Source organism: Gossypium hirsutum, chromosome A07 (genome assembly GCF_007990345.1).
Source record: "Gossypium hirsutum isolate 1008001.06 chromosome A07, Gossypium_hirsutum_v2.1, whole genome shotgun sequence".
Lineage (NCBI taxonomy): Eukaryota > Viridiplantae > Streptophyta > Magnoliopsida > Malvales > Malvaceae > Gossypium > Gossypium hirsutum.
Window position 1 is genome coordinate 22,171,665 of NC_053430.1, and position 72,089 is coordinate 22,243,753.

The 72,089-nt window shown below is 35.0% G+C and overlaps 1 long non-coding RNA gene, 4 other non-coding genes and 1 pseudogene across 6 annotated transcripts; 2 read left to right on the forward strand and 4 right to left on the reverse strand.

Moving 5' to 3' along the window:
- The window catches only part of LOC107955878 (abscisic-aldehyde oxidase-like), an 11,530-nt pseudogene extending 8,621 nt beyond the window's left edge, over positions 1-2,909 (reverse strand).
- A 15,804-nt stretch (positions 2,910-18,713) lies between these two features.
- On the reverse strand, positions 18,714-39,375 carry LOC121232211 (uncharacterized). 2 transcript variants are annotated; one of them, XR_005930511.1, is made up of 3 exons: positions 39,116-39,375; positions 19,627-19,692; positions 18,714-19,130 (listed from the first exon to the last, which is right to left on the reverse strand). It is a non-coding gene; the product is annotated as an uncharacterized lncRNA (long non-coding RNA). The 2 variants fall into 2 exon arrangements; XR_005930512.1 differs by lacking the exon at positions 39,116-39,375 and adding an exon at positions 24,748-25,088.
- LOC121204245 (small nucleolar RNA R71) lies at positions 24,236-24,342 on the reverse strand. The gene has a single exon (XR_005899174.1). It is a non-coding gene; the product is annotated as a small nucleolar RNA R71 (small nucleolar RNA).
- LOC121204247 (small nucleolar RNA R71) lies at positions 30,629-30,735 on the reverse strand. The gene has a single exon (XR_005899176.1). It is a non-coding gene; the product is annotated as a small nucleolar RNA R71 (small nucleolar RNA).
- An 18,295-nt stretch (positions 39,376-57,670) lies between the features above and the next one.
- Positions 57,671-57,777, forward strand: LOC121204390 (small nucleolar RNA R71). Its single transcript, XR_005899315.1, has one exon. It is a non-coding gene; the product is annotated as a small nucleolar RNA R71 (small nucleolar RNA).
- A 10,231-nt stretch (positions 57,778-68,008) lies between these two features.
- LOC121203903 (small nucleolar RNA R71) lies at positions 68,009-68,115 on the forward strand. The gene has a single exon (XR_005898835.1). It is a non-coding gene; the product is annotated as a small nucleolar RNA R71 (small nucleolar RNA).
- Positions 68,116-72,089: the final 3,974 nt, after the last annotated feature.

Below are 72,089 nucleotides of genomic sequence, written 5' to 3' on the forward strand. Positions count from 1 at the left end.
GGGCTGAGGCAGTTACATATGCGTGCCATCTAATTAACCGTTTGCCATCAGCTGCAATAAATGGAAAAACTCCTATGAAGATGTGGACTGGTAAATCTGCTACTGATTATGATTCTTTGCATGTATTTGGTTCCACTGCATATTATCATGTAAAAGAATCTAAGTTAGACCCAAGAGCAAAGAAAGCATTATTCTTGGGTATAACTGATGGAGTAAAAGGATATCGTCTCTGGTGTCCTGATACAAGGAAGATTGTTTTCAGTAGAGATGTGACTTTTGATGAATCAACCATGTTGAAGTACAAGGATTCACAAAAGGATGACAAAACCGGTAGTACTTTGCAGCAGGTGGAGCTTGAAAAGGTTAACGATGATCCAGCTAATATTGAAAGGACAAATGATGAAGAGGTTCCTACCCAAGAATCTCTACAGCAACAAGATTCAATTGCATATAGAAGGCCAAGAAGAGAGATTCGTAAGCCTGCTCGCTTTGATGATATAGTGGCCTATGCACTTCCAATTACAGATGATGATGTTCCTTCTACTTACACAGAAGTAATAAGTAACCCTGATGGTGTAAAGTGGAAGCAAGCAATGAATGAAGAAATGCAGTTTCTTCATAAAAATAAGACCTGGGAGTTGGTGACACTACCCAAGGGAAAGAAGGCAATTGGATGCAAATGGGTATATGCAAAGAAGGAAGGATTTCCTGATAAAAATGAAATTCGATACAAGGCTAGATTAGTAGCAAAGGGTTACGCTCAGAAAGAAGGAATAGACTACAATGAAGTGTTTTCTCCAGTTGTGAAGCATTCGTCTATTCGGATTTTGCTAGCCTTGGTTGCGCAATATGATCTTGAACTAATTCAGCTTGATGTGAAGACCGCGTTTTTACACGGTGATTTGGAAGAGGAAATCTATATGACTCAGCCAGATGGATTCAAGGTTGCTGGAAAAGAAAATTGGGTTTGCAAACTGACAAAGTCGCTTTATGGATTGAAGCAATCTCCGAGGCAGTGGTACAAGCGATTTGATCAGTTCATGAAAGGGCAAAGGTACACAAGAAGTAAATTTGATCATTGCGTGTATTTTCAGAAGCTACAAGAAGGAACTTTCATATCCTTGCTCTTATATGTTGATGATATGCTAATAGCATCTAAGAGCAAAGTTGAGATTGAAAGATTGAAGACTCAACTCAATCTCGAGTTTGAGATGAAAGATCTAGGAGAAGCTAAAAAGATTCTCGGCATGAAAATATGGAGAGATAGAGCTCATGGTAGAGTTAGCTTGTCTCAGAAGCAGTATTTGAAAAAGGTACTACAGCAGTTTGGCATGAACGAGCAGACAAAACCTGTAAGTACCCCGTTGGCTTCTCATTTCAAGCTTTCTGCACAACTATCTCCTTCGACGAATACGGAACGAGAATACATGTTGCAAGTTCCGTATTCTAATGCAGTGGGTAGCTTGATGTATGCAATGGTGTGTACAAGACCCGACATTTCACAGGCAGTTAGTATAGTGAGCAGGTATATGCATAATCCTGGAAAAGGACATTGGCAAGTTGTGAAATGGATTCTACGGTATATTCAGAAGACCGCGGATGTTGGATTACTGTTCAAGCAGGATAATACACTTGGTAAAGGTGTTATTGGGTACGTTGATTCTGACTATGCCGGTGATTTGGACAAGCGAAGATCAACCACCGGTTATGTGTTTACACTTGCTGGAGGACCAATAAGTTGGAAGTCTACACTACAGTCTACAGTTGCATTGTCAACCACAGAAGCCGAGTACATGGCTGTAACAGAGGCTGTAAAGGAGGCTATTTGGTTACAAGGTATGGCTAAAACCTTGGGGTTGGTTCAGGAGCATATTAACGTGTATTGTGATAGTCAAAGTGCTATTCATTTAGCAAAGAATCAAGTCTATCATGCACGTACAAAACATATCGACGTACGATTCCATTTTGTGCGGGAAATTATTGAAGAGGGGAAAATTTGTCTTCAGAAGATCAAGACTGCAGATAATCCCGCAGATATGATGACCAAGGTGGTAACATCAACCAAGTTCGAACATTGTTTGAACTTGATTAATATCCTGCAAGTTTAACAGTTGAAGAAGGCACTATCAAGTATTGTTGTCAAAGGCAGAAAGAATTGTGTGAAGATAAGATTATCCTAATCAAATCTTCAAGGTGGAGATTATTGGAACCCACCCATTGTTTGAAAAGTCAAAAAGGGTGGGCACCGAAAGTAGAAAGTAAAATTGGTTTGCAAGTTGGGTTAAAAGTTGGCATGGGATAATTGCAATTTTGGTCCCTAATTGTATAGGGACATTGCAAGTTGATCCTTGAACCTCAACTATAAATAGGCCTAACCATTTCTTACTTTCTTCATCCCACACTTGCCATTCTCTACTTAAGGCAATTGTTCTCTCTCCCTATTTGTAAACTTTCACTTGTATTTTTGGAGTGAAATATATTTGGTAGTGCCCGAGGACGTAGGCAAAATTTGCTGAACCTCGTTAAAATTCTAGTGTTCTTTATTTTTTGTTCTGCATATTTTGCAAGTGTCATTGTAGTGATTTATTGTGCTATTAAATTACGATAGAGGGATATTCTGGCTAGGAAAGATCTGGTATGTAAGCGATCCTCGTGATCCACCTCTCTTTCCTGGGAATTGAACTTAGTGTGATTTTTCAGTACAATAATTTTACTCTTTCACACGCTTCCGCGCAACAGAACGCAAGAACTCGAGCAAAGTAGTAGAAGGGTCTACTTGGAAGAGCTCAAACCTCTCTCCATTAACAGCAAAAACTAAACTTTGCTCTGTTAACTTAGTTGTAGTTCGTGTATGACTATGCTCACCCATTTTTCTCTGAGCCCTCCTGAAACTATCACTCAACTGATCATCCATGAAAGATACCTTAATTATAAAACAAATAAACAATAAAAGTGCGAGAAAGGTGCTATAACATCTGGTAAACAAAATAGCCTTTTAAGAAAATTGAAATTTAAGATGCAGTTTGCCGAAACCAAATATAAATAGAAAGAGGTCGAATAAATATATATTTTACATTCAAATTCACACGCAACTTGTTTTTAAGTGAAGTATCAAAATTTAATCCAGTTTGTAGTTGTAATACATGCAACTGAATTGGGAAGAGTTTTGATCCAAGGGTCGTTTAGAGATATATCTGCTTTAAGGGCATTCTAGACTTGATCTTTAAAAATCGAGTTTAGCCATTATCTGTAGGCGGAACAAGATCATAAGGCACTTTTCTTCAAAAACGGGTTTGACCTTTCTTGGGAAAACAGTTTTGATCTCTTTTCTTCAATTGACGAAGATCAACAAGATCAAAAGGTGACTTTCTTTGGAACTAATATGGTGTTTTTCAAGATTTTTTCAAGTTCTTAGATTTCTTCTTCAAGTTCTTTAGATTTTAGAGAGGATTTTGAGTATTAAATCTTTCTTTAAGAGAACTTTTAAATTTTTGAACTTCCATAAAGTGGTTTAGAGGTGATTTCTTTTATAATACTAGTCACTTGGATAAAAGAGAGTTGTTGTGAAATGTAAGCCCTTCATTTGAAGTGATCCATAAATGTTTTAACTCATTTATTTATTATTTATCTAACATTAATATAATTAATTAGAGATAAAATAATTATTTAATATTATCACTTAATTAAATTAAAATTTATTATTGATCTATTAATTAATTTAAATTAATGTCCAAATATTTTTTTCCGGTTTGCAATATTATAATATTATATTCAACAAATATTTTTTAACAATTTTAAACCAGTAATGAATTTATTTAAAAAAAAGTAGTTTTTATTACTGTAAATATATATCTCTGCGCTTTATCTTCTAAATTCAAACATTTCATTTTGTGGTAAAGGCAGAGCTTATGTATTTCAGCAAACCAGCGTTGAAGAACAACAATTCAAGTCGGAGCTGACTATTTAGGTGTTATTGAGTTGCCCACACATGATAATTAGTTCATTTTATTTCTCTAATTGGTCCAAATTCAAAGAGGTTTACAGAATTTTAAAACATCATGATTTTCTTTTATGATGTTGTTACTTTTTATGAAAATATATTTTGATTATTAAATCGTTAAGTTTGTTGGTTTTTGCCTGATAATTATTTGTTCAATTGCAAGTGAATAAAATAACTACTACAGTTGCATAATATTATCTGGTATTATTTATGTTTAACTCACTCATATATATCAATGTAGACTACGCACTTTTTTAAACTTTTCCCCTAAAAGCTTAGACATAAATTGATTAACCTAATTTAATTTACTCACAAAATTTAAATTCAATAATAAATTTTAATTAACATCAAATCTAAACAAGTAATATATAATAAAAGATATTTTAAGATACAATCCATTAAAATAATTATTTGTATGTGTTGCACATGAAATCTTGTCCAATGAGCTGCTACTAATCTTCAATATTCGAAATTAATTTATCAAAAATATGCCAACCAGAAATGGTAAATTATAATATTTTATCAACTTTTTCCTCAAATGCAACTAGAGTTGTAGCTAGTAGTTTTAACTAGCATTAAATTCTGATCCCCTTGACATTTTACAGAACAAAAACTCATCACCACGTCAAGTAATCTCCCTTAGACATTTTGCAACACAAAATGATCACCACGTCAAGTAAACTCCCCTTGACATTTTACTACAAAACCTTATAACCACGTCAAGTAGGAGTAAGCAACTCAATACTTCCACATATTTGATGTCCAAAATTAGAGTAAATTATATTATTAGTGTATTTTTATTTTAGTTATTAAATTACAAAAATTTTTAATCTCATTGTTAATGTTTTAGATCCCTGTTAAATTATCAAAGGAAAAGATGATGTGACCTTTTTTAAATTAGTATAACAACATATTTAGTCATTAACATTTATATATTTATATTAATTTAGTCATAATTCTAAATAATTTAATAAATTTAATCCTTTATATTTGTAAATTCTATCAATTTAGTACTCAAACACATCTTCATCATAATTTTATCCAAACAAGAAATAATTTAAATAAAATTTTATGAACATAAAACTGAAATAGTTGTCTTGTAATTATGAATTGAAAAAGAAAGAAAATATAAAAAGCAAAAGAAAATATGGAACCATGTTTATGTTGTCCTAAAAGAAATAGTTATCAAATTAACAGTCTATGAATATGAATTGGTTCAGCGTTGAGATACTCTTGAATACATTGCTCCAAATCTCAGTTTAGCTTTGGATTATATAAAAATGAAAAGAAAATATAGAACAATGTTTCTACTATAATGATGATAAATGTATTTCCATATAAGCTGAAATTATTTACTGCTTTGAAGTTAATGGTGGAAAACAAATTCGACGATGCTAATTTAAAATGAAGCTTTTAATCAATGAAACCATCCATTGCTATTTTAATGATGTTTAAAATCTGGGTTTAGTCTTTGATTTCTAAATAACAATTACGAAGGGTTAAATTTATTGCATCATTAGAAGTAAGATTAAATTGATAGAATTTATAATAATTAATGATTAAATATGTTATTATATCTGTTGACACCATTTTTTGGATGAAAAAAAAAGGGGATCGACTTGGGTTTTTTTTTAAAAAGAAACGGGAGTCGCCACCAATCTTTTTTGAGGTGTGATTGGGTCACCTTGAAAAAGGATGTTTTTAATAAATAATTTGATTTTTATTAAAACAACGGTTTTGGTCTACGAAATTTAGAAAACGGGTACGGGGGTCGGTTACGCACGAGGAAGGATTAGCACCCTCGATACGCCCAAAATTGGTACCTAGTTGATTAGCTAATGTTTTGATGTCGAAAATTGAGAACTTGAAGGAATTAAAAATACAATCCTTGTATTATAAAAAAATTGAAAAAGAAGCATATTTCACGTTATTCGAGAAAGAGAGTCATATCCAGTAAGTTAGAACACGATGTCTCGAATTCCCGATACGCGAATGAAAAATGTTTATTTAAAAAATTTAGCCCTCTCGGATTTAAACGAGACCACGACCAGTAAGTTAGGACGCGATTTTTTTTTAAACCCCGAGATCATTTAAAATTTGAGTTCAAAAAGATTCGTACATTTAGATTTATCGTGAAAATCGAAACCCAGTAAGTTAGGGTACGGCCTTCTCGAATCTAAACACGAAATATTATTTATTCAAAACCAATTTTGTTAAATCGAGTATAATAAAAAACACGAAAACCGTAACAAAAAATACGAAAGCAAATTACATTTTTTTTATGCATGGTAAAACCATAATGAATATGAAAGTATAAAAAGTATAAAAAAATACGAGCAATAACAACGATATAAAAGGGCCAAATCTACAACATAAAAATAACAAAGCATAAAAACAAATGAAATTAAAACATTCATTCAAAATAAAAATGAAAATGAAAATGAAACAAATAAATAGTAAATACGATTAAATATAAAGATATATATAGGCAAAAAATTAAAATGTATGTATATATAAATATATATATATGTATTTACAAAGGTTAAAATATGTACATATATATATTAAGAAAGGCATAAATATTACAAAACATAAGAAGGTATGTATGTAGATAAAAAATATACAGATGTGGATTATAAAAATAAAATAAGATAATATATAATATACGTATTTCAAAAAATAAATAAAAAAATAGATATGAAATAATAATATATATAATATATATGTTTTAATTATATATATATAGATAGATATGTATATAAAAATGAGTGTTTATATATTAGATAAGTTAAAAAAATACGTATATGCATAAAAACAATTATAATAATAATAATAACAATAATAATAGTAATAATAATAATAAAATTGCTAAAATATGGATTAAATCAGAATAAAAACGGAAGTACTGGGCGAAATCGAAATAAAAAAACAAAAAAGGACCAAATTGCAACGCGTGCTGAAAAGGGAAAGGCCAAAACTGCAAATAAACCACAGGCCCAAAACACAGCGTTGAAATGGGCCAAGTCGGAACAAAATGAAATTGCAGGGGCTAAATTTAAAAAAGAGAAAATAACGAAAAAGGGATCAAATTATAACACGCTGCCAAATCAGGGGGACTGCGCGCGTAAATAGTCCAAAAACTAAAAAAAACGCGGATCCTCCGGGTCGGGTCGGGTCGACACGCGGGTATAGTCGATCGAACGACACCGTTTGGACATTGGTGCTCCAGGTGCAAAACGGCACCGTTTCACTTCATTATTTAAATAAAAAATTTATTTTTTGCTTCATTTTCGTCCGAAATTTCAGAACACCCCCCCTTTTTGTTTATTTGAGCTCTGCTAGGGTTTCAAAAGAAGCCCATCCTTGCCGTCATCGCTCCACCACCGTGACCGGTGGCCATCGTCGCTCAAAAGGGGATTTTTCAGTCGGGCTTCAGACACCTTTTAAAGGCCATACCACCGAGACGTAGATACACCGAAGGGAGGAGGCTTTCGGCTTCCTTCTAGGTCCGATTCCGACGATGGTGAGGGATCCACGACCGTCGGAGGCTCCGATCAAATTCCTTTTACTCTTTTATTATATGAAAATGAAAGAAACAGAATCGAAAGAAAGAAAAATGGGTCAACCTTCTTTTCAGTTTTTTGCTCTTCGATTTCTTGATATTCTCTGATGTTAGTGGTGTTTAAAAAATATTCCCTCTGTTAGGATTGTAGCATTTGTATATCAACTATCTTTCCAAGAATTGAAGAAGTCCTCTCTACAATGGTTTGCAATCGGTTTCTTTATACCGAAACAAAAAAAAAATGAAAAATCCCTCCCTTTACAAACTGATCTCCTTTAGGCTTTATAGCCGATTACAATATTAAGAAAATGTGGCTACTGTTGCTTGCTGCCTTGCTCTGCTCTGTTCTTTTTCTTTTGATTGCAGGTGCCAGAGGAGTTGGTGGTGGCGTGTAGGCAATGGCAGAAAGCAGGTAAACGGCGGAGCAGGTGAGGAGGCCAGGAGCAAGGACGTGCGGCGCTAGGCTAGGGTTAGGGGGATTAGGTTTCCCTTTTTTTTTGGATTTGGGCTCCGAATTTGGGCCTCGGGTTTGGTGTTTGGGCTCTGTTAATTGGGCTGTACAGCTGCCCCTCTTTGCTCGTTGTCGTGTAACGATAACAGAGCAAAGACTAAGAAAGACCAATTTTTGCCCAGTCTTGCCGAGGAAATAAGATTCGCCTTTCTTCTTCAAGTAGCTTCATTTCAATCCACTTTGTCTTGTTGCGTCGATCCTCTCCACTGCAACTTCAAGAAGAGATGTGACTTGTGGCTTCAATCCATTCTGTTGTAACTTCAGGGGGTAAGGTCCATCATTTTGACCCGCTCCACTGCAACTTCAGGGAGATCGGACTCATATCTTCAACTTGCCCCACTACAACTTCAGGGGGATAAGATTCATGACTTCAACCTGCTTTACTGCAACTTCAGAGAGACAAGGTTTGTGACTTCGCTTCCATCTATTCTACTACAACTTTAGGGGAATAAGATTAGACATGATAAGAATCACTATCTTCTGTCCGCTCCGCTACAACTTTAGGGAGACACGCCTTATTGTTTTCAGTCTGTTCCACTGCATCTTCAGGGAAATAAGACTCGATGCGATCTACTCTGCTGTAACCTCAGAGAGATAAGATCCTTTATTTTAATCCGCTCCACAGTAACTTCAGGGAGATAGGATAGTGTCTTCGATCTGCTCCGCTGTAATCTCAGGGAGATAAGATCTCTGGCTTCAATCTGCTCCACTGTAACCTCAGGGAGATAAGATCCGAAATTCTTTGGTCTATTCCACTGTAATCTCAGGGAGATAAGACCTGATGTGATCTCCTCTACTGTAACTTCAGAGAGATAAGATCCTTTATTTTAATCTGCTCCACTGTAACTTCAGGGAGATTGGATTATCGACTTCAATTTGCTCCGCTGTAATCTCAGGGAGATAAGATTTCTGGCTTTAGTTTGCCCCACTGTGACTTCAGGGGGACAAGATCTGTAATTTCCAACCTATTCCACTACAGGTCAGGGATATAGGACTTGTGGTTTGAATCCGCTCCCTTACACTTGAAGATAAGATTTGCTGTCTTTGATCTGCTCCGCTACGGCTTAGGGAAACAAAATTTGTAACCTTTAACCAGCTCCAATGCAACCGATGGAGGCAAGGCTTTGTTTTTGATCTGCTTTGCTGTTAATGCAGGAAGGCAAGATCTGCTTCTTTAACTAGCTCCACTGCAATCGATGGATGCAAGGCTTTGTTTTCGATCTGCTTCGCTGTTAATGTAGGAAGGCAAGATCTGCTTCTTTAACCAGCTCCACTACAACCGAGAGAGGCAAGGTTTGTGTCTTCAACCTGCTTCACTGTCAATGCAGGAAGGCAAGATCTTTTGTCTTCAACCAGCTCTATCACAACCGAAAGAGGCAAGGTTTGTGTCTTCGATCTGCTTCGCTGTCAATGCAGAAAGGCAAGATCTTTTGTCTTCAACCAGCTCCATCACAACCGAAAGAGGCAAGGTTTGTGTCTTCGATCTGCTTCGCTGTCAATGTAGGAAGGCAAGATCTTTTGTCTTCAACCAGCTCTATCACAACCGAAAGAGGCAAGGTTTATGTCTTCGACCTGCTTCACTATCAATGCAGGAAGGCAAGATCTGTAACTTCATTGATCTGTCCCTTGGGGAACATGACCTGTATGTTCTATTTTATGAACCTAATTGTGCCTAGTGATTAGGATGACATAATCAGAATGAATCAAATGCTCCTAACTAGATATGTATGAATGACATTTGAATGAATGCAAAATGTCATGAAGATGATTCCTTAATGCTTAGGTTAACATCACGTAAAAACTTATTAAGGTTTTATCACTGACGTACTACAACGCCTTTTTGCTCGTCTGGTATATCCAAAGAAACACTTAATCTGGTTGCCCCCCACTGTAAACCTTAAAGTTTAATCTATTAGGGCACAAAATTTGTACCATCATTCTCCCACTACAATCCAAGGGTAGAAATATGGTTTTTCCTCAATCCTCTTTTATCACAATTCAAGGATATAGGATCTTAATCTTTCTGGTCCCCCTTACACCATTTCCAGGGTGTCGTTTCAAAGACTCATGCACAAATGAAGGCTCTCTTCTCCGAGGTAACCTCTTCCTATTGCCTAGTGATCATTGCTTGCTTGTTTATTTAAGCTTTTTCATTGACACGACATCTTGTCATTTTGTTCAATCAATGCATTTGTCAACAAAATCCAAAGAGAAAGTCCAAACTTAGACTCTTCCTTCTCAAATTTCCAACCTTCAAATTTGGCATGTTCTAAACAATAGTCCTGTTTCAGGTTCCTGTATTATTTAGAAACTTTTCAGAGTAATATGCAAAACTTCCTTTGTGAAAGTTTTATTAGTCCATTAATCATTATTCCAATGCTTGCAAAAAAGGTCATAACAATGATAAGAATAAAGTTGGTTCTGAGCATAGCTCGAAAGAACAAATTATCGAAAATAGTGAAGAAGGACAACAAAAGAATTAATTGGGAATGTATATCTTGGAAAGAAAGAAAAAGTATTCCAAGAACAACAAATAACATGAGAATTGGGTGCCCCAGATATCACAGCTTGAACTTCTCTATACAAACTTTCTGAAGATCCTTTTGAGTTGGACATGTGTTTAGGAGATCTACAATGCTCTGTCGATGCCCCCAAGATGTCGCCTATCCTTTCCTGTTGATTCAGGCATGGCAAGATCAACACATGCCTCAATATGAACAAAACTTGAGCAGCTTATATCACCTCATGCCCCATTTTGATCAGTATTTGAGCCGCCCTTTTCGGGTTTTCAGCTCAGATCCCCTTTGGCCTAAGGCGCCCTTTGCGGGTTTTCCCCTTAGCCTCTCCATTTTTACTCTTTTCATTTTCCATTTTCATTCTTCATCTTTTTCTTTTTTTTTTAACTTCATTGTCTTACAATACAGTGACAAACTGTGATGTCTGATTTTGAACCGATTACAGCCCTCAACTATCATGTTGTCATTCCAGTTCAATACATTTTCCCATACCATCGTCTCTGGAATTCTATATTGGCATATGATGACATTGACGCATGCTGTAGCCTTTATCCATTTGATGAAGTAATTAATGATCTCAATAGTGAAGCAATGCCCATTAGAAGTCTTCGATAATGGTGATGTCCATGCCCCATTTTGCTCAAAATTTGAGTCACCCTTTTTGGGTTTTCAACTCAAAACCACTTTTGGTCACAAAGCGCCCTTTTTGGTTTTTCGCCTTGGCCTCTTCTTTTCTTTTCTTTGCTTTTCATATTTTTATTTTGACTTTGATTGATTTCTCTTTTTCTTTTATTTTTTATTTTGATTTTGATTTTGTTTTTTTCTTTTCCTTTTCCCTTGTTTTTTGAATCGGATCTAAACTCTTGGGATTAGGCAAGTCCTTGTTATCCCCTTCAAAGGATCTTCTCTGATATCGAATTTCCTTTATAGAGCCTTTTAGGGCAAAACTACAACTGGAAACTTTTGATCTTCTTCTTCCATCGGGATAAAATCCAGCAACATCTTGAAGGAATAGAAACTCGACTTCAAACGGGTAAAGCTATGCTGAATTGACGAGAACGGTATTGCCCCGGCAAAGAATTGTATCATTCATACGAGTTTGGACATCGTGTTGTTGTGCAGATTTCATTATCAGTGCTTAACCCGGCATATCCTGGTATGATCCTACAAAGACATCTTTGAACAAGGTCTTGCTTCATTTTTGAGGACAAGTCAATTCCAAGCTCAGAATTCCTAGTGATTCATTGTGAGGTAGGATCTGTCTATCCTCCTACTCAACCATCCTCAATAAGTTTGGGGGTAAGCTACTATCTATGTCATTTCCAAAGTCATGAGATCCATCTAAGCACATGCCTCACTCAAGTGGAAAATCTGAGTTTGCAGCAGTTTCATTCATGTTATTGATATCTGAGGACTCATAATAAGTACCGAGGAATATACAAAAGAATGTATAAATTTATGAATGATTATTTACAATATGATTATGAATGAATGTTGTGGAAGAAAATCCAACAGAATGGAATAATCAAAAATAATTATTAAAAAGAATGAAAGAATATTGGCTCAAAAAGGAACGCAAAGATGTATTTTATTAGAATAATAACGTTCAGACATTAGCCTATTTCACAAAGGAATTTCTATCGCTTCAGGCTAAAAACAGCAAAAATGTTCTGAACATTACTCTAAATAAGCTCTAAAAACTACAGGGATTTCTTCTACAAGCCCATTGCTTGGAACACTCCAGGTTTATAAGGGCGGACATCTAACAAGATCCCTTTTCAATTATGCCTTCATATATGGTATTGATGTGAAAACTTCCCAACACTTTCTCATATATTGCGTTCACCCCATTGTTAATCATGATTGGGTGGCGAATTTTCAGCATTAGATGAGTCACCAAACTTGACGACACCCATGTTGATGAGCTTTTCAACCAGTTTCTTGAAGGCTATGCAGTTCTCTATGGAATGCCCCGTATTTCCCGCATGATATTCGCAATGTGCATTCGCATCGTGCCATTTGGGGTACGGTGGCTGTGGAGGTTTTGAGTAGAAAGGAGAAACAATGCGTGCATCGAATAACTTTTGATACAGCTCGTTATACGACATCGGGATTGGCGTGAACTGGAGGTTCTCAGTACCTTGTTTCATACTAATTTCTTGTCTAGATGAACCTTGCTGACTAGCAGTCACCTTTCTTGGCTGTGTAATCGATTTGTTGTAAGTGTTGACATTGCTCACATCATTTTCCTTCTTCTTTAAGTCTGACCTTCTATTATTCTCCCCAGCATCAATCTTTCCACTTCTCACGGCACTTTCAATCATTTCACCGCTCATGACTATGTCTAAAAAACTCATCGAAGCACTTCCCAACATGTGAGTGATGAACGGGGCCTTCAATGTGTGGATGAAGAGCATCGTCATTTCTTTCTCTAGGAGTGGCGGCTGAACTTGAATAGCGACCTCCCTTCATCTTTGTGCGTATTACCTGAAACTCTCGCTCGGTTTCTTTTCCATGTTTTGCAATACAATTCGGTCGGGTGCTATATCCATCACATGTCTGTACTGCTTTATAAAGGCCTGCGCCAAATCTTTCCAGGAGTGGATGTTAGCCCGACTCAATTGATTATACCATCTAGCCGCTGATCCGATCAAACTGTCTTGGAAACAGTGAATCAGCAGTTGATCATTGTTGATGTATCCGGTCATCCTTCGGCAAAACATGGTGAGGTGAGCCTCAGGGCAACTAGTTCCATTGTACTTTTCAAATTCAGGCATCTTGAACTTGTGAGGAAGTACTAAGTCTGGTACCAAGCTCAGATCTTTAGCGTCGATTCCATGATAACTATCGACACCTTCCAAGGCTTTGAATTTTTCCTCTAACCATTTACACCGGTCCTCTAATTGCTTTGACAGATCCACTTTTGATTTCTCCACTTCTGCCACGTCATCGAGATCAGGAACCATGAGATTGGTAAGATTCTTTCCAGGATTTTTACTTACTCCGATTTGAAAGTTCATTGGCATTGAATGACCCGTCTGAAACTGCTGGGGTCTAATTGTAACAGAGGATTTTTGTGGGTATAACTCAGCTTGAGTATGCGCGTGCGGAGGGGTAAAACCTGGAGGGTAAAGGGGTTCATCATCATTTCCCTCTTCATCATTAACTACAGGGTTCTTCCCCTTGTCCTTTCCCCCTATCAACAGCTGAGTTAACTTTGCCATCATGTCGTCCTGGGACTCCCGCATTTCGTTCCTCATATCTTGTTGAATCTTCTCTAACCGCTCTTGCATTTGTTCTTGCATCTCCCTTTGGAGTTGTTTGAATCTTTCGAACCTTTGATCCATGGCTTTTGTCTTGCGACGGGTATCGTAGTAATAAACGGTTGGCGAATTTTTGTTAGTTTCCAGGGTAATTCTGTCATAATTTTAAATTAATTAGGCTCCCCTTTTTTAAAACTTTAATGCATATGATGAGTGATGATATGTAGATGCATGAGATGAATGCCTAAGAGACGTTGATTCTAATTCAATTACATTTAGGAAACTTTTTTAGAAAGCAAATTCGTTTACATAAAGCAGATTCATGTACGGCCTCGCCCTTATATTCCAAGAGGCAACATCGATCTTTTTCTTCATCCGCAAATTTGAGATAATATCGCCAATTTCCAGAAGATGCCACTACTAGCTCCTTTTCTTGATATTGGTCGCGATCCATCCTCTATCCATTTTCATAAGGCTTGTCAGCTTCTTTAAGGGAGTTGGAATGTCAAAGGCTCTTGGACAATCGTCTTGAATCCTTAGGCCACGAAGTAAAGGTCACGAACTCTTTCATCATCCTTCTTATGTTCCTCAGAATATATTCGGGAAGTCGTATTATTTCCCACTTTATCAAGGAATTCGTATTCCATGACAAGCTTTCTAATTTAGTAATCGAACTTGAATCCATATCTCTTTCCTAAGATGCAAATGCAATGTAATGCAATCATAATCAAAACACAACAAGAAGGGTTAGTACAAAACATAAGCAAGCACAGAAAACAAAAAGTACCTAATCGGGTAGATACTAGGGGTTTGGAGTGGCTCTACCTAGGTTAAGTTCCTAAGTCTACTATATGAGGGTTGGTTCTAAAGTAAGGGTACCCGAACCAGCAGATTCCTCGATCCTCACCCATTATAGGCTCATACGGACTGAGTTCAGTTCAGGGGAATACATTTCCCTATGGCCATGCGGAGATGAAAATCTCACGAAGACATAGGTACGGATGTATCCCGAAAGCGATTCACTATCCCATGCGGAGGTGAAAACCTCACGAAGGCGTAGCTTCTCACTCCCACTTAAAAAGGGTGTGACCAACGGTCATGCAATGCAATGTGCAAAAATAAATCTGAACTTAAACACAGCAATTATGAATCACAATGACGAAGATCATAATAAAGATAAATAAAAATACAATGAAAGGATCGTATATTTAAACTAAGTTTTTGATTTTTGACAAAAAGACAAAAAGTAATCAACTCATGGCTTGACTCTCGTGTTTCCTCCCCAGTGGAGTCGCCAAGCTGTTGACACCATTTTTTGGATGAAAAAAAAACGGGATCGACTTGGGTTTTTTTTTAAAAAGAAACGGGAGTCGCCACCAATCTTTTTTGAGGTGTGATTGGGTCACCTTGAAAAAGGATGTTTTTAATAAATAATTTGATTTTTATTAAAACAACGGTTTTGGTCTACGAAATTTAGAAAACGGGTACGGGGGTCGGTTACGCACGAGGAAGGATTAGCACCCTCGATACGCCCAAAATTGGTACCTAGTTGATTAGCTAATGTTTTGATGTCGAAAATTGAGAACTTGAAGGAATTAAAAATACAATCCTTGTATTATAAAAAAATTGAAAAAGAAGCATATTTCACGTTATTCGAGAAAGAGAGTCATATCCAGTAAGTTAGAACACGATGTCTCGAATTCCCGATACGCGAATGAAAAATGTTTATTTAAAAAATTTAGCCCTCTCGGATTTAAACGAGATCACGACCAGTAAGTTAGGACGCGATTTTTTTTAAACCCCGAGATCATTTAAAATTTGAGTTCAAAAAGATTCGTACATTTAGATTTATCGTGAAAATCGAAACCCAGTAAGTTAGGGTACGGCCTTCTCGAATCTAAACACGAAATATTATTTATTCAAAACCAATTTTGTTAAATCGAGTATAATAAAAAACACGAAAACCGTAACAAAAAATACGAAAGCAAATTACATTTTTTTATGCATGGTAAAACCATAATGAATATGAAAGTATAAAAAGTATAAAAAAATACGAGCAATAACAACGATATAAAAGGGCCAAATCTACAACATAAAAATAACAAAGCATAAAAACAAATGAAATTAAAACATTCATTCAAAATAAAAATGAAAATGAAAATGAAACAAATAAATAGTAAATACGATTAAATATAAAGATATATATAGGCAAAAAATTAAAATGTATGTATATATAAATATATATATGTATTTACAAAGGTTAAAATATGTACATATATATATTAAGAAAGGCATAAATATTACAAAACATAAGAAGGTATGTATGTAGATAAAAAATATACAGATGTGGATTATAAAAATAAAATAAGATAATATATAATATACGTATTTCAAAAAAATAAATAAAAAAATAGATATGAAATAATAATATATATAATATATATGTTTTAATTATATATATATAGATAGATATGTATATAAAAATGAGTGTTTATATATTAGATAAGTTAAAAAAATACGTATATGCATAAAAACAATTATAATAATAATAATAACAATAATAATAGTAATAATAATAATAAAATTGCTAAAATATGGATTAAATCAGAATAAAAACGGAAGTACTGGGCGAAATCAAAATAAAAAAACAAAAAAGGACCAAATTGCAACGCGTGCTGAAAAGGGAAAGGCCAAAACTGCAAATAAACCACAGGCCCAAAACACAGCGTTGAAATGGGCCAAGTCGGAACAAAATGAAATTGCAGGGGCTAAATTTAAAAAAGAGAAAATAACGAAAAAGGGATCAAATTATAACACGCTGCCAAATCAGGGGACTGCGCGCGCAAATAGTCCAAAAACTAAAAAAAACGCGGATCCTCCGGGTCGGGTCGGGTCGACACGCGGGTATAGTCGATCGAACGACACCGTTTGGACATTGGTGCTCCAGGTGCAAAACGGCACCGTTTCACTTCATTATTTAAATAAAAAATTCATTTTTTGCTTCATTTTCGTCCGAAATTTCAGAACACCCCCCCTTTTTGTTTATTTGAGCTCTGCTAGGGTTTCAAAAGAAGCCCATCCTTGCCGTCATCGCTCCACCACCGTGACCGGTGGCCATCGTCGCTCAAAAGGGATTTTTCAGTCGGGCTTCAGACACCTTTTAAAGGCCATACCACCGAGACGTAGATACACCGAAGGGAGGAGGCTTTCGGCTTCCTTCTAGGTCCGATTCCGACGATGGTGAGGGATCCACGACCGTCGGAGGCTCCGATCGAATTCCTTTTACTCTTTTATTATATGAAAATGAAAGAAACAGAATCGAAAGAAAGAAAAATGGGTCAACCTTCTTTTCAGTTTTTTGCTCTTCGATTTCTTGATATTCTCTGATGTTAGTGGTGTTTAAAAAATATTCCCTCTGTTAGGATTGTAGCATTTGTATATCAACTATCTTTCCAAGAATTGAAGAAGTCCTCTCTACAATGGTTTGCAATCGGTTTCTTTATACCGAAACAAAAAAAAAATGAAAAATCCCTCCCTTTACAAACTGATCTCCTTTAGGCTTTATAGCCGATTACAATATTAAGAAAATGTGGCTACTGTTGCTTGCTGCCTTGCTCTGCTCTGTTCTTTTTCTTTTGATTGCAGGTGCCAGAGGAGTTGGTGGTGGCGTGTAGGCAATGGCAGAAAGCAGGTGAACGGCGGAGCAGGTGAGGAGGCCAGGAGCAAGGACGTGCGGCGCTAGGCTAGGGTTAGGGGGATTAGGTTTCCCTTTTTTTTTTTGGATTTGGGCTCCGAATTTGGGCCTCGGGTTTGGTGTTTGGGCTCTGTTAATTGGGCTGTACAATATCAATTTAAAAAAAGATCATGCCATAATTTTTTATTTAACGAAAAATGACTAAAACAAAATTAATAAAAAATATTAGTGACGAAATTAAAATTTTTAATAATTTAATAACTAAAATAAAAATAAATTAATAATTAAATAACTAATTATATAATTTAGTTGCAAAATTATCAAATAGTCACATTCTTCACGCAGACAACTGGAGTCAAGACAAAGATTGATTTATTGGATACAATTTTGGAAAAAATAAGGGTACAGGTGGATTTCAAGAAAAAAAATTAAAGATATAGATTGAAGTTTTGATTATTTTTAGTAAATGGACAAAAATGCATTTAAGAAAAATACTTTTTTGAAAAATACGTTTAAAAAAAACATAGTTTTCTCAAAACACGTTTTTATCACATCCAAAAAACAATTTTCCTAAATAATTAATTTTTCTTTTTTTTTTTGAAATTGACATACCCCTAATTTTACTTTTATTAATGTCAAGTATCTTTCAAATTGGTCCCGATTATTTAATAGCCAGTCCATTTTGTAGTCGCAACATGACAATTCTTTAATTACACTTATTTTATTTTTACTTTTTATTATGTCGTAAAACAATATTTATTTCAATAACAAGAAAATAAATTATATTTATTTTTAACTTCCCCTAAATCAATAATATCTTGATTTCTTATTATAATAGAATTTTTTTATTATTGCAAATTATATTATATTGTTTATATTTTTTTTCACTCTAAGGTAGTGAATTTAAACTATTTTTAAAAAAATGCTTAATGTGAAAGTGATATTTAGAACCCCAATATTTGTCTTATTGGTAAAGAGTTTACCATATTCTCAAAGTTGTGAGATCGATCGATAAGCTATGTTTATATGATAGTTTAAATAAGTGTTGTATAAATGTGTAAGTTTAAAATTCTATTATATATATATATATATAAAAGAAGAAGCAATATTTAAGTGTATATATATACACACACCTTTCATTAACATGAACATGTGTGGTGTAAAACCAGCCTTTGGACAGTATTTTGGGAATTTGGATTGTCCTAACCTAATCCAAATCAAAGATTACATATATTACTATTTTGTCACATTCATTATATGAGTAAAAGAAATATAATACCTCGTCTCAACTCGATCATCGGGTTCGAGAGCTACAGGATGTCATATCTGTTGTTAGAGCAACTATCGTCAATTGTACAACAAATAAATCATTTAAACATTCAAACATACCACTAACACATTCATATCATGATATACAATCCTTTCCGAGTCTCAATCAAGCTTATGAAAGCTTTTTTGTCTATCTGAGTATGAAATAGGACCAAATTGTAAAGTTTCAAAAATTCAAGGCCGATGTCGCGACGTCACCTCCTCTACATCATGACGTCACCAAAACAGTTTTTCACAACGTCACATACTGTCGACCTGCATTGCGATGAGAAAATGTGGTCATTGTGACAAGGACTCTATTTTTATACAAATTAGGCCATTCGGTACCTCTTTCATGTCAACCTTTCAAACTTACCATTTGGTGCATTTTGCACAACATTTTCCTACACAAAAACATACCAAATACATGCCAAAGAATAGCATTTAACCAATTCCAACCATCCATTCTAATATTTCCACAATTTGGCATCAAACATATCAATTCAACTTATACCAATTCAACCTAATCAACCATGTATGTTAACCATTAAATATCATCATTCTAACCATGTAATTCATACTTAATTTTGCCATATATAGTGCCACAAACATAGCTCGAAGTGTTACCAAAACATTTATACTCAATAGGCATTAACCTTATTAAAACTCAAGCATTATAAAGGATTCAAACTAAAACTATCATTTTCAGTTAACATATCAAACACTTATGTACATGCCACATAACCAAACTTTAACATGTTTGAAATACTACCAAATTGATAACAGGATAATGTGAACTTCTTGTAGATTCGATCGACACGTTCCGCAAGTTGGCAATCTACAAGGAAAAGGGAAAACAATGGGGTAAGCATTTCGAATGTTTAGTAAGTTCATATGAAAATTACTCAACTCACCTTGACATTACAACAAATTAAGTTGTTAAACACATTGATATATAACATGGCATCCTTATACTTTCATATGTAATTCAGCATTACAACCAATAGGTTAGTCCATTAGCATAACAAGGACATATAACTCAATTCATATACATATTCAACATTTTCATCATATATCAAATACTATCCATTTTATATTCAATTTGCATACATAAGTAATTCATTTCATGTTCAAATCATATACATCGTTTTCATTTTCATCACACTACCATGTTCTCACCCAATAGGACTTTAGTAAACAGAAATCGGATACACAAAACTATATTGCTCACACAAGCTGATAGTGATCAGGGCTGCTCACACAAGCTTTTATCGATGAATTGGCTCACAAGCCTTTGTTTATAAATTGAGAATCCACAACAAATGTTAGATCTCAAATAAAAATGTAAATCCTTGATCGTTTTCATATTTGACCCTAATGGCATGTCATATGTATTTTAATCTTTTACTAAGTTCACCAACATACATGTACTGATAGACCTTGGGTCTACTCATTCTTATATCTGTAGTAAGTTTGTGGTTGGGAAGAGTCTTAGAGTTGTCCCCACTAAGGCTAGCATGATAATTACCAATCCACTTGTTCAGAGTACTATGGTAAACAGGGTGGTAAAGGATTGTTCTTTGAGTTTTAGCTAACATGTATTTTTGGCGAACTTAATGCTATTGAGTTTCCATGAGTTTGATGCCATACTGGGATTGAATTGTCTGACAAGACATAGAGCAGCAGTTGAGTGCAAGTCTAGATGTGTATGGTTACTATCTGTCAATGGCAATAAGGTGTTCGTTTCAAGGGTGAAGTGTGATGTCAAAAACATTTTAGTCTCAGTCGTTACAGCTTAAAAAATGATTGCAAAAGGTAGAGATGTTTATTTGGCATATATCTTAGACTCTAAGATGGTGAAGGAAGACTCCGGGCAAGTACCAGTTGTGAATGAGTTTCTAGATTTTTTCTAGATGAATTACCGGGGATACTACCAAATAAAGATGCATAGTTCTCTATTAATGTAACGTTGGGGACTGTTCTTATATCAAGTGCGTTGTATAGAATGGCGCTAGTCAAATTGAAGGAGTTGAAAACTTAGCTGTAAGAATTATTAGATAAAGGGTTTATCGAACCAAGTGTTTCACCTTGAAGTGCGCCAATATTGTTTGTTAAGAAGAAAGATGAGACCTTCCAATTGTGTATTGATTATAGATAGTTGAACAAGGTGACCATTAAGAATATGTATCTGCTGCCTAAGATTAAAGACTTGTTTGATCAATTAAGTGGAGCTAGAGTGTTCTCAAATATTGATCTATGATCCGGGTATTATCAAATCTAGATTAAAGGGGATGATATTCCTAATACTGCATTTCATACTCACTATGGGCATTATGAATTCCTAGTGATATCAGTGTTTATGGATTTGATGAACAGAGTATTCTAGCCCTACCTCGATCGTTGTGTGATCGTATTCATTGATGACATTCTGGTTTATTTAAAGAGTGAGGCAAATCATAATGAACATTTGTGAATAGTTTTGAATGTTCTTTGAGAAAACAAATTGTACGCCAAGTTCAACAAATGTGACTTTTGGCTAAAGGAAGTTCACTTCTTGGGCCATGTTATCTTTGCGAATAGGATTAAGGTAGATCCTGAGAAGATTCGGGTTGTACTAGAATGCAATCCGCTAAAAAATATTATAGAAGTGTGCAATATCATTGGTTTGGCGGGGTACTATAGAAGGTTCATGAAGTGGTCTTTCATGATTGCGACACCATTGATGCGGTTATTGAGAAAAGATGAGAAGTTTTACTGGTCTAAAGAGTGTTAACACAGTTTCGATGAACTAAATAAGAGATTGACTGAAGCCTTAATGTTGATTCAACCAGAATCAAGAACAAAATACATAATGTTCATATATGCATCTTTGAATGGGTTGGGGTGTGTGCTCATGCAGAGAGGAAATGTGGTTACTTATGTTTCATGCCAATTCAAGCCTTATGAGAAGAATTACCCAACTCATGGCTTGGAACTGGCCACCATGGTGTTGGGAAAAGTGTCGTATATTTTCAAACCACAAAAGCTTAAAGTATCTATTCACTTAAAAAGAGTTGAACCTACGCCAACGATTATAGATAGAGTTGTTAAAGGATTATGACTTGACCATTGAGTACTATCTAGGAAAAGAAAATTTGGTGGCTGATGTGTTAAGTAGAGAGATTGTTGCAACTCTGGCTTTCTTGAGAGCAAGAGTATGTCTGGCGAATGATGGGTCACTTCTCGCCAAGTTAAGGGCAAGCAAGACCTATTTTTTTTCCTAAATATTGGAGTCCTAACTCAAGGATGCACAGTATAATAAGTGATAAACCGTAATTCATACATATTTTTATCCCATGCTTAGCACATTTTATGGATGATTTTTCCTTAAAATTGGTGAATTCGATGCTCCTAATGCCTTAATTTCATGTTTTATACTTAGGTGAGCATAGGAGAGTGAAAAGAATGAGAAACGGGCCAAAAATGGAGAAAATAGGCCAATGCACGAAATCAACACGGCTTGGACCTCCTCATACGGGTAGACCACATAGCCGTGTCAATTTGGCAGAATAGAAGCATGACTCACACGGGTGGACCACACGCCCGTGCCTATTTAACAGGCTTGACCACGGCCTTAAGCAATCGCACACGGGCATGTTCTTGCCGAGCCCAAGTTTAGTCCAATCCAGAAAAGGCCAATTTTGAGGGTTTTTAGGCATTCTAAACCCTATAAATACACCCTAGATGAGGAGGAAAAGGACACACACGGAGGAGGAAGCAGGGAACTGCTCAAGGAAAGCCGATTGATCCATCTCAGAAGTCGGATTCATCATTAAGACTAAAGATCTCCCCTCAATTTCCATTCAGGAGTTTGGGTTTTTCTTTATGTTTTGTATTCATTATTCTTCTGAGATGTTTACCTTTTTAGTTATGAACTAAAACCCCTAAATACCTAAGGGGAATGAAACCTAAGACAGATCTTGTTATTATTATCTGAATTGTATGATAAATATTTGACTTATTCTTAATTATGTGTTCTTAATTCTTGTTTTGATATTCCAGGATATTGATTCAAGTTAAGCTCTTATACAGAGGAGGAATAGACCTGTCTAAGAGTACATTTGTCATAATTAAGCGGAGTTGGTTGCGCGCCTAGAGATAGGGTGACAAGATTTTACCAGATTAGGGTGAAACCTAATAAGGGGATCCATAGATCGAGTTAATGCAACCCTAGGGAGTTAATTAGAAAGAGATTTCAATTATTCAACCTAGGGTTAGACGTTGTTAGTCTCGAGAGGGATAATAATATAACTTAGGATTTCTACGGATCAAGTCAAATGAATAAATCGTCGGATTCAGAGTCAAATAACAAGTGAATTCTAGGTGGATTTTTCCTTAGATATTGTCTTAATTCAATCGTTTTTCCAAAAGTAATTCCCCAATTCTATTTTCTGTGAATTCTTAGTTTAGTTAATTAGTTAGTTAAAACAAACCCCATTATTCTTAGGCTAGATAAAAAGATAGTCATTACTAGTACTTTTAGTTCCTTTGGGTTCGACAATTCGGTCTTGCTAAAGCTATACTACTGTTCGATAGGTACACTTGCCTTCATCGTGATAATAGTTTGTTCCAAGAATGATTCATTATAAATATTTAAAACCTGTCACGATTATCACGCATCAAGTTTTTGGCGCCGTTACCGGGGAACTAAGATATTAGGAACACTCGATTTTTATTACTTTAGCCATTTTACTTTTATTGCAATTTAAAATTTTATTTTATTTTCTAATTCTTCATTATTTTCTTCTGATAGGTTTTTTTTATAGTTTATGACTAGAAGAAACCCGTCAGGACAATTACTTTTTGACAGTGAGATCGATCGCACAGTTCGTAGAAACCTAAGAGAAATAAGGCGAAGCTTAAGATACACAGAGAACGAGCAAGATGACGATATTCAAACCCCAACCAAGGAGATGGCTGACAACCAAGAAAATCCGCTACCTCCTACAATTGTTGTTAATCAAAATCCTGCTCCACGCACTATATATGATTATGCTAAACCTAATTTAACAGGAACTAAGTCAAGTATAGTTAGACCTACTATTGCTGCAAACAATTTTGAACTGAAACCTAACAAAATTCAAATGATACAACAGTTTGTTCAGTTTGATGGTTTGTAGGACGAGGATCCCAACGTTCACTTGGCAAATTTCCTAAAATTTTGCAATACATTTAAAATCAATGGCGTTTCTGATGATGCCATACGTCTTTGATTTTTTCCCTTTTCGTTAAGGAATAAGACGAAACAATGGTTGAACTTGTTACCACGAGGGTCAATCACAACTTGGGAACAAATGATCGAAATTTTTTTATTAAAATATTTTCCACCTGTTAAAATAGCCAAATTACGTAATGATATATCTTCTTTTGTACAGATGGATTTAGAAACACTCTACGATGCATGTGAGAGATACAAGGACCTTTTGAGAAGATGCCTTCATCATGCGTTACCATTTTGGCTAAAGGTTCAAACGTTCCATAATGGCCTGAATCCTTCGACTCAGCCGTTGGAGGAACTATCAATAATAAGACAGCTGAGGCTGCTTACGAATTTATTGAGATGTCACTGAATAACTATCCGTGGCAAGTCATGAGGACAAAGCCAACAAAAACAGCCGACATTTATAACATCGATTCGGTCACCATGCTCTCTAATCAGGTAGAACACTTGAATAAGAAAATTGATAGTTTTCTTAGTTCTTCACAGGTTCACCCAGTAATGCAGTGCGAAATAAATGGAGGTGGATCGAGCAATTCAAAATACCCACCTTATGGCCAAAACATGGAGAACGAACAGTTAAATTATATGGGTAATAATCCTCGATCTCAAAACAATCCTTATAGCAATACTTACAATGCAGGTTGGAGGAATCACCCAAATTTCTCGTGGGGCGGTCAAAGAAATCAAAGGCCACAGCATCCTCCGGGCTTCCAACAACCACCTTACCAGCAAGAAAATAAGCCAAACCTTGAGGAGATGCTAACCAAATTCATCTCGGTATCAGAAACTCCTTTTTAGAATACTGAGACTGCACTCAAAAATCAACAAGCATCGATCCAAGGGCTCGAAACTCAAATTGGTTAGCTTGCCAAATTGATTTCTGAACAACCACAAGGTAGCTTGCCAAGCAAAACAGAATCTAACCCAAGGGAGCAACTCAACGCGATTACTAGTCAAGATGAGGAAGGGTTAGTCACACCTGAACTAGAACCAAGGCAAGAAACTGAGATAAGCAGAGGTAAAGGTGAGGTAGACCATAATGAGCAGAAACCGGTAAGTACAGAATACAAACCTCGTGTGCCATACCCTAATGTGACAAGGAAAGACCATTCAGATGAACAATTCGGTAAATTCTTTAAACTCTTAAAAAAGTTACATATTAACTTACCGTTTATTGAAGCTCTATCGCAGATGCCAAATGCAATGAAATTTTTAAAGGAGCTTGGACGAGGCTTCACATGTTAAGCTAAACGTAGTTTGCTCAGCTATTCTACAGAATAAACTACCCAACAAATTGAAAGATCTAGGGAGTTTTACAATTCCTTTCTTAATTGGTAGTTTAGATGTTAATAATGCATTAGCTGATTTAAGGGCTAGTATTAATGTCATGCTTTACAAAATGTTTAAACAACTAGGTCTTGGGAAACCCAAATAGACTAGGATGAGCATTCAATTAGCAGATAAACTATAAGATTTCCTAGGGGTATTATTGAAGATGTGCTAGTTAAATCGATAAATTTATATTTCCCGTTGACTTCGTTGTTCTAGACATAAAGGAGGATAGCAACACCCTTTTGATTTTAGGAAGGCCCTTTTTAGCAACTGCTAGAACGATTATTGATGTTGGCACAGGTGAGCTCACACTTTGTGTGGGAGACGAAACAATCACCCTTCAAGCTCGCAATTCCGGCAACACATCGAAAATTGAAGGTGATTGTCTAAAGCATTCTACTACAATTAACAATATGGTGCAACCTATTTTGCAGGAAATGAGTTTAAAGAAAGTACATGAGTCAATTTCAAGCAATAGTAAATGACTTATTCGTGAAGAATGAGGGCTACAAATCGAGGGCTACAAATCGAGGAGCTAGATGAATGGCGGACACATAAACCGAGAAGACATGATAAACCAAAACTACGCCAGAATAAGCTTAATACCTTTCCAAATCAACTTGAGGTTGGAGATAAAGTTTTATTAGATGCCGCAGATCCTCACATTCTTACTACCAAATCGAATGAAGAAATCCCTCTTATGGCACTTAGCATTTTCCAATTTAGTACAGTCGAGGTAAATCATCCCAAGTTCGGCACTTTTAAGGTAAACAATACCCACCTAAAACCTTATTTTGATGAGATTCACAGCAGAAATGAGGAGTATAAACTCCTCGAACCACCATGACCATTCAATGTAAAGGTAAGTCGAGCTTAGACTATAAATAAGCGATTTTTGGGAGGCAACCCGAGCACTAACAATATTACTTTCTTTAAATTTTAGTTTTTAAAATCTAACATACTAACCAAATCATTGAAAACAGGCTTTTCAGAACTACACGATCAGGCACACGGGCATGCCGTAGGCCGTGCACATACTACGGGATGAACCACAACCGTGCGATACGGTCGTGTGAAAATAGGGCAAAAATTTCTTCCCCAACACGGGATGCGATAAGTAGTCGCGGCCGTGCGATATGGCCGTGGGTGTTTTGAAACCGTTAGTAAAATTGTCAATTTAAGACAGGCGTGCGCCTGTATACACAGGCGTAGGAGAAGCGAACGGAAATCGACACGGCTCTGCAACATGGTCGTGTACACCAATGCGCCTAATTTCGAAAATTACAAAACGCACGGGCTAAGCTTAAAGCACACGGGTATGCCCCATGCTGTGTGCCCCAATTTTTCTATAAAGACTTATTTTATTTTATTTTTATTCCTATATTTTGAAATTATTTTTTATTTCCTTTTAATACAATTTTTTTCTTATTTTTTTTACAATTTTTAATTTCGGCTAATTCATATTGAGTACTTACTCTTCCTTATATATTTCCTAAAAGAGTTCCTGATTCTATCACAATTATAAAGAGCTCCAAAGCTCACTATTACTCAGGGATTCGAAACTTCACTGGAGAAGGTTCTCCACAACTGCCATGTCCTGCTCAACCACGACCATAATCGACTTCAGATATAATATTCTTTTGGCGTAGGACTTATGGAATAATGAACCTCTACCACCGCCAGAGTATCCTCCTCCACCCTCACGCAGATTATTCTCCCAATCTCCAGTTCAAGGGAATTCATTCATCACTCAGGAAGTTTCACTTCTTTCCCTTTATTATATTTATATTCTCTATCTTTGTACATGGAGGGCAATGTACATCTTAAGTGTGGGGGGTATTCATTTCACTATCAGAAAAATCCCTGAATGATTGTCTTGTTCTCTTGAAAAGCTCTCATATCTTGTTTAGGATAAATTTTGATTGATTTATGACTTTTATTGATATATCTTGAATTAAAACATAGGCATTTATGCATTGAGGGTTTAAACTTTAAGATATTAGGGAATCAAGCATGATAAGTTGATTTTTGAAGAATTAAAAACTTTTAGGTTGTTTCCCCAAGTTTAGGTATTATCTTGAGTTGGAACTCACCAGTTTAAACATCAAAAAGCCATAATTTTTGTGAGATCTTGAGCCTTTAGAGCATCTATTATTTCTTTCATGCTCATTTTCATTATGAGTGCGTCAGTATTGAATTGCTATTCTAGAACTTGCTTGATTATGCATGTGAAGACCACACCATTTGATTTGATATGTCAAAATGATAAAGGCACTTAGGTTTAACCCACTCACTCCATAAAAGCCTACCTTTACAATTAACCCTTAGTGAACCCCCTTGAGCCTAACAACCCATTCATTGATTTACCCTCGATATTAACCCATAACTCATCATTGTTGAAATCCCCTAAATTAATTTGATCCCTATTTTTGTTGAGATTTGAGTTGGAATAATTGCTTAGCTATGTTTTATTCTTTTTTGTAATTTGGCTTGTTCTTAAAAAAACAAATGTATACATATTAGTAGTAGTGATCTTTTGAGCTAGAGAAGTTAAATTCCATATTCTGAGAAAAAGCTCTGTTGTACACAATTGATGACTAGTCATTTTTCTAGTTAGGCAATTTTTCAATTCAATCTCGACTCTAACCCTTTCTTTCAGCTTGTGACCACACCTTTTAACCAAAGCCACGTTACAACCCACTAAAGACGTTTTGATTGACGTTTCATCTCAAATTATAGTGGTTGAGATTTGATTTTCGTACAAGCCTAATGACTCTTCATTATTGACTATTGAGTGCTTTATTTATTGTCCTTAAACACCTGGAGTGATTTGAGTGAATCTTTAATGAGGATGTGAAACTCTGTGATATTTTGAATCAAAGGTAATTACTTAAATGATGGGAGACACCTATGTTTTCATGATAAAATGCTCAACTTGGAATGTTTGAAACTTTAATGTTCTTTCAGTTGAATTTTCAATGTATGATTACCTATGGGTTATTTTGAGATATTATCCATAGAAATTATAAGTTGAGAAGAATTTATTTTGATTATGAGTTGAGGGCTTTGCTGGAGGACAACCAAATGCTTAAGTGTAGGGGTATTTGATAAACCGTAATTCATACATATTTTTATCCCATGCTTAGCACATTTTATGGATGATTTTTCCTTAAAATTGGTGAATTCGATGCTCCTAATGCTTAATTTAATGTTTTATACTTAGGTGAGCATAGGAGAGTGAAAAGAATGAGAAACGAGCCAAAAATGGAGAAAAGAGGCCAATGTACGAAATCAACACGACCTGGACCCCCTCATACGGGTAGACCACATAGCCGTGTCAATTTGGCAGAATAGAAGTATGACTCACACGGGTGGACCACACGCCCGTGCCTATTTGACAGGCTTGATCGCAGCCTTAAGCAATCGCACACGGGAATGTACTTGACGAGCCTAAGTTTAGTCCAATTTAGAAAAGGCCAATTTTGAAGGTTTTTAGGCATTCTAAAGCCTATAAATACACCCTAGATGAGGAGGAAAAGGACACACACGGAGGAGGAAGCAGGGAACTGCTCAGGGAAAGCCGATTGATCCATCTCAGAAGTCGGATTCATCATTAAGACTAAAGATCTCCCCTCAATTTCCATTCAGGAGTTTGGGTTTTTCTTTATGTTTTGTATTCATTATTCTTCTGAGATGTTTACCCTTTTAGTTATGAACTAAAACCCCTAAATACCTAAGGGGAATGAACCATAAGACAGATCTTGTTATTATTATCTGAATTGTATGATAATTATTTGACTTGTTCTTAATTATGTGTTCTTAATTCTTGTTTTGATATTCCAGGATATTAATTCAAGTTAAGCTCTTATATAGAGGAGGAATAGACCTGTCTAAGAGTACATTTGTCATAATTAAGCGGAGTTGGTTGCGCGCCTAGAGATAGGGTGACAAGATTTTACCAGATTAGGGTGAAACCTAATAAGGGGATCCATAGATCGAGTTAATGCAACCTTAGGGAGTTAATTAGAAAGAGATTTCAATTATTCAACCTAGGGTTAGACGTTGTTAGTCTCGAGAGGGATAATAATATAACTTAGGATTTCAACGGATCAAGTCAAATGAATAAATCGTCGGATTCAGAGTCAAATAACAAGTGAATTCTAGGTGGATTTTTCCTTAGGTATTGTCTTAATTCAATCGTTTTTCCAAAAGTAATTCCCCAATTCTATTTTCTGTGAATTCTTAGTTTTGTTAATTAGTTAGTTAAAAGAAACCCCATTATTCTTAGGCTAGATAAAAAGATAGTCATTACTGGTACTTTTAGTTCGTTTGGGTTCGACAATCCGGTCTTGCTAAAGCTATACTACTGTTCGATAGGTACACTTGCCTTTATCGTGATAATAGTTAGTTCCAAGAACGATTCATTATAAATATTTAAAACCTGTCACGATTATCACGCATCAAGTTTTGGCGCCGTTACCGGGGAACTAAGATATTAGGAACACTCGATTTTTATTACTTTAGCCATTTTACTTTTATTGCAATTTAAAATTTTATTTTATTTTCTAATTCTTCATTATTTTCTTCTGATAGGTTTTTTTTATAGTTTATGACTAGAAGAAACCCGTCAGGACAATTACTTTTTGACAGTGAGATCGATCGCACAGTTCGTAGAAACCTAAGAGAAATAAGGCGAAGCTTAAGATACAAAAAGAACGAGCAAGAGGACGATATTCAAACCCCAACCAAGGAGATGGCTGACAACAAAGAAAATCCGCTACCTCCTACAATTGCTGTTAATCAAAATCCTGCTCCGCGCACTATATATGATTATGCTAAACCTAATTTAACAGGAACTAAGTCAAGTATAGTTAGACATGCTATTGCTGCAAATAATTTTGAACTGAAACCTAACAAAATTCAAATGATACAACAGTTTGTTCAGTTTGATGGTTTGCAGGACGAGGATCCGAACGCTCACTAGGAAAATTTCCTAAAATTTTGCGATAAATTTAAAATCAATGGCGTTTCTGATGATGCCATACGTCTTTGATTTTTTCCCTTTTCGTTAAGGAATAAGGCGAAACAATGGTTGAACTCGTTACCACGAGGGTCAATCACAACTTGGGAACAAATGATCGAAAATTTTTTATTAAAATATTTTCCACCGGCTAAAATAGCCAAATTACGTAATGATATATCTTCTTTTGTACAGATGGATTTAGAAACACTCTACGATGCATGTGAGAGATACAAGGACCTTTTGAGAAGATGCCTTCATCATGCGTTACCATTTTGGCTAAAGGTTCAAACGTTCCATAATGGCCTGAATCCTTCGACTCAGCCGTTGGAGGAACTATCAATAATAAGACAGCTGAGGCTGCTTACGAATTTATTGAGATGTCACTGAATAACTATCCGTGGCAAGTCATGAGGACAAAGCCAACAAAAACAGCCGACATTTATAACATCGATTCGGTCACCATGCTCTCTAATCAGGTAGAACACTTGAATAAGAAAATTGATAGTTTTCTTAGTTCTTCACAGGTTCACCCAGTAATGCAGTGCGAAATAAATGGAGGTGGATCGAGCAATTCAAAATACCCACCTTATGGCCAAAACATGGAGAACGAACAGTTAAATTATATGGGTAATAATCCTCGATCTCAAAACAATCCTTATAGCAATACTTACAATGCAGGTTGGAGGAATCACCCAAATTTCTCGTGGGGCGGTCAAAGAAATCAAAGGCCACAGCATCCTCCGGGCTTCCAACAACCACCTTACCAGCAAGAAAATAAGCCAAACCTTGAGGAGATGCTAACCAAATTCATCTCGGTATCAGAAACTCCTTTTTAGAATACTGAGACTGCACTCAAAAATCAACAAGCATCGATCCAAGGGCTCGAAACTCAAATTGGTTAGCTTGCCAAATTGATTTCTGAACAACCACAAGGTAGCTTGCCAAGCAAAACAGAATCTAACCCAAGGGAGCAACTCAACGCGATTACTAGTCAAGATGAGGAAGGGTTAGTCACACCTGAACCAGAACCAAGGCAAGAAACTGAGATAAGCAAAGGTAAAGATGAGGTAGACCATAATGAGCAGAAACCGGTAAGTACAAAATACAAACCTCGTGTGCCATACCCTAATGTGACAAGGAAAGACCATTCAGATGAACAATTCGGTAAATTCTTTAAACTCTTAAAAAAGTTACATATTAACTTACCGTTTATTGAAGCTCTATCGCAGATGCCAAATGCAATGAAATTTTTAAAGGAGCTTTTAGCAAATAAGTGGAAATTGGACGAGGCTTCACACGTTAAGCTAAACGCAGTTTGCTCAGCTATTCTACAGAATAAACTACCCAACAAATTGAAAGATCCAGGGAGTTTTACAATTCCTTTCTTAATTGGTAGTTTAGATGTTAATAATGCATTAGCTGATTTAAGGGCTAGTATTAATGTCATGCTTTACAAAATGTTTAAACAACTAGGTCTTGGGAAACCCAAACAGACTAGGATGAGCATTCAATTAGCAGATAAAACTATAAGATTTCCTAGGGGTATTATTGAAGATGTGCTAGTTAAAATCGATAAATTTATATTTCCCGTTGACTTCGTTGTTCTAGACATAAAGGAGGATAGCAACACCCCTTTGGTTTTAGGAAGGCCCTTTCTAGCAACTGCTAGAACGATTATTGATGTTGGCACAGGTGAGCTCACACTTTGTGTGGGAGACGAAACAATCACCCTTCAAGCTCGCAATTCCGGCAACACATCGAAAATTGAAGGTGATTGTCTAAAGCATTCTACTACAATTAACAATATGGTGCAACCTATTTTGCAGGAAATGAGTTTAAAGAAAGTACATGAGTCATTTTCAAGCAATAGTAAAGGACTTATTCGTGAAGAACGAAGGCTACAAATCGAGGAGCTAGATGAATGGTGGACACATAAACCGAGAAGACATGATAAACCAAAACTACGCTAGAATAAGCTCAATACCTTTCCAAATCAACTTAAGGTTGGAGATAAAGTTTTATTAGATGCCGCGGATCCTCACATTATCACTACCAAACCGATTGAAGAAATCCCTCTTATGGTACTTAGCATTTTCCAATTTGGTACAGTAGAGGTAAATCATCCCAAGTTCGGCACTTTTAAGGTAAACAATACCCACCTAAAACCTTATTTTGATGAGATTCACAGCAGAAATGAGGAGTATAAACTCCTCGAACCACCATGACCGTTCAATGGAAAGGTAAGTCGAGCTTAGACTATAAATAAGCGATTTTTGGGAGGCAACCCGAGCACTAACAATATTACTTTCTTTAAATTTTAGTTTCTAAAATCTAACATACTAACCAAATCATTGAAAACTAGCTTTTCAGAACTACATGATCAGGCACACGGGTGTGCCATAGGCCGTGCACATACTACGGGATGAACCACAGCCGTGCGATACGGCCGTGTGAAAATAGGGCAAAAATTTCTTCCCAAACACGGGATGCAATAAGTAGTCGCGACCGTGCGACATGGCCGTGGGTGTTTTGAAACCGTGGGTAAAATTGTCAATTTAAAACGGGCGTGCGCCTGCATACACAGGCGTAGGAGAAGCGAACGGAAATTGACACGGCCGTGCAACATGGTCGTGTACACCAATGCGCCTAATTTCGAAAATTACAAAATGCACGGGTTGAGCTTAAAGCACACGGGTATGCCCCACGCTGTGTGCCACAATTTTTCTATAAACACTTATTATTTATTTTATTTTATTTTTATTTCTATATTTTGAAATTATTTTTTATTTCCTTTTAATACTATTTTATCTTGAGTTTTTTTTACAATTTTTAATTTCGGCTACTTCATATTGAGTACTTACTCTTCCTTATATATTTCCTAAAAGAGTTCCTGATTCTATCACAATTATAAAGAGCTCCAAAGCTCACTATTACTCAGGGATTCGAAACTTCACTGGAGAAGGTTCTCCACGACTGCCATGTCCTGCTCGACCACGACCATAATCGACTTCAGATATAATATTCTTTTGGCGCAGGAATTATGGAATAATGAACCTCTACCACCGCCAGAGTATCTTCCTCCACCCTGACGCCGATTATTCTCCAAATCTCCAGTTCAAGGAAATTCATTCATCACTCAGGAAGTTTCACTTCTTTCCTTTTATTATATTTATATTCTCTATCTTTGTACATTGAGGGCAATGTACATCTTAAGTGTGGGGGGTATTCATTTCACTATCAGAAAAATCCCTGAATGATTGTCTTGTTCTCTTGAAAAGCTCTCATATCTTGTTTAGGATAAATTTTGATTGATTTATGACTTTTATTGATATATCTTGAATTAAAACATAGGAATTTATGCATTGAGGGTTTAAACTTTAAGACATTAGGGAATCAAGCATGATAAGTTGATTTTTGAAGAATTAAAAACTTTTAGGTTGTTTCCCAAGTTTAGGTATTATCTTGAGTTGGAACTCACCAGTTTAAACATCAAAAAGCCATAATTTTTGTGAGATCTTGAGCCTTTAGAGCATCTATTATTTCTTTCATGCTCATTTTCATTATGAGTGCGTCAGTATTGAATTGCTATTCTAGAACTTGCTTGATTATGCATGTGAAGACCACACCATTTGATTTGATATGTCAAAATGATAAAGGCACTTAGGTTTAACCCACTCACTCCATAAAAGCCTACCTTTACAATTAACCCTTAGTGAACCCCCTTGAGCCTAACAACCCATTCATTGATTTACCCTCGATATTAACCCATAACTCATCATTGTTGAAATCCCCTAAATTAATTTGATCCCTATTTTTGTTGAGATTTGAGTTGGAATAATTGCTTAGCTATGTTTTATTCTTTTTTGTAATTTGGCTTGTTCTTAAAAAAACAAATGTATACATATTAGTAGTAGTGATCTTTTGAGCTAGAGAAGTTAAATTCCATATTCTGAGAAAAAGCTCTGTTGTACACAATTGATGACTAGTCATTTTTCTAGTTAGGCAATTTTTCAATTCAATCTCGACTCTAACCCTTTCTTTCAGCTTGTGACCACACCTTTTAACCAAAGCCACGTTACAACCCACTAAAGACGTTTTGATTAACGTTTCATCTCAAATTATAGTGGTTGAGATTTGATTTTCATACAAGCCTAATGACTCTTCATTATTGACTATTGAGTGCTTCATTTATTGTCCTTAAACACCTGGAGTGATTTGAGTGAATCTTTAATGAGGATGTGAAACTCTGTGATATTTTGAATCAAAGGTAATTACTTAAATGATGGGAGACACCTATGTTTTCATGATAAAATGCTCAACTTGGAATGTTTGAAACTTTAATGTTCTTTCAGTTGAATTTTCAATGTATGATTACCTATGGATTATTTTGAGATATTATCCATAGAAATTATAAGTTGAGAAGAATTTATTTTGATTATGAGTTGAGGGCTTTGCTGGAGGACAAGCAAATGCTTAAGTGTAGGGGTATTTGATAAACCGTAATTCATACATATTTTTATCTCATGCTTAGCATATTTTATGGATGATTTTTTCTTAAAATTTGTGAATTCGATGCTCCTAAGCCTTAATTTCATGTTTTATACTTACGTGAGTACAAGAAAGTGAAAAGAACGGGAAACAGGCCAAAAACGGAGAAAATGGGCCAACGTACGAAATCAACACGGCCTGGACCTCCTCACACGAGCAGACCACACGGCCATGTCAATTTGGTAGAATCGAAGCACGACTCACACGGGTGGACCACACGCCCGTGCCTATTTAACAGGCTTGACCATGGCCTTAAGCAATCGCACACGGGCGTGTTCCTGCCGAGCCCAAGTTTAATCCAATTCAGAAAAGGCCAATTTTAAAGGTTCTTAGGCATTCTAAAGCCTATAAATACACCCTAGATGAGGAGGAAAAGGATACACACGGAGGAGGAAGCAGGGAACTATTCAAGGAAAGCCGATTGATCCATCTCAAAAGCCGAATTCATCATCAAGACTGAAGATCTCCCCTCAATTTCCCTTCAGGAGTTTTGGGTTTTTCTTTATGTTTTGTATTCATTATTCTTCTGAGATGTTTACCTTTTTAGTTATGAACTAAAACCCTTAAATACCTAAGGGGAATGAAACATAAGACAGATCTTGTTATTATTATCTGAATTGTATGATAATTATTTGACTTGTTCTTAATTATGTGTTCTTAATTCTTGTTTTGATATTCCAGAATATTGATTCAAGTTAAGATCTTATACAGAGGAGGAATAGAGCCTGTCTAAGAGTACATTTGTCATAATTAAGCGGAGTTGGTTGCGTGCCTAGAGATAGGACGACAAGATTTTGCCGGATTAGGGTGAAACCTAATAAGGGGATCCATAGATCGAGTTAATGCAACCCTAGGGAGTTAATTAGAAAGAGATTTCAATTATTCAACCTAGGGTTAGACGTTGTTAGTCTCGAGGGGGATAATAATAGAACTTAGGATTTCTACGGATCAAGTCAAATGAATAAATCGTTCGATTCAGAGTCAAATAACAAGTGAAGTCTAGGTGGATTTTTGCTTAGGTATTGTCTTAATTTAATCATTTTTCCAAAAGTAATTCCCCAATTCTATTTTCTGTGAATTCTTAGTTTAGTTAATTAGTTAGTTAAAAAAAACCCCATTATTCTTAGGCTAGATAATAAAAAGACAGTCGTTACTAGTACTTTTAGTTCCTTTAGGTTCGACAATTCGGTCTTGCTAAAGCTATACTACTGTTTGATAGGTACACTTGCCTTCATCGTGATAATAGTTATTTTCAAGAATGATTCATTATAAATATTGAAAACTTGTCACGATTATCATGCATCAATAAGATAAAAGAAAGTATAAAGTTTGGCAACGCAAGGAATTTCAACATGAGAAATAAGGGAAAGCTACGTTTTATGGGAAGGTTATATGTTCTTGATGTTGAAATTTTGAGGTAAGAAATCATGAAAGAGGTACATCAATGACCTTTTTCACTTTACCGAGGGAGTGTAAAGAGGTATTGAGATTTGTAGAGCTTATTTTAGTGGCTAGGGATGAAATGGGAGATATCATAATTTATAATGAAGTGTTTAACCTATCAGAGAGTTAAAGCTGAACATCAGGTTCCCTCTAGAAAGTTGTGTTCACTTGAGATTCCAGAATGGAAGTGGGATAGGATCAAGATGGATTTTATTTCGAGGTTTCCTCTTAGTACATCAAAGAAGAATTCTATATGGGTAATCGTTGAAAGGTTAACAAAGTCAACACACTTTGTAGTAGTGCGTACATACTACTCATTGGAAAAGCTGGCGAAGTTGTACATTTCGGAGATAGTTCACCTCCATGGTACTCCCTTATCAATTGTATCTGATCGTGACCCCAGATTCACATCAAGGTTCTAGAAGCAGTTGCAGATGTCTCTTGGAACCAAGCTTTGGTTTAACACTGCCTTTCATCATCAAACTAGTGGCCAATCAAAAAGGGTGATCTAAGTATTGGAAGATATGTTTAGAATTTTTGTGATTGACTTTGGATGAACTGGGATAAGTACCTGGCTTTGGCGGAGTTTGCATACAATAACAATTATCACACCAGTTTAGGCATGTCACCTTTTGAGGCATTTTGTGAGAGGAAGTGTTGATCACCAGTTTGCTAATTAAAGCTTAGTGAGAAGAAGTTGGTTAGTCCAAACTTAGTCTGTAAAGTAAAAGAGAAGGTGTTGGTCATCAAGACCAGTGCCAAATGGAAAGAACCCGTAAACTAGAAAAAGCTCTAAGTGAAGATTTCTGGTGAGTTCCTTCGTATCTTGAGTCTATTATTTATGTTATTTTGTTAAACCTTCCTCACTGTACAACCAGGTAAGTGGCTTTAACATTTGGTTCTAATTCTCGTGTTTAAGGAGTCAATACATGTAAGGGTAAAGATAATGAAACAAAATAGAAGTCATGCATGTTCATGGTATAAATACTCATTCTTTGGTGCATAATTTTCGTATCCAAAATGGTGTAAAGAGGTATCGAAGGGTTGTTACGTATATGAAAAAGAAGGATATTATATTTTGCCTCCGGTATGTCATTCTCGTGTAAACTGTGGCTGGTGAAAACTTGGTCTTGCAGGGGAACACTTATGTGTTCAAAATAAAATGAGGGATGAAGGGGGTATGGAGGTTATGACTAGTAAATAGCTTGATGAGTGGTATGAAGATATAGGAAAAATGGTTCTTTAGAACTAGAATTAGAAGCTAACATAAGAAAGGGAGTATATGGGAAAAAAATGGTGCATTTGTGTAAAACAAAGAGTTTACGTTGCATAAAGTGTAAACAATATGTTTAACTGTTATAAAAGGGTAATCTGTGAAAGTGGCATACACGCAGAGTAGTTTTGCTCAATAGATAGTGTTCGCTAATAGGTTGCGTCTAATTGCAGGAGTATTTTTCAGTGGATACTTAGGATGGAGAGAGAATTGTATCTTCCAGATATGGTGTACTATTTTGTCAGTTTAAGTCTTGATCTCTTAATGTCTGATGGTCCTTATTGTGGAATTATACTTCCTAGGAACTCACTAAGTTCTTATGAACTTACCTATTTGTTTTCTTCTAATTTTTAGGTTCTTAGGTTGGACATTATAGTAGTAGGGAATTAGCCAAATTAGCGGCCTATTGTGAGCCTTCTCTTATCTTGGTATAACATGAAATTATTAGGGTGTTAAGACTTCTATTAGCTGCCACCAGTTGAAAATCATTAGCCTATATTTTAGAAAATGGTATTTTGTAACTATGAATGCTTATTTGTAACCTTGTCAGCTTATTGACAAAGTTGGTTCTATGTGACACTGGAACGAAAAAATTGTGCAAGTGTACACAATCGTGACAAGTAACAAAGTGATAAATATTGAGTATCGTCTCCACAGGGACTGTTAAGCACTTCTTTGTGAAAAAAAATTAGAACTTAAACAAATTGGTGATGGAAAAATAATATAGGTTGAAAGTGTAGTGCAATTAAATAAAATTGAGTTAACTAACTAATTTAATAAGCTAAAAATTATCTTAGTATGAAATTTAAATGAACACAGGAAATTATGCAAGTATTAAGAGTTTATAACAATGGCATGCTTGTGTTAAAACAATCATCCTTCCTAGTATAGAATTATTCATACTGTTAAAAGATGCTACGGAGATTTCGTGGCTAAATTGATTATTTATTAACCCTAATCAAATTTAGTAAAATATTTAACTTAATCAATTATTAAACCTGTCTCACATATTTCTATATTTAATAGAATTAAAATTTCATAAGCAAAACATGTTACAAGGTTATTTAAGGTAATAGTAGTTTTAGTATTATTACAAATTTAATATATACATGATTAAACATTATACCATACAAGTATTTTTTCAATTAATTAAAATCTTATTCAGATTAATTAATTAATTCATACATTTCTTCACATTAAACATGCATAAGAAATTTACTCGTGATTTTACTTGAATGAATAATGCAAACTATGGAAATCAGATCATTCTAACAACAACGAATTTAAGCAATCATGATTATATTGAAAAGCAAATACTTATTTGAAAACTTGTTTATGAATTGAACAAAAACAAAGATAAAAAGGGCAGAAGAAACTCTAACCAATTCTGGACGTTCCCGAGGCATAAACTACTTGCTCCTTCATTGGTTCTTTTGTCTTGCCGTCACAACTAAGCCAAAGTACCCTCAATATAGCTGAAATATGGCTGCTCTCACGACTATGCAAAGCTCTTTTTCAATAGGAAGAAATAATGAATGAAAAAGGAAGAAAAGAGAACGCAAGTGGAGAGGAAATGAAAAGAGAATGAATAATGAATGAGATGATTTTGAAAGGAAAAAGGTCTTATTTATACTAGAATGAGATGAAAAAAAAATAGCATAGGAGAGTCTTGGTTTTCTCCCTCAAGTGGCAGGCCATGAATTGAGGAGGGAGGGGTTGATTGCTTTACTAGAATTAACTAGGTGCTTAAATTTGGAAGGCTTGAAAAGTGGAGGGATTGGAATGATTATGAAGAGAAGTTTAGGGGTTGTTTTTTAATTATTGAAATCAACTTAAAATAGCTGATTTTGGTAGTAATTTGGGACAGTTTGGGCTGCTTTCCCTTTTTGTGGATTAGTCCTCTTCAAATTAAATATTCTGGGCATCTTTCTTTGCATCAAGTTGTCCAATTTAATCATCCCAATTGAGAGCTGGGTTAATTTAATTGTAAGGGTCCAAAAATAATCTTTTTGGGTTCCCATGACTATTAAATAATCATCTATCCTTGAGTGACAAATGCTTTTGGAAGATGCTTCAGCAATTTGATCTTCTCAAGGTGCCTCCAAGATTAGTTTTTCTTTTGTTGTAGAAAACTTGAAAATTGGCAAAATTTTGTAAGTTTAGCATAAAAAATAATTAAAAATATGAAATTTGTTTCTAATTTTTCCAATTTAGATATTTTGTAATAAAATTACAAAATATGCTAAAAAGAGCTCGAAATTGGCAAAAGAAAATTAGTCAAAAAGTGCTGAAAAAAGTCTATAAAATTTTGAGTTTCCATGCCCCCAAACTTAATTCATTGCTTGTCCCGAGTAATGCTTAACTTACAAGAAAAAACTTCAAGAAATTATTTTTGATAGAATCCTTTCGGAATATCAATTTTTCCCATGGTTATACATTTAGTGAAATTATTTCTAGAAATAGAAATTTTACTACTATGCAACTTAAGTATATATATACCTTTCAAGTATTTTCAATTATTAACATGTTAAAAAAAATATTAACTAAATGCCTTCTCTCAATTAATGTGTATTCAATCTTTTCTAATCAATTTATTTCCCTAATTTAGCTAAGTAGCAATCCCTAGTTCTAAATAATACCTTCATATGTTGAATTCAACAATTTCTCTCCATTAATGCAGTAGACATATCAATTCAAACCAATTGGTCTTTTAAGAGGTTGTAATAGGGTTAAGTTTTAAGGTATGGAAGAGAGATAGACATTTTAGGCTAAAAATCCTTAAATTCAGGTTACCTCAGGCCTTCGAAACTACACAATCATCCCTTTTGACTATCCAATTCTTTGTTTTTCAATTTTGGAGCCATATTCTCATTTTTTTCATAACAATTGATTTTTTTTAGCATAAAATCTCCCTTTGAATTTTAAGTTCCCAATACTCCTTTTGAACTCTCCTAAAAGACAGAAAATATCCTAAAATAAGCTAAGTTTAAAGTTTGGTGAGAAAATTCAAGATGAGTAATTTTTCAAATAAGGGATGGTTTGTCTTAATGTAAGATTAAAAATAATAGGTCATTCGGCTTAGAAATGGGTTTCAAAGGATAAATTATAATAGGGTAGGCTGAAAAGGCTCAAATGATTCAAACAAAATTTTCCTAAATCATTTTTAAAATGCTATGGCTCTTACGATTTTGCCTCAAGAAAATTATTGAATCAATTCTAAAGGCTTAAAACTTCGTGCATACCTAATTTTAATAAGGGAATAAAATTTCATGGTTGATTTATACACATTTAATAAGATTAGCACTTTTGTCAAAATTAAGATAACATAAAAAATAATTGAAATAATGAAATTTTATATTTACAAAGGCTAATATAATTAGACAAAAATTTAAATCTTTGAGTAAAAATTTACTTAATCATAACTTGATGAAAAATTTAATTTTCGTTAAAAATCTCAATTTTTTTTTGCAATTTTAGTGATCCTGCAAAAATAAGAAATTTTAACTCCTCCCCCCTCCCTCACCACTTAGGTGAAACAATATTCTCATTGTAAAAAAGCGAAAGATAGATGGAGCGAAAATAAGAAAGTGCATAGATATTATACACTAAGTAGGATCCCAAGAAAGGGAGGTGAGTCAAATTTGATTGCTTAAATATCAAGCCTTTCTTAAGTAAATCCAATACTAGACATGTACATACTCATTATCACACCTTATTTTTTAAGAATTTTAAAAAATAAAGCACATTTTGTTCAATTTTATTAATAATTCCAAGTTAGTGTTTATTATGTGAGAAATAAAAATAAAAGTAAAAATAACCTATAAAGAAATAAAAACTTAAAATGTCTTAAAAGTAAAGTAATTTATTTGCAGACCCGTCAGTATCCTACCCAGCTTTTGCTTCATCATTCTTGTCCTTGCTTGAGTCATCTTGTTCCTTCCTCGACAATGGAGTCCAAGGCTCAAATATAAAGTCTAGAAATTCAAGCACAAAAAAGAAAAGTTATGAAATATTTTCTTAAATGCACCTTTGAACGAGTTATCCAATATTTTTATGTATCTCCAATAAGCTTGTTGCTGCCAATGCATGTGCTGCAGCACGTCCATTATATTCGACTGTCCATTCCATGGAGTAGTGCTAGATGAAGGGACACTAAGTGTTGGAGTTACCATCTCTGGTTCAGGAATCGGTTCAATATGCTCTGCCAAGTTAGGAATTTTAATCGGCTGTACTGGTTCTGGTTCTGCAGGAATCTTCTCTTTTTCAGTTTCATCAATCAATTCAGGCTGCTTTTAAAAGATAGCATCTCTTGCTACTCTAGCAAGGTCCCAATCAGTAATCGTTCCCTGATTATACCTTGCCATCTTTACAGCTGGACGAATACGAGCTTTCAAACATAGTATTGTTATCATAGAAGGAAAATAAGCTGGACCAGAATGTCTTGTAGCATAGCCTCAAATTTCTTTCAGAATGGTTTTTCTTAGGTTAATAGTCTTTGTTTTCATAATTGAGTATAACAAAACCATCTGTTCCACAGAAATTTTTGTACAATATGAGACAGGCATTAGATTAAAACTTATGAAATAAAACCATACTTTCGCTAACGGGCTCAAATTTTCTCTATGACAAGTATTACTCCCGCATTTCGACACAGTCCATTTAGACCTGGGAACTGTAAGTTCACGTAAAATTTCTTGCAACATCTCTATTTCAACATTTATCAATATAAAAGAATAATCGTCATATTTGTAATGAGGTAAATCATAAAATTCGTTAATTGATTTTAAGTTCAGTGGTACCTTAACTCCTCAGACGAAAACCTCTGTTGCATAAGTTGAGGTCAGGTTTACATAAAATTCTCACACCAAATCAGCATTCGGGATCGGTTTTTCATCATAAAACACTTCCCAATTTAATACTTCAGCTATTTTCTGAACGTTTTCCATAAAGCCAGTGTGATTGCTCTCTTCCAAATTAAATACTTTTTCCAGAAGCATTTGTTGTTTCTTGAAGATGGATTCATATCTCGCCTTTGCTTCTTCGGAATGGAACTTGTTTTGTGATTCCTCAAGTCGAAATATGGATCATGTTCTTTTCTAAGACATATTGTAACGTCAAGAGAACTTGAGATTTAACACAACCACGACCAACAAGTAATAACATCCCAAATATTGTTAGAAAATATTTTAACATAAATTCAATATGCAATTAAATATTTAAAAACAATTTTGAGTAAGCTTTCACTACCTTTGTTATCAACCGATATTAGCACAAGATGGTGAACTAGGGTGCGACAAATGGTGGTATTTAGGGAAGAGTTAAAGGATGGTGGGTTAAGGAAATAAGGGTCGCACTTTAAGTAGGGTTCGATGGTGATGTTGAATATGGTAGCCGACGGCAGGGATTTAAATTGCGGTCGCGGTCACGTTTTCGGTCGCGTCGCGTTTATCGCGGTCGCGGACATAACGGATGCTATTGCGGTTACTGCGGGTATCGCGGTCGTGAATTTTTTTTAAAAGTCGCACAACTTATTGTAAAACATAGTAATTATAATTATAATTATAAAAATAATAATTTTTAGAGTATTTTCTAACACTTATGAACTTTTATTAATATAATTTTGTGTGTAACTCTAAACAAACCCTAAGTAATAAAAATTATGAAAATTTAAAATAATAATAAATAATAAATAATTATCATTATAAATCATAATTACAATATTAATTAAAAATAACATATAAACTAAAATTATAAATCTAATAACATATAAAGGAAATGAAACGGTTCCCTCTATTCTGTTTCAAACCTTGTTATTAGAAATCCCCAACTTCTCAAATTGCTAGGGCCCTAGACAAACAAAATAGGAATAGTGTTTTCACCAAATTCAACCTTTTTTCACCAGCGGGCAGCGGCCAGCCTTTGCTGTTTTCAGTTTTCACACAAATTTTTCGCCACTGCCGCCTCCTAATCCACGCCGGCACACCCTGATGGCAAACCCACTCAACCCCGACGGCTTTTCATTTTCTTTTCCTCTTTCACTGTTACTCAACCAACTTTTTTCCCCTTTTTTTGTTCGCCTAGATCTCTGCTACTGCTAAGTGCTACTGCTACCCATTTCTCATCTTCAGTTCCTAATGGCAAATCCTAAGTTTTTCTTTCGCTGAAACTTTTCTTTGTACTGCTTTTGCTGCTTGTTTTGTTGAGGTATTCAGTATTCACGATCCATGGGTATGAGAAATAGGATTTTATATTTTCTATTGCTGTTGAGTTTTGAATCTTTGGACTTTGATTCCTTCTTGCTGTTGTTTCAGTGTTTCTGTTGATTTTTGTTAGAGGAGATGATTTTTTTTAGTTTGCTGTTAACGGAAAATAACGGGAATAGCGGCCCGTTATTGCCGCAATTGGCCGTTACCCGTCAAATTGCGGCCGTGATCCACCGCTATCGGAGTGAATCCGCTTCACACCGCTATTTTCAGCAATTGCGGTTTCGGACGGCGCCGCTACCGCTATATAATGGCCGCTATTTCGGTAGCGGACCGCAATTTGAATTTCTGGCCGACGGTATGTGCTAGTAGGTTCGGGTTAGGAGCAGCGGTTGTAGGGTCTAAGGGATGGTAATGGTTCTTTCGTTTTTGGTTGTGTATGTTCGATGGTGGTAGGGTAAATAGGCTGTTACGACAGCTTGAGGGTTTATGGAGGTTCAGTGATGGAGGGTTGCGGGTTTGAGGGTTCTAAGGGTGAATGGCTGAAGTTAAGGGTAGTGGTTCTTAAAGAAGGTGAAGGTGCATCGGTTGGTGGTCTTAGGCATTAGGGATTGTTGCTTTTGAGGTATGATGGAGGTGTGAAAACTTCAGGTTGAGGGAAAGGTGCAATGGTGCGGTGGTGCAAGGGGTTTGCTAAGGTGACCAATGGCTTGGGGAGATGGAAAGAGTGTATTGTGCGATAATGGAGGTTTGAGATATATTCGACGGTGGATGGAAGGTTTGGTTGGGGGAGCAAAAGTTGATATGATTTAGGGTTTTGCAATTAAGGATCTACATGCAAAATTTAAACTACTTAGGGAAAATAAAAATAAATAAAATTAGTCCTAATCCTAATGAAACTTTAATAACAACTAATATATGTATACCTATATATTGTTATTATTATTGGCTATTAAAAATATTTACAAGAACACAACCGTTATTTAAAAACAATTAAGTAACATACCTGCATGTGAAAATTAAATAACAAAAAAATTAAAGTTAGGTCAAAATTGACCCTCTATTCAGCAAAAATAAAATTTTTATTAAAACACTTAAAAAATATTTTCTCAGAAAATTATTTAAAAAATATTCCCAGGAAAGATTGAATGGGCCACAAGTAATCCCACTTAAAATCCAATTTTCTAAACAGAATTTCTTTGAATATAATAGTCAAGAAAATAGTGTCTAAGTTGGTTATTCGAAATTAAAGTGAAAAATTAGGGATCCAATAAAGTGAGTGAGATTTTATTCCGCTCAACTTTATCATCCCAATAATGTTTAAGGCATTGACCATTGACTTTGAACTTACCTTCCTCATCGTTATGTAGTTCAACGACCTTGTATGGAAAGACTTGAGAAATGGTGAATGGACAGAACCAATGAGATTTTAACTTACCGGGAAAGAACTTTAACCCTAAATTGAACAACAAGACTTGTTGACCTGCTTCAAACTCACGGATTTGGATGTGTTTGTCATGCCATCTTTTTAATTTCTCTTTACATAGCTTGACATTTTCATATGAAAACATCTAAAATTGATCTAAAGCATTCGCTTCTCTCCAGCAAGCTTAAGATCTAAATGAAGCTTTTTGATAGCCCAGTAAGCTTTATGTTCTAACTCCAAAGGCAAGTGATGTAATATCCCTAAAATTTTTACAGGAAGATATTATCCTTGATATAGTAAAATAAGGAAATAAAGTGACAAAAAGGGAAAATTCTGAGTTATGTCAACATTGGGAAGTATATTATGATATATTAATTCAAGAAAGGACTAAATTGTAAAAGTGAGAAAAGTTTTGTTACACAAGAGTAAATACTCAAAATTTGAGGGGTTAAAGTGTAAATATAAAAAAGTTAAAGGACTAATAGTGAAAATATTTCAAGGGTGGAATGATCTAGAAACTAAGGAAAATGGATGAATTAGGACTAAATTGAATAGGAAAAGAATTATGAGGGACTAAATCATAATTTTACCAAATTATGTGATGATTCAATGATGAAATTTTAAAAGATCACAAAAGGCAAAATGGTCAATTGGAAGAGAGAGAAATCTAGAAAGTAATGATGATGTTGATGATATTTTATAATTATTAATTAGATAAATATTATTTTATTAATATTTTAATAAGATATTTTATTATTTTATTATTATTTATTAAGTATAAAAGGAAGGAAAGATGAAGAATTTTCATCATCTTTCTCAAGCAAACCAACGTGAGAAGAAGAGAGAGAAAGAAAGTTTTGCTTTATTTACAATTTGGTCTTTTCACCAAAAATTCATCATTTTTACCTAGAAATCAAAAGAATTTCCATAGCTATCAAGAGAGAAAGATTACAAGGAGACTATGGGGAGCTAGAATATTAAGTTAGATTCAAGAAATAGAAGCTGGAGGAGAGAGAAAATTAAGTTAAAGATTGAAATCAATAGGACAAGGTAAGAACATCAAGATTTTAATATATTTTTAAGATTAATATTATTGAAAAGCATAGAATTGATGTTAATGTAGAGTTTTCTTATATATATGGTCTTATGTTCTTGATATGTTAGTGAAGAGAAAATAAGATAAAGTAATGAGAAATAGTGTAGAGAAAGAAAATAAGGGTGTTATAAATATGACAAATAAACATCTTGCACTAAAACAGTTTTGGACAGCAACAATAGGATAATTTTGAAAAATCACCATAAATTGCGGAAATCGAATTATGGGATGAAAAAAATGGAATTAAAGCTTATTGAGTATATTTTCTTATAGAAGAAACGGTGTAAGTAATAGAATTGTGAATTGTGAGATATAATAAATTTAGTTAGACAAGGTCAGAGTGATTTCGGGTTCCCCTGTTCTGACTTTGGAAAATCATAAAAAATTGGAGAAAAATAATTAAGGGCTTAAATTTATATTTTTAAAATGTTTAATGAGTCTATTTTCAAGAGAAATAAGCAGAGACATCATCTGGATCTCGTAAGATGAAATAATTAATTCTTAGTGAAGAAGGGTCGGAACTATTAGACAACAAAATAGGGGTAACTTTAAAGAATAAATTGTACTTATTGGCTAAACCAAAAATTCTGAAAATTTAAAGGTAAAAATATTTATAAGTCTAGTTTCAGGGAAAATTAGTGGATCTTAATTTGGAGTTCTGTATCTTAAGATAAAAATAATTTAGTGACTATGACACGGATGGATAGCTTTGAATATACATATAAGTCAATAGTGAAATTATAGACAATGTTACTTATGAGCTTGATATATACATCAAGGATATGGAATGGAGAGGAGGAGGAGTAAAATATATATATGAATATTGTAACGCCCCAATTTTCGGGAATTCTGTGAATGTTGGCAAAATTTCATGCTTTAATTTTGTCATTTGTGAGTGAAATTATGAAATAGGACCTATGTGAAAATGTTTGAAAATGCTATAGGCTAAATTGAAGTGGCCAAATAAATAGGAGTGCAAAATAGGAGGATTTGCATGACAAACCTCCCATTTTACATGAAGTGGCCAGCCATCATGTTGTTGTAGACAAAATGTGCACTTGATATCCATAATTTATGGTACAAATTGATACAAATTGATAATGGGTTAGGTAAATGTTCCATGATAATGGGTTAGGTAAATGTTTCATGATAATGGGTTAGGTAAATGTTCCATGATAATGGGTTAGGTAAATGTTCCATGATTGGAATTTCATATCTTTTGTATTAAAGAATTAAATGGATGAAATATGAAATTTTATTAAAATAAAAAAGGGGTGAAAAGAACAAAGTTTTGTCCATCTTTGTTCATCATAGCCTAAAGTTAGAGAAGAGAAAGGAGAGGAGAAAGCTCTTGAATGCTCGGTCACTTGGGGAAGAAAATTGAAGGTAAGTTCATGGTAGTTTGCTTCTATCTTGATGTTCATGAGTTCTTCTTGATTCTACCTTAACTCTTGAAGCATATTTTGGTTTTTAGTTGTGTTGTGAGCATTTAGTCATGAATTAAAATGAAGGAAATGGTTGTTGTTTCATGTTCTTTTGATGAAAAATGGAAGATATGTGAAGTTGAGCCAAACAAATGAGCATGCATGTGCCTTAGATGCTAAGGGGAAAAATCGGCTAACATGTTGTGCTTTAAAATGATGAAATGGAGGTTATACTTAAGTAAAATCATAGATATGTGATGATTGATTGGTGATATACATGTTTAAATAACAAGCATGCAAGTTAGGTGTGAAAGAGTGATTTGGTAATAAATCTGCTTGGGACAGCAGCAGTAATGTGACTTTGGAAAATCACCATAAATTGTGGCAGATGAGTTAGAAGCTACATAAATTATGTAATTAAAGATTAATGAGTCTAGTTTCAAATGGAATAAATGGGAACTATTTTGAATTCTGTACAATGAGAAATTTGATTCGTAATGAAGAGTGGTCAGATTAGTCAAATAGTGAAACATGGGAAACTTTAAGAAAAATCTGGTATTGATTGGTCATACCAAAAATTCTTAAAATTTTATGGATAGAAGATATATGAGTCTATTTTCAGGGAAAATTAACGGTACTTGATTTGGAGTTTCGTAGCTCCAGTTATAAATAATTTAGTGACTGTTGCTCAGGAAGACAGCTTGCAGTGAAATTATGATTATGTGGTAAACATTAACAAAAATTTGTTAATGAGTTGCTTATTGTTTTCTTATAAGCTTACTATGATCTGTAGGTGTGGTTGGCCGAAAATTGTAAGGGGTTAATACGTAGTTCGTATTTGAATAGTTAGATTAATGTGTTAGTAATCCAATTGTAGGCAGTTCGTGTGTGGATCTCGTCAGCATATCGTCGCAAACAGGTGTGTAACTAACACCTTCTTTCTTAATCTGGATTGGCAAAAGTCGAAAAGTTGAAATGCCGAAAATCGGTATTTTGTAGATTTGCGAGTGTGCGAATGCTCGTGAGGTAAATCGATTAATGTTTTTGGTAAGCTGCAAAATTTGGACTGCAAAGTGCATGATTTCTGTGCCCTCGATATTTTTGGGCTTAATGGGCCAAAATTGGAATGATGGGCCAACGGGCCCAATTCGGTAAGAACCCTCGGTAGTGATTCTGTTAGTACGTGAAAGGTAGGAATATGCATGAAAAACCCTAAAGTAGATAAATTACTGAAATACCTTTAAAAGTAAAAAATTTACAGTTTTACCCCTAGGAGATAAATTACCGAAATACCCATAGGGTTAAATTGACCTAAATGCATGTTTGACTGTTGTTATTTACTGCATGCCATGTTGTTATTATCTGATGCATGGGACTGGGATATTGACGGAGGAAGTACTGAAAGTGGCTTGTCCACGTACTGAAGGTTTTGCCTCAATGTACTGTTAACTGAGCAGCAAGGCTGCAACTGTGGAGTGTTGGGTTGGGTGGGTTGAGCTATTCCCCACATGGAGTGTATGGCTGGTACGGGTGGAGTGTAGTGGTTGGTGGGTTGAGTAGTCTCCCCAAATGGGCTTGCATATGTTTACTGATGTTGCATGTATTTTGAAATGGGCCTATGGGCCATACTGTTATCTGAATAAGGGGCTAAGGCCCAGTTTATTGTAATCTGAAAAGGGCTCTGGCCCAGTATCACTGTTACCTGAATGGGCTTAGGCCTAATAGGCTTGAGCTGACTTGGGCTTTGAATGGGTTTTCCTTACACACTGAGTTTCCCCAAACTCACCCCTTTTATTTTCATCCACGCAGGAAATCCCCAACCATAGTGGGCTTGGAGCTGTGGGGGAATTCAGAGTGGCCACTCGTTCTGAAAGTTTGATTTTCTTCTGGTGAACTGGACATCCTTTTATTTACGTTTGAAGTTTTGGGTTTTTAAATGTAATAAGGCCGCTTAATTATTTTGATGGTTTTAATATGTATTACTAATATAGGTATTACTTATTTTAACTGTTGAAATTGGATAGCTTTAGGGCGCGTTTTCAAAAACAAAAATTGATTTCAAAATAACACGACAACAAGCAAAGCTTCTGCAATGAAAGTATTTTCCAAAATTAATCACTTTTCCTAAAAATGACTTAATCAAATCGGTTTCCTAGAAATATCCATGACGTTAAGGTGTGGCAATGGCGGTATGCATGTCTAGGATTGGATCCGAAGGGAGCTTGGTACTTAAGCAGTCCGATGGACTCACCACCTCTTTTCCGGTTTCCTACCTGATGCACAGCTTTCATTCACTTTAACCTATAATGAAATTATCTTTTAAAACACTAAGTAAGTTTTTCTGGATCAACAATATAAAATGTTTTGAACGCTTCGATGTGGCATGTCGGATCCGGTCATAACGTTTGGGCCGGGTTTGGGGTGCTACAAATATTTAGCTAGCATGGCTAATTTGCATGTTTTAGGCTCAGGGACTAAATTGAATAAAAGTAAAACGTTATGGGCAATTTTGTAAAAATTTAAGAAGTGACCAAATTGTATGAAATGGATTATCTTATTATTTAAATTACAAAATTGAATGAAATTATTAATTTAGATCAAGATCGGGTGAAAATATGTTTTAGGGATTAAATTAAAAAGTATTGAAATTATGGAAAATTTTATAGAATTCATGGGCTGTTATCAATATATAAGAATAATTAGGCTAAAAAAACGGATTAAATTACAAGAACTTTATTTTTTTGAGCCTAAGGATGAAATCGTCATTAATCAAAAATTCAGGGGTAAAGTGGTAATCTTGCCTAGAGCATTAATTGAACGTATCAGAATATGAAATAAATAAAAATTATGATCAAATTTATTTATAAAGATCCGGGCAGCTCTAATATGAGACTTGAATGTGGAAAAGAAAAGTTTTTTGGTTAATGAAATTATAAACACGAACAAGCAACGAAGTAAGTTCGTGCAGCTTGAATTGAATTATTGAATGTTTGAATTGTATATTTATGTGACATGAATGTGAATTGAATGTTTAATGTATGTTTTGGGCTTCGAGGGCCCAATTGAAGGAAGTTATGATTATTTTCAAATATATGAATAATAAATGATTCGGAATTATCTGAAAATGTTCAGTAAACTCCGGTAATGCCTCGTGCCCTATTTCGGCAATAGATATGGGTAGGAGGTGTTACAAGTGACAGGCTTTCCCAAAAATCAATCCATAGGGAGACATCCCTAAGGGTGTTTTGAAAGCTATCCTGTAATACCCCGATTTTGGACCTAGTCAGAACAGTGGTTTCGAGACCACAAATTTGAAGTTAGAGAAATCATTTTATTATTATTTTGGTGTTATAGCATGATTATATTAGTGCATGAAAAATTTGATGAATTAATTTTAGCGTTTGTGAACCTAATTACGAAAAGGGATTAAATTGCATAAAGGGGACAAGTTACGATTTGCTAGCCAAAGGTGTTAAATAGATTGAGAGCCATAATTGGAGGCCTTTAAAGTGCAATTAGACCCCCTTAAAGAGGCATGGCCAGCCATAGGGATAAGAAAATCAATGGGTCAAATGGTTAGGTAAATTGATGACCTAATGTATGATAAAATAATACCCTAAGAGGCTAGCCTTCATCTTTTTCATTTTTCCTTTCTCCTCCATCGAAATTTTCAGGAGGGTTTTGGAAGCTTGAACTTTTTTCCATTCATCACTCTCTCAAGTAAGTGATTTAGATGCCCATTTTTGATAATTTTGGTACTTTTGGAACCCTTATGCCATGAGCTAGCTAATAGGGGGACCATTTTGCAAAATGATAGATAGTCTAGGGATTTTCCATGAAAGGATTTATGATGTTTGCTAAGTTTTTATGGAATAAAATAAATCTTAGTTGCGTAGTAAACAACTCTTGTGAAAGAACTTCTCATGAAAACCCTAATAGGACCATTTTGTAAAGTTTGCAAAAATAGAGAGGAATGTTGTGTAATAATGGGAATTTTGGGTCACTATAAGACTAAAAAGGGTTTGTCTAGGCTTAAGACGTGAATAAATTAGATAAAAATTGATTTTCAAGTCTAGGGGTAAAATGGTCATTTGGTAAAAGTTTAAGGGCAAAATGGTCATTTTGCCAAAAATGTGAACTTATGGTTGCTTAAATTTATTTAGAGATTAAATGAGTGAATTTTATTATTTTAGATCAAGAAACACGAAAACCAGACTTGGATCGGGGGAAAGCCAAGCAAGTAGAATAAATCTTCTAGTCACCTACATTTTGTAATCCGAGGTAAGTTGTATGTTAATAATGCAACTATTTTGCTATGATGTATGATTGAATTGACACTGCATAAATTGTTTGATTGTGATTATGAGAATGCATGTAAAGAAATTAATGTAGTAAAGACCTCCGGTTGAACATTTGGAATAGACTTGGATATTCGTACCATGACATTGGGTGGTATGTGAGCCAGTGGAAGACATGTCTGGGACATGCATCGATATTGAGACGAGAGCTAGTGTACGACATGTCTGGGGCATGCATCGGCCACGGGATATACAAGCTAGTGTAAGACCTGTCTAGGACATGGCGTCAACTTGTTGAGTGTCAGTGTAAGACCTGTTTAGGACATGGCATCGACACCGATAGATGAAAGCTAGTGTAAGACCTGTGTGGGACATGGCATCGACCTCGATATATGAAAGTTAGTGTAAGACCTGTCTGGGACACGGCATCGACTTTAATGTACTAACCCGTGTAAGACTATATCTGGGACATAGCGTCGGCATCTTATCCCATGTTTGGGGTTATTGAGTATCCTGTAATATTTCAAATAGTTCAACGGAAGATTCCTCAATATATCGAAATGAGGGAATTTATGACCATGTAGTGAGTGGTACAGGTACCTACTTGAAATGTATGAGACGTGGGCTCAATATATGCTATATGAATTGCATTGGATGGTGACGAGTAAGTTGTACTTATGTCTATTTATTGTATTCATGGACAAGCTATGAAATGTTATGAGCATATTGTTGTATGATAAATAGTTGATGTTTATTTTCATGCAACTTACTAAGCTTTATGCTTTCCCTTTTTCCTTTCCATTTTCTTATAGTGCTGCCAAAATAGCTCGTTGATCATTGCCTATGTCGGAGAAGTCAGTCACACTATCATTTGAAGCACTTGGTATAGTTAGTTCTTTTATTTTGATTATGGCATGTATAGGATCTTTTAATTTTGTTTTAGTGTCACATTGTTTTAAGGCCAAATGTGTTGGCTTACTTTAGGATTTGACTCATTTTGTATAAGGCCATGAAAATAGCCGAAATTGAAAGTCATTTTATAAATACAAAAAGGTCATTCATGAATGAGAAATTGTTGGTATGGTTGACCATGTGAATTTCAATGTTGGATAGAAAAATGCATGAATTGGTTGCTTAAACATATGTGAAATGTGTAGAGATCTTAGTTATGGTTGCTTGATCGAGAAATCATGTCATGCTAGACTTTGGTATGATGGTTGGTATTATATTTTGTTTGAAGGTGGCAAAGGCTTGGTAGATAGCTTTATATCGTCCACATAGGTAGACACACGGGCGTGTGTCTAGGCCGTGTCTGACGCACGATCAGCCCCATGAGCGTGTTGTTCGACCATGTGTCTCCTGCACCTTAAATTTGCAAGTCAGTATGCATGGTAGTAAACACACGGGCAGAGACATGGCCATGTGTCTCAGCCGTGTGAAGGACACAGTCTCTGGCCACGGGCGTGTGCCTTGGCCGTGTGCCCCTAATTTGTTGCTGACGTCAGAAACAGAATGTCAAGGTTTTTAGACACGAGCATGTCATGGCTGTGTGATGGACACGGGTCATGGACATAGGCGTGTGTCAGGCCATATGAAAACCCCTGGAGGCTCGAATTTAGAATTTAATTCATACGGGCTCAGGACACGGGCATGTCCCCTTATGCTTAGCCCGTGTAAACCACACGGGCCTTTGGCAGGGCCAAGTCAACAGGGCCACAAGGGTGTGTTGCCCTTCCACATGGGCGTGTGCCCTGTTCCAAGTGACATTTTCCAAAGTTTTCATAAGCGATCAAATTAATCCCAGACCGTTTCCAAAGTATGATTTGAGCCTCGTAGGCGCATATTAGGAATCAACAGACTATGAAAGGAAAGTTTTAATTTGACCTAGTTTTTACATTTCAGAAAAGATTGAATGCATGCGTTTAAGTCAGGTAATGCCTTATGCCCAACTCCAGTCTTGGACTCGAGTAAGGGGTGTTACATGTCCAGGGCTCATAAAGCATCATCTTGTCTCTTGGACAAATCTTACTAGTTTGGAGGAACTACCTTCTCTAGTATACCTTTTTCCTTTATTGGTACGACTTATCAAGCGGTATCAAACCACAAACTAAATAGTTAGGAAAATCATCAAACCAAGGAGTATTATGACGTGATTTACCTTGAATATATGCTCGTCTGGAAATGTCTCATTAATGGGTACAATAAGAGAAGTTTCTTCTTGTTGCTCCAATTCAACTAAGTGATCTGCTACTTGGTTTTCTACCCCTTTTTGATCTTGAATTTTTAGATCAAACTCTTGAAGTAGAAGTACCCACTGAATCAATCTCAGCTTGGCATCTTTCTTGGCAATATTTGATTGTCGAGTGATCTGTAAAGACAATCACCTTGGTACCTACAAGATAAGATTGAAACTTGTCAACAGTAAAAATAATGGCAAGTAAATATTTTTTTGTTACCCTGTAATTCAGATGAGCTCCCGTTAAAGTCCAACTTGCATAGTAAATGGGATGAAAAATCTTGTTTCTTTGTTGTCTTATTATTGCTCCTACCATAAAGTCACTTGTGTCACACATTAACTCAAATTGAGACTCCCAATCTGGTGTGACATGATCGGTGCTGAGACCAATCGTCCCTTCAACTGATTGAAAGCCTTCAAGCATTCTTAATTGAAATCGAATGTTGCGTCCTTCTCTAGTAATTTGCATAAAGGTTTAGAGATCTTAGAGAAGTCTTTGATAAACCTCCGATAGAATCCGAGATGCCCTAGAAAACTCCTAACACCTTAACAGATATTGGATGTAGAAGTTTCTTAATGATATCCACTTTTTCTTTGTCTATTTCAATCCTTTGTCAAGATATTTGGTGTCCCAGAACGATCCATTCTCGTACAATGAAATGACATTTTTCCCAGTTCTGCACAAGGTTCATTTTTTCGCATCACCTTAGTACCTTGGCCAGATTGTTTAGGCAATTATCATATGCATCTTCAAACACTAAAAAATCATCTATAAAAACTTCCAAAAACTTTTCCACTATGTTAGTAAAAATCGTCATCATACATCTTTGGAAAGTAGTGGGAGCATTACATAAACCAAAAGGCATACGTCGAAAGGAAAACATACCATACGAGTATGTGAATATCATTTTATGTTGATCATCTAGAGCTATTGTGATCTGGTTGTAACCTAAGTATTTGTCTAGAAAACAGTAATAGTCTCGCCTGTGAGTCTATCTAACATATGGTCTAAGAACAGAAATGAAAAGTGATTTTTCCGAGTCACCTTTTTCAATTTTCTATAATCCATACAGATTCCTATCACGTAACTGTCCTGATTAGTGCCAACTCATTGTTTTCATTCTCCATTATCGTAATGCCTTCTTTCTTTGGCACGCACTTGACCGAACTTACCCATGAACTATCTAAGATAGGGTAAATTATACATGCCTCTAACCATTTAATGATTTTTTACCACATCTTTCATAATAGGGTTTAGTCTCTATTGTCCATTAATTTTTCCCTTCTTTCCATCCTCTAAGATGATCTTGTGCATGCACACAGATGGACTAATACCACGGGTATTGGTTATGGTCCATTCGATATCCATTTCAATTTTTTTAACACTTCAACCAGTTTTTCTTCCTGATCTTTAGTTAGATCAGCTGAAATAATCACAGGCAAAGTAGAAGCGTCACCTAAATAAACATATTGTAAATGTGAGTGTAATACCTTGAGGTCTAATTTCAACAATTTTGGTTGAACATGCTCTCAGTTTGTCAATTTCAAATATTCAAAATGAGATTGAAGAACAAATCTCTTTGAATTAGATTCTAGGAAAGCTAAGTAGTCTGAAATTAAAAATCACTCTAATGGGTCCTCCATAGAATTTAGTTCCCATTTTGTGGCTAAAGATTCTAATTCGGACACTCAAGAACACCCGTCAGTAGTATCAGGAAATCTCATAGATTTAAATACATTAAATGTTACTTGTTCATTTTGAACGCGTACAGTAAGTTCGCCTTTCCACACATCAATTAGAGTCCTTCTAGTTGCCAAGAAATGCCTTCCTAGGATGATTTTCACTTCCTTATCTGGTTCAAAATTTAACACAAAAAAGTCAGTAGAAAAAATAAATTTATTTACACGTACTAGTATATCCTCGATTTTTCCTTCCGGATGTGCTAAGGATTGATCTGTCAACTAAAGTATAACTGTTGTAGGTATAACTTCACCAATTCTCAACTTTCTGAATATGGACATGGGTATCAAGTTGATGTTTGCTCCTAAATCACACAATGCCTTACCACAGTAAGATTCTCCAATATTACAAGGTATGGTGAAGCATTTTGGATGTTTCACCTTGGGGGTAACTTGTTTTGTAGGAATACACTACACTATTTCGTTAGTGCTACCGTATCAAATTCTTTAAGTCTCATTTTTTTGAAAGGATGCCCTTCATAAATTTTACGTAGTTTAACATTTACTCAAGAAATTCCACCAAATGGAATATTGATATAAAGCTTCATGAGTACATCTAAAATTTTCTTAAATTAGACTTCCTACTTCTATTTTTGAAGTCTTTGAGAGTAGGATGGTGGGGGATTTTAACTTGTGCTGGACATTCTTTCTTCGGTAGCATTTTTCTACATTTAACATACGTGTTAGTTTATTAGAATTGACCAAGTTAGTAGTTACCTTGGTTTCTGTAAAACTGGAGTTTCAGCAGTTGGTTGAACCTCTTCTTTATCTTGAGCATCATTGAGCTCATTTTCAACTTCATCAACATTGGGCTCTACTGTTCTTCCACCTTGTAGAGTAATCGCTTTGCAATATTCCTTACCCAACTTTCTTGGGTTCTCTGTGTCACTAGGAAAAGTGCATTGCTGCTTATTTCAGAGTTCACTAACTAGCTAACTCATTTGATTCTCCAAGTTCTTCAAGGTAGTGTCATTATTTTCCATGTACGCCTTCAACAAGTTCTCCAAACTATTGGAAGGTTCGATTTGTTGTGGCTATTGGGTATATGCTTGGGTTGTATATATATGTTACTAGGTGCAGCTCCTTGGTTACTCCAAGAGAAGTTTGGGTGGTTTTGTCATGATGGATTAAAAAATTTGGAATGTGGTCCTTACCCACTTTTGTTTTGGTTTTGACTTCTAATGTAATAAATGGACTCTGGCTTTGAGGGGCAATTTTCAAACAAGTGCCTGTCCCCACAGTATACACAAGCTATGTTTTTGAATTGGCTTGATGGTTGGGCTGCAACATTATTAAACCGGTTAGCAGTAAAACTCTTAAGCATTAAAGATATCGAAGATACCTGAGCTACAAGTGAAGTGGGGGCATCCACATCATGTACTCAAGCTACTCGTCTTGATGAAGCTATTCGGTTGGTTGGTCATTGGTAATTGTTATTGGAAATTCTCTTAATAATCTCGTAAGTCTCATTATAAGACTAGAAATGAGAACACCATTTGTAGAAGCAATGTGGAATTTCTTGATAAGGGCATTTTTCTAATAATTCTTTGAATCTTTCTCACGCCTCATAAAAGGATTCATCATTCATTTGTTGGAAGGTAGTGATCTCATTTCACCACTTAGCATTCTTGCTAGGTGGAAAATACTTTAGTAGAAAGCGTTCTGCCAATTGTTGCCATGTTGAAATTGAACCGGGTGGTAATGAATTTAGCCAAGCTCTTGTTCTGTCCCTTATTGAGTATGGGAACAACTTCATTCTTAGCGTATCTTCGGTAACTTCGAGCAACTTGAAGGAGTCACTCACCTCCATAAATAATCGATTGTGAAGGTGATGATCCTCAGTAGGCATCCCACTAAACTGGCCCACTGTCTGAAGCATTTGGAACATAATATGCTTCAACTTAAACTGTGGTGCCTTGATCTCGGGTCTAACAATACCCGAATTAAGTTCATGGAAAAGTGGCACGACATACTGTCTTAAGGCTTAGTCCCTATCATCAACAACAATGATCAAATTTTGAGCATTTGTAGCTTCATTTCCTTGATCTTGATTTTGATTCTTAAGATTCATTTCTTTAGTCTGTCTTTAAGCTACTTGTCTTCTTCTTTATCTAAATGTTCTTTCAATTTTAAGATCTACTGGAGTAAGTCAATAATATTATCAATACTCATAAACACCTGAAATAAAACACCGAAAATAATTAAATTAAATTCAACAAAAATAAACCAAAATGCAAAAAATAATAATTTTCACAAATAATGTCTTTAAAAACAATCTCCGACAACGGTGACAAGCAATAAAGTGATAAGTATCGAGTATCGTCTCCACAGGAATTGTTAAGCAGTTCTAGAACTTAAACAAATAGGTGACAAAAAAATAATATAGGTTGAAAGTGTAGTGCAATTAAATAAAAGTGAATTAACTAACTAATTTAATAAGCTAAAAATTATCTAAGTATGTAATTTTAATGAACGCAGAAAATTATGCAAGTCTTAAGAGTTTATCACAATGGCATGCTTGTGTTAGAACAATCATCCTTCCTAGCTTAGAATTATTCATATTGTTAAAAGATGTTATAGAGATTCTATGGCTAAATTAATCATTTTTTAACCTTAATAAAATTTAGTAAAATATTTAAATTAACCAATTATTAATCTATCTCACATATTTTTATATTTAATAGACTTCAAATTTCATAAACAAATCATGTTATAGGGTTAGGTAAGGTAATAATAGTTTTGGTATTATTACAGATTTAATCTATACACAGTTAAACATTAAACCATACAACTAATTTGTCAATTAATTAAAATCTTGTTCAGATTAATCAATTAATTCATACATTTTTTCACATTAAACATGCATAAGAAACTTAATCGTGATTTTACTTGCATGAATAAATGGATCAAAAACACATAACTTTTAACAGAATTGAATAAAGGAAACTATGAAAATTAGATCATTCTAACACCAACGAATTTAAGCAATCATGATTATATTGAAAAATAAATACTTAGCTTAAATCATGCTTATGGATTGAACGAAAACAAAGATAAAAAAAAAAAGAGAATGAGAAACTCTAGCCGATTTTAGATGTTCCCGAGGCATAAATTGCTTGCTCCTTCCTTGGTTCTTTTATCTTGCCATCACAATGAAGCCAAAGTACTCTCAATATAGCCGAAATATTGTTGCTCTCAATGCTGTACAAAGCTCTTTTTCAAAAGGAAGAAATAGGGATTGAAAAGGGAAGAAAAGAGAACTCAAGTGGAGAGGAAATGAAGAGAAAATGAAAAATAGAGGAGATGATTTTGAAAGGAAAATGAGGGTCCTATTTATACTAGTATGGGACAGATAAAAATAGGATGGTAGAGTCTTGTGATGTGATGTCTCGTGATGAGTTTTAAATTTTTAATTGACTGTACTTGAAAACTAACTATTATCACGATGAAGGCAAGCGTATCTATCGAACAGTAGTATAGTTTATAGCAAGACCGAGATGTCAAACCCACAGTAACTAAAAGTACTAGTATTAAATCTATTTTTATTATCTAGCCTAAAAAATAAAGGGCTTTGCTTTATCTAAATTAATTAACTAAACTAAGAATGTACAGGAAGAAAATTGGGGAAATTACTTTTAGGAAAAACTGATTGATTTGGACAATACCCAAGGGAAATTCCACCTAGACTTCACTTGTTATTTGACTCTGAATCAGACGATTTATTCACTTGACTTGATCCGTAGAAATCCCTAAGTTATATTATTATCTCTCTCGAGACTAACAACGTCTAACCCTAGTTTGATTAATTGAAATCTCTTTCTAATTAAAACCCCTAGTGTTGCATTAACTCAATCTATGGATTCCCTTATTAGGTATCACCCTAATCCGAAAAAATTATGTCGCCCTATGTCTAGGGGCGCAATCAACTCCGTTTAATTATGCTAGATCTACTCTTAGACAGGGACTTTTGCTCCTCTGAATAAGCACATCAATACTTGAATCAATATCCTGGAATTTTAAAGCAAGAATTAAGAACTCATAATTAAGAACAAGTCAAATATTTATCATATAATTCAAAAAATAATAACAAGATCCGTCTTAGGTTTCATTTCCCTTAGGTATTTAGGGGATTTAGTTCATAAGTGTAAAAGAAAACATCTCAGAAGACTAATGATAACAAAACATAAAGAAAACCCAAAAACCCCTGAAGGAACTTGAAAAGAGATCTTCAGTCTTGAAGGAGAATCTGGCTTCTGAGATGGATCAATCGGCTTTCTTTGAGTAATTCATTGCCTCCCACTCCCTGTGTCTTTTCATTTTGCCTCCTAGGGTGTTTATATAAGCTTTAGAATGCTTCCAAACCTTCAAGAGTGGCATTTTCCGAATAGAACTAGACTTGGGCTCGACAGGGACATGCCCGTGTGACACGTCCGTGTGGGGTGGCTTAAGCCGTGTTACAATCTGTTAAATAGACACGGGCGTGTGGTCTACCTGTGTGAGTAAGTCCAGGCCGTGTTGATTTCCCACGTTGGCCCTTTTTTTCTATTTTTGGCCTGTTTCTCGTTCTTTTTACTCTCCTATTCTCATCTAAGTATAAGACATGAAATTAAAGGATTAGGAGCATCAAATTCTGCAAATTTAATGATAATTCATCCAAAAATGTGCTTAAGCATGGGATAAAATTTGTATAAATTACGACTTATCAAATATCCCACACTTAAGCGTTTGCTTGTCCTCAAGCAAAATCCTCAACTCACAATCAAAATAAATTTTTCTCAACTTATAATTATCATCAATAGTATCTAAAAATAATCCATAAATAATCATACATTGAAAATTCAACTTGAAGAATATCAAAGTTTCAAACATTCCAAGTTGAGCATTTTATCATGAAAACATAGGTGTCTCCCCTCATCTAAGTAATCATCTTTGATTCAAAATATCATAGAGTTTTGCATCCTCACTAAAGATTCAGTCAAATCACTTGAGGTGTTTAAGGATAGGAAATTTAGCACTCAACAGTCAATATGAAAAGTTATTACCATAGGCTTGCGTGAAAAGCAAATCTCCACCACTAAATATTGAGATGATACATCAATCAAAAGGCTTTAAAGGGTTGTAACATGGCTTTGGTTAAGGAGTGTGGTCACAAGCTGAAAGAAAAGGTCAGAATCGAGATTGAATTGAAAAATTACCTAACTAGAAAAATACTAAAACTGACAAATTACATTCCTAATTAGAAGATCCTAGATTTGAGCTTTTCTTCAAGGAATATGGAATTAAATACTTAAACTAAAAAAAAAAGAATTATTACTAATATGTATGTATGTATGTTTTTTTTTAAGAACAAGTCAACATAGAACTTTGCTAACTATCAAAAATAAAACATAGCTAAGCAATTTATTCAAATCAAATATCGACAAAAATAAGGATCAAATTAATTGAGGGGATTTCAACAATAATGGGTTATGGGTTAATATTGAGGGTAAATCAATGAATGGCTTGTTAGGCTCAAGGGGGTTCACTAAGGGTTAATTATGAGGGTAGGCTTTTATGGAGTAAGTGGGTTAAACCTAAGTACCTTTATCATTTCGACATATCAAATCAATGGTGTGGTCTTGACATGTATAATCGAAGCAAGTTCTAGAATAACAAATCAATGTTGATGCACTCATAGCAATAATAAAAGTGAGCATGAAAGAAATAATATATGCTCTAAAGGTTCAATATCTCACAAAAATTATGGCTTTTTGATGTTAAACTTGTGAATTTCAACTCAAGATAATACCTAAACTTGGGGAAACAACCTAAAAATTTTTAATTCTGAAAAATCAACTTATCATGTTTGATTCTCTAATTCCTTAAAGTTTAAACAATCAATGCATAAATGTATATCTTTTAATTCAAGACATATCAATAAAAATCATAAATTAATCAAAATTCATTCTAATAGTGATATGAGTGAGTTATATGAGAATAAGACAAAATTCAGGGTTTTTTCTAATAATGATATAAATAAACCCCCCACACTTAAGATGTACATTGTCTTCAATGTACAAAGATATATAATAGCGATATAAATATAATATCGAAAGAGATGAAGATAAGTGAAACTGCCCTGAGATTGTGGATGAAATCCTTGGATTAGTTAGAGCGAGAACTGAAGATAAAGCTGAAGGAAAGGCATGATTCTGAAGGATAAATGAGAAGACATTACTGTGAAGGAGAATTAAGGGAATAATTCGATGATTACCATAAAGATAGATAGAGTTTAAAAATATTAAATACGAGTCTTAAAAAAATAAATAAAAATAAAAATAAATCGAGTCTAAAAAAATGGCACGGCCGTGTTGCCTAACACTGGTCTCACACAACTGTGTCACACGCCCATGTGGCTCATGTCCAGCCTGTGTTTATTGCAAAATGAGGAATCGCCACACTGCCTAAGCATACGCTTGTGTGTCTAGGCCGTGTGGTCACATGGTCGTATCGCACGACCGTGCACGATATTGTTCGCTTTTCCAATGCCCGTGTATATATGCGCATGCCCGTGTTCCTTTGATAGTCTTGGCCACGGGTGGTGACACGGGCGTGTTGCACGCCCGTGTTATTTTCACAAGATTGCCCACAACCATGTCACACGGCCGTGGCAATGTATCAATCTCGTGTTTTAGGAAAATTTTTACTCTGTTTGCACACGACCGTATCGTACGGCCGTGTCTCCGCCCATGGTATGAGCACGGCCTAAAGCACGCCCATGGGATAGGCCGTGTTTACCCTATCAAAAGTCAAAATTTCTTGCAGTTAAACTATGAATAGTTAAAGAAAAATTAAACCTTATTTAGGCTTGGGTTGCCTCCCAAGAAGCGCTTATTTAGAGTCTAAGCTCGACTCTACCTTGTGGGTATATTTAGGGAAGTTCGTGGAGCCGTAGCTCCTCTCTATCGTCGTTGAAATTTTCACCATTGTAGAGTTTGAGGCGATATCCATTTACCTTAAAAGTTCCTTGTGATGGGTGACTTACCTCTACTGTGCCATATGGAAAGACAGTTTGGACTACGAAAGGACCTAACCATCGTGATTTAAGCTTCCCAGAGAACAATTTGAGCCTCGAGTTATACAACAGGACAAGATCTCCAATTTCAAATTGCTTGCGTTGTCTTAAACAAGTGTCATGGCAGTACTTCGTTGCTTCCTTGTATAGGTGTGAATTTTCATATGCATTGGTTTGCCACTCATCTAACTCGTTCAACTGCATCAACCTGTTTTCACCTGCAAGTTTGGGATCAATGTTTAGAAATTTTATAGCCTAGAATGCCTTGTGTTCTAACTCAAATGGTAGATGACAACTTTTCCCATAAACAATTTTGTAAGGTGATGTTCCTATGAGGGTCTTAAAAGCAGTTCTATAAGTCCATAAAGCATCATCTACTTTCATCGCCCAATCTTTCTGTTCGATTCTACTGTCTTTTTTAGGATACGTTTAAGCTCTTTGTCTGCCACTTCGACTTGGCCACTAGTTTGAGGATGGTAAGGGGTAGCTGTTCTGTGGTGAATTCCATATTTCTTAAGGATCTTGTCAAATTGGGCGTTAGAAATTTTATAGCCCAGAATGCCTTGTGTTCTAACTCAAATGGTAGATGACAACTTTTTCCATAAACAAGTTTGTAAGGTGATCTTCCTATGGGGGTCTTAAAAGTAGTTCTATAAGTCCATAAAGCATCATCTACTTTCATCCCCCAATCCTTCTGTTCGATTTTACTATCTTTTCTAGGATACGTTTAAGCTCTTTGTTTGCCACTTCAACTTGGCCACTAGTTTGAGGATGGTAAGGGGTAGCTGTTCTGTGGTGAATTACATATTTCTTAAGGATCTTGTCAAATTGAGCGTTACAAAAATGAGTACCCCTATCACTGATGATTGCTCTAGGTGTTCCACATCGAGAGAAACGTTTCTTAAGGAAACGTATTACTACTCTAGCATCATTAGTAGGTAAAGCTTAGGCTTCAACCCATTTGGACATATAATCGACATCTACTAAGATATATTTATTCCCAAATGAACTAGGGAATGGACCCATGAAGTCGATATCCCTAATGTCAAATATTTCACATGAAAGTATATATGTCTGAGGCATTTCATCACGTTTGGAGATATTACCTGTCCTTTGGTATTTGTCACAAGAAGTAACATACCTGTTGGCATCTTTGAATAGAGTGGGCCAATAAAAACCTGATTCAAGTATTTTATGTGCGATCTTATTCCCACTGTAATGTCCTCCAGTCGGTCCTGAGTGGCAATGTTCCAAGATCTTCAATGCTTCTGTCCTTGTAACGCATCTCCTAATAACTTGGTCTGCATATATACGGAAAAGGAAAGGGTCTTCCTAAAAGTAGTTTTTCACATTAGTAAAGAATCGCTTCTTTTGCTGATGTGTTAACCCTTTTGGGATAATGTTAGCGGCTAAAAAATTTGCAATGTCTGCAAACTAAGGTATCTTAGAATCAGATATAGCAAAAAATTATTCTTCAGGGAATGAATCATTTATTTCAACTTCATCTAGCTCTTTGGCACTTGAATTTTCAAGCTTGGAAAGATATCAGCCGCGAGATTTTTAGTTCCTTTCTGATCCTTAATCTCCAAGTCAAATTCCTGCAATAACAAAATCCATCGAATGAGTCGAGGTTTTGCATCAGTCTTAGTTAAAAGGTAGCGAAGAGAAGAATGATCAGTATAAACGACAACTTTAGACAATATTACATATGACCTAAATTTATCGAATGCAAAAACCACAGCTAGCAACTCTTTCTCCGTGGTGGTGTAGTATTCTTGAGCGGCATTAAAAGTTTTGCTAGCATAATAGATAGGTTGAAAATGATTATCTCTTCGTTGTCCCAAACTGCACCTACTGCAAAATCACTCGTATCGTACATTAGTTAGAAAGGTGAATTCCAATCAGGTGCAATTATAATTGGAGCTTTGGTCAATTTATCCTTTAAAGTATTAAATGCTTCTAAACATTCCCGATCGAAATTGAAAGGCACATCTTTTTCTAGTAATTTAGTCAAAGGCTTAGCTATTTTATAAAAATCTTCAATAAAACCAAGCATGTCCTAAAAAGCTTCTAATAACCTTAACCGATTTAGGGGGAGGTAGTTTCTCAATGGCTTCAATTTTAGATTTATCAACCTCAATCTCTTTACTAGAAATTTTATGTCCTAACACAATACATTCTTGAACCATAAATTGACATTTTTCCCAGTTGAGCACAAGATTTGTTTCCTCGAATCTTATTAAGACTCATTTTAAATTTTTAAGGAAAAGATGGAAAGAGTTACCAAAAACTGGAAATCATCCGTAAATACCTCCATGATGTATTCTACAAGTTCGTCAAAAATGGCCATCATGCAACATTAAAAAGTAGCAAGAGCATTACATAATCCAAAAGGCATTTTACGATAAGCAAACGTACCATATGGGCATGTAAATGTCGTCTTTTCTTGATCTTCAGGAGCTATTGAGATTTGAAAATAGCCAGAGAGTCCGTCTAAGAAGCAGTAGTACATGTGCCCTGATAATCTTTCCAACATTTGGTCCATGAATGGAAGGGGGTAGTGATCTTCTCTCGTGGCATCATTCAGCTTCCTATAGTCAATGCAAACTCTCCAACCTGTAACTGTCCTTGTTAGGATTAATTCATTCTTCTCATTGGCTACAACAGTCATGCCTCCTTTCTTAGGAACAACTTGCACTGGACTTACCCAAGAACTGTCAGAAATAGGGTAAATAATTCCAGCATCTAGGAGTTTAATTACCTCAGCTTTAACAACTTCCTTCATGTTGGGGTACAGTCGTCTTTGGGCTTGTGCACATGGCTTATATTCATCTTCCATTAAAATTTTGTGGGTGCAAAAAGAAGGGTTGATCCCTTTAATGTCAGAAATTTTCCAAGCTATGGCCCTTTTATGCTCTCTTAATACTTGGAGTAATTCTTCTTTCTCATTGGGTTGCAAGTTAGATGCAATAATTACTAGTAATGTAGAATTATCTCCAAAGAATGCATATTCCAGATGATTCGGCAATTGTTTAAGTTTCATTTTGGGAGGTTTTTCAATAGAAGGTTTTTGCTTAAGTTCATCGTTTACCTTAATACCCTTATATTTTGCTGGTCTTGGGGGTTTCATTGGAATTTAGTTCAGTTCCTATCTCAGAATCATCATCCACCCCCTCTCCTTGGGCAAGACACAGTTGCATCGTGTCCTTATGTACGATTTCCTGAAAAGAATCTTGCGTAGCATGATAAATAGAGTCAATAAAATAACATGAGTCATCCTGTTCCCTAGAAAATCTCATGGCATCATAAATTTTAAAAATAATCTCTTCGTCACCTACTCTAAGTACCAATTTACCATCACCCACATCAATAACAGCCTTAGCAGTAGCTAAAAATGGTCAACCTAAGATTAAAGGCACTTCAACATCCTCATCCATGTCAAACACAATGAAATCAACAGGGAATATAAATTTATCTACTTTTACAAGTACTTCCTCTATAATTGCCTTAAGATATTTAACAGATCTATCAGCTAATTGAATACTCATCCTAGTGGGTTTAGGTTCCCCAAGACCAGTTGTTTAAACATTTTATATGGCATCAAATTAATACTGGCGTCTAAATCAGCTAGTGCCTTATCAACATTCAAACTACCAATTAAGAAGGGAATAGTAAAACTTCCTAGACATTTCAGTTTGGTTGGCAGTTTATTTTGGAGTATGGCTGAGCAGTCCTCATTAAGTTCCACTGTAGATAGGTCTTCAAACTTCTTTTTGTTTGTTAGAAGCTCCTTTAAAAATTTTGCATATGTAGGCATCCGTGATATAGCTTCAACAAAAGGTAAGTTAATATGCAGTTGTTTAAAAAGTTTAAGAAATTTACCAAACTGTGCATCCATGCGGTCTTTCTTCAACTTTGTTGGATATGAGATTGGTGGTTTATATTCCTTTGGCATTGGATTATCATTGTTTTCGGGTTTTACCTCCTCTCCTTTGTTTCTGTCAACTTCTTGTGGTAGCTTCTTTTCAGATTCAGCTAACACTTTCCCACTCCTTAGTGTAACTGCTTTTACATGCTTTTTTGGTTTGGGTTCGGTGTTACTAGGTAGACTTCCTGGTGGTCTTTCTGAAATCATCTTAGCCAGCTGCCCAATTTTATTCTCGAGTCCTTGGATCGACGCTTGCTAATTTTTAAGTGCAGTTTCAGTGTTCTGAAAATGGGTTTCCACTGCTGAAATAAATTTTGACATCATCTCCTCAAGGTTCGGCTTTTTTTCTTGCTGGTAAGGTTGTTGTTGGAAGCCTAGAGGGGGCGGTGGTTTTTGATTCCCTTGGGCTCCTCATGAGAAATTTGGGTGGTTCCTTTATCCTACATTGTAAGCGTTACTATAAGGATTATTTTGAGGTCAAAGATTATTACCCATATAATTTAATTACTCGTTTTCCATGTTATGGCCATGAGGGGGTATTCTGAATTGCTCGTTCCTCTTCCACTTGCATTGCATTACATTACTAGGTGAACTTGTGAAGAACTGAGTAAACCATCAATTTTTCTATTCAAAAGTTCTACCTGATTAGAGAGAATGGTGACCGAATCGACGTTAAAAGCACCGACTGCTTTCGTTGGCTTTCTCCTCATGACTTGCCACTGATAATTATTCAATGACATCTCTTCTATAAATTCATAAGCCTCCTCAGGTGTCTTATTATTAATAGTCCCGCCAGCAACTGCATCAATCATTTGTCTAGTCGAAAGATTCAGGCCATTGTGAAAAGTTTGAACCTGTAGCCAGAGTGGTAACCCATGGTGAGGGCACCTTCTCAAAAGATCCTTGTATCTCTCCCATGCATCATAGAGTGTTTCTAAATCCATCTGCACAAAAGAAGAGATATCATTCCTCAACTTAGCCATTTTAGCCGGCGGAAAATATTTAAGTAAAAACTTTTCAGTCATTTGTTCCCAAGTAGTGATTGACCCTCGTGGTAACGAGTTCAACCACAGTTTAGCCTTGTTCCTCAATGAAAAGGGAAATAACTGAAGGCGAATGGCATCATCAGAAACAACATTGGTCTTAAAAGTGTCGCAAAACTCCCTAAAATTTGCCAAATGAGTGTTTGGACCCTCGTCCTGCAAACCATCAAACTGAACAAACTGTTGTATCATTTGAATCGTGTTAGGTTTTAGTTCAAAATTATTTGCAACAACAGTAGGTCTAACTATACTCAATTAAGTTCCTGTTAAATTAGGTTTAGCATAATCATACATAGTACGAGGAGCAAGATTCAGATTTATTGGATCTACGGCAACCAAAGAAGGTAGCTGATTATTCTGATTTTCAGTCATCTCCTCAGTTGTATTATGGATATCTTCCTCTTATCCTTGCTCTATGTATCGTAGGCTTCGCCTTATTTCTCTTCGGTTTCTACGAGCTGTGTTTTCGATCTCACTATCAAAAAGTAAAGGCCCTGACAGGTTTCTTCTAGTCATAAATTATAAAAACTTGTCAGAAGAAAATAAAAGAAAATTTTAATAATTTAAGCAAAAATAAATTTAAATTGCAATAAAAATAGATGGCTAAAGTAATAAACATTAAGTGTTCCTAATATCTTAGTTCCCCGGCAACGGCGCCAAAAACTTGATGTGATATCTTGTGATAAGTTTTAAATTTATAATTGACCGTACTTGAAAACTAACTATTATCATAATGAAGGCAAGCGTACCTATCGAACAGTAGTATAGTTTATAACAAGATCGGGATGTCGAACCCACAGGAACTAAAAGTACTAGTATTAACTCTCTTTTTATTATCTAGCCTAAAAAATAAAGGGATTTGTTTTATCTAAATTAATTAACTAAACTAAGAATGCACAGGAAGAAAATTGGGGAATTTACTTTTGGGAAAAATTGATTGATTTGGACAATACCCAAGGGAAATTCCACCTAGACTTCACTTGTTATTGACTCTGAATCAGATGATTTATTCACTTGACTTGATCCGTAGAAATCCCTAAGTTATATTATTATCTCTCTCGAGACTAACAATGTCTAACCCTAGTTTGATTAATTGAAATCTCTTTCTAATTAAAACCCCTAGTGTTGCATTAACTCGATCTATGGATTCTTTTATTAGGTTTCACCCTAATCCGGAAAAATTATGTCACCCTATGTCTAGGGGTGCAATCAACTCCACTTAATTATGCTAGATCTACTCTTAGACAGGGACTTTTGCTCCTCTGAATCAGCACATCAATACTTGAATCAATATCCTGGAATATTAAAGCAAGAATTAAGAACTCATAATTAAGAACAAGTCAAATATTTATCATATAATTCAGAAAATAATAACAAGATCCGTCTTAGGTTTCATTCCCCTTAGGTATTTAGGGGATTTAGTTCATAAGTGTAAAAGAAAACATCTCAAAAGAATAATGATAACAAAACATAAAGAAAACCCAAAAACCCCTAAAGGAACTTGAAAGGAGATCTTCAGTCTTGAAGGAGAATCTGGCTTCTGAGATGGATCAATCGGTTTTCTTCGAGTAATTCCTTCCCTCCTACTCCCTATGTCTTTTCATTCTGCCTCCTAGGGTGTTTATATAGGCTTTAGAATGCTTCCAAACCCTCAAGAGTGGCCTTTTCCGAATAGAACTAGACTTGGGCTCGACAGGGACACGCCCGTGTGAGGTGGCCTAACCTGTGTTACAATATATTAAATAGACAAGGCCGTGTGGCCTACCCGTGTGAGTAAGTCTAAGCAGTGTTGATTTCTCACGTTGGCCCATTTTTTCCGTTTTTGTCCCGTTTCTCGTTCTTTTTACTCTCCTCTGCTCACCTAAGTACAAGACATGAAATTAAAGGTTTAGGAGCATGAAATTCCGCAAATTTAATGATAATTCATCCAAAAATGTGCTTAAGCATGGGATAAAATATGTATAAATTATGACTTATCACCTTCATTTTCTCTCTCAAGTGGCTAGCCATGAATTGAGTAGAGAGGGGTTGATTAGTTTACTAAAATTAGCTAGGTGCTTAAATTTAGAAGGCTTGAAAAGTGGAGGGGTCAGAAAGGTTATGTAACGCCCCTAACCTGAATCCGTCACCGGAATAGAGTTACGGAGTATTACTGGAGTTACCGATTTATTTATCAGATATTTCATTAATCCGATATCTTTTCTTTTCCACGTTCAAGTCTCGTATTCGAGTCATTCGGATCTTTATAAAGAAATTTGATCGTCGTTTTCATTTATTTCATGTTGTAATACATTCAACTAAGCTCTAAACAAAATTACCATTTTACCCCTAAACTTTTAATTAATGACGATTTCATCCTTAGGTTAAAATAAAATAAAATTCTTACAATTTAATCCTTATTTCCAGCCGTTATTCTCAAACAAATTGATAACAACCCATGAATTCTATAAAATATCAGAATTTTCCATAATTTCAACACTTTTCATTTAATCCTTAAAACATGTTTTTCCCTAATCTTGAGCTAAATTAATAATTTCATTCAATTTTGTAATTTTAAATAATAAAATAATCCATTTCATGCAAATTTGTCATTTCTAACATTTTTTTAAAAAAATTGCCCATAAAATTTTACTTTTATTCAATTTAGTCCATGAGCCTAAAACATGCAAATTAGCCATGCTAGCTGAATATTCATACATATTTTCCTCCTCCTCCTCCTCTCCATTCCACATCCTTCATTTATATAACATGCAACAAGTAACATTATCAATAATTTCACTATTTACTTATATGTATATTCAAAATTGTCCATTTGCATCATAGTCACTAAATTATTTATATCTTAAGCTACAGAACTCGAAATTAAGATCTTCTAATTTTCCCTGAAACTAAACTTACATATCTTATTACCATAAAATTTTCAGAATTTTTGGTTTAGCCAATAAGTACATTTTATTCTTTAAAGTTACCCCTGTTCTGCTGTCTAACAGTTCTGACCCTTCTTCACTAAGAATTAATTATCTCATCGTACAAGATTTAGATGATGTTCCTGCTTATTTATATTGAAAATAGACTCTTTAAGGATTTTAAACATATGAATTTAATCCCTTAATTATTTTTCTCCAGTTTTTTATGATTTTCCAAAGTCAGAATAGGGGAACCCGAAATCATTCTGACATTGTCTCACAAAACTTATTATATCTCATGATTTACAATTCCATTGCTTACACGTTTCTTCTATAAGAAATTAGACTCAATAAGCTTTAATTTTATATTTTATTCATTCTCTAATTAGATTTCTAAAATTTTTGGTGATTTTTCAAAGTTAGACTATTGCTGCTGTCCAAAATTGTTTTAGTGCAAAATGTTGATTTTCATTTTGCCCCAAATTTCACAGTTCATACAATTCAGTCCTTACTTAATTAACCCCCAAATTAAGCTAATTTTCTCAATTAATACTTTTCCTAGACATTATAAGTTATTTCATAACTATTGAAATTCAGAATTTCCACATAAAACACTAACTTCAAACTCTTTTACAATTTAGGTCCCAAACATTCACTTTCTATTCAATTCTTTCAATAAAATCAGCATATAAACAATTTAAAGCTCTAATTCCTTGCCAAATCATCATATACTTCCAGCATATATTCATAAAAACTTTCAATTTCTTTCATAGAATCAAGAACTAATGAATTCAACAAGTGGACCTAGTTGTAAAAGTCACAAAAACACAAAAATTTCAAGAAATAATCAAGAATTGAACTTACTTGCAGTAAAAATATGAAAAACCAGCTTAAGGGAACTCTTCCATTGTGTTTTTGCTAATGAGAATGCAAAAAAATAAAGAGAAATCTAGATAATTCCACTTTAGTCCTAGCTTTATTAAGTAAATTTTGCAATTTTCT